Raw genomic sequence first — 72,089 nt, 5'->3', positions numbered from 1 at the left:
CGTCAAAACCCGTGTGACTTGGGTAGCTTAACAATGAAATCAAGGTTGATTTCTTCCCAAATGGCTTGTGGAATCGGTAATGGCTGCAAAAGACCCTGAGGAGAGGCAGCTAGGTATTTGTGCTGTTGATAGATGACGCACCCCGTGACAAAATCAGTCACCGTTCTCTTCATTCCTGGCCAATATAGTGATTGGGCAATTTTCCGATAAGTACGAAACACACCCGAATGACCTCCTGTACTCGTCACATGAAAATCCGCTAGAAGCTTGGGAATCCAACTCGATTTAGCTGATAAAACCAACCTTCCTTTATAATGAAGGCGATCATTCTCCATCGTGTATGTTTCGTGGCTCGTTGGGTCCTCCTTGAGATCATCCATAATCTTTCGCAGCATGTCATCTTCTTCTACTTCTTTTAAAACCTCTTGAAATTCGTGCCAATAAGGCCTGGAAAGTGCCCATAGTTCTCCCTCCTCTGTACCCCCTTCTTCTTTACGAGACAAGGCGTCTGCTACCTTGTTGGAGCTTCCTAACTTATAAACTATCTCGAAATCATACCCCATCAACTTGGCTATCCAATTCTGCTGGCTATGCGTCGTTATTCTTTGCTCCAACAGATATTTGAGGCTGCGCTGATCCGTATAAACCACAAACCTCCTCCCCAATAGATAGGGTCACCAATGTGGATGGCCATAACCAACGCCATTAACTCCTTCTCATAAATTGACTTAGACCGAGACCCCTCAGACAATGCCCTGCTGAAGAAAGCAATGGGCTTCTTATGTTGCATCAATACAGGGCCCACTCCACTCCCAGAAGCATCACACTCCACATGAAATTCCTGTGTAAAGTCGGGCAGTGTTAGCACCGGTGCCGTTGTCATTGCCCTTTTTAGAGATCCCATGGCTGCCCGGGCTTCCTCAGACCACTCAAACCTTCCTTTTTTCAACAACTCCGTGAGAGGTTTAGCTAGCTCCCCATACTTCGGCACAAACCTCCTATAATACCCCGTTAAACCCAAAAAACCTCTCAATGCCTTCAAATTCTGGGGTTCTTCCCACTCCAGCACGGCCTTTACCTTATCCCGATCCATCTCCACTCCTTTCTCCGAAATCTGGTGCCTCAAGTATTGAATCCTCCTTTTCCAAACTCACATTTCTTTTGATTTGCTACCCACTCCTTCTCTTCCAGCAGCTGCAGTACCAATGTTAAGTGGTGGAGATGCTCTTCCCAGGATGGGTTGTACACCAATATGTCATAAAAAAAACCAGTACCCATTTCCTCAAATAAGGTGCCATTAATCTGTTCATGGCACTTTGAAACGTTGTCGGGGCATTCATTAACCCGAAAGGCATCACCATAAATTCGAACAAGTCTTGGTGGGTTCTGAAAGCAGTCTTGTGGATGTCCTCCTCCCTCATTCGTATCTGGTGGTAACCCGCCTTCAAGTCCAGCTTAGAGAAAAATCTAGCACCCTTGAGCTCATCCAATAGTTCTTCAATTACCGGAATAGGGAATTTATCCGGTACAGTGGCCTTGTTCAATGCCCGATAATCCACACAAAATCTCCAGCTTCCATCTTTCTTTTTCACTAAAATTACCGGGCTGGAAAACGGGCTTTGACTCGGTCGAATAATACCAGCTCGAAGCATATCTGCAACCTGTTTCTCGAGCTCCTCTTTCATGAAGAAAGGATACCTATAAGGCCTTACATTTATAGGATCCTTACCCTCCTTAAGCACTATTCGGTGCTGTGAATCGCGTGAAGGAGGTAGTCCCTCTCTCTCCATAAATACCTTGCAGTGGGCCCGCAAAACTTTTATGAGGTCTGTCTTCTGTTGTTCCGTCAAATCATCCTCCACGTCACCCTCTCCCCTAGCCTCCACTATGCACAGTTCCCACACCAAGAACCATGACTCAGCGTCTGTGATTTTTGTGAGTGCACCTGGCTCCACCAGTTGTCTTGCCAAGGCTGGGTCACCGCAGATTTTCTTCTTCTCTCCATCCACCACATACTGCATAGACATCTCTTTCCAGTTAATAACCACCTCACCTAGTTTTGCCAACCATGCAATACTCAATATTAAATCCATTCCACCGAGATCAAACACATGCATGTCCTCCTCTACCTTCACATTACCTAGCTTCAATCCCACCTTTTCACATCGCCCCCTGGTCCACTTCTTACACCCGTCACCCAAACTCACCGCGTGTGTGGCCGTTTCTGTTACCGGAAGCCTCAGTTCCTCCACCACCTTCCGGTTGATGAAATTATGGTTGGCTCCGCTATCGATCAAGACTACCACTCGTTTTTCTCCTATCAGTCCGGTCAGTTTCATGGTTTTGGGAGGCGTTAGACCCTCCGCCGAGCAAGCCGAGAGCTCCATGGGTTTCGCCTCAAGGCCAACGTTTTCCTCCAACTCGCCCTCCTCGTCCTCCGCCAGAAGCAGTACTCTCAAGCCCTTCTCCGCACACCGGTGACCCGGCGCGAACGGCCCTCCGCATCAGAAGCACCTCCCTTCTTCCCTCCTCTTCAGATACTCTGGATAAGGTAAGTTTTTGACCATTCGATTCTTATTTTCTCCTCCGGCCGAGCCATTGCCCCTCGCATTGGTGCTATTAGCCACAGTCGCACCTTCTCTCCTGGCCGTACCCGCCCCTTCTAACCCACCAGTCCTCGTCGCGATGCTGCGATCTCCATCAGCCCTCACTATCGCCGTCGCAGTTCGATTACCCACGTGGGTCATCTTGAGCCAGTTCCAACCTCCTCCGCATGCACGGTTTATGGCGTCCTCCACGTCTCTCACAACCCTGATTGCGACCATCAAATCAGGGGGACTCTAAATTCGAACCTGGCCTTTAATATCGTCACGTAACCCCGCCAGAAAGAAACACAAAACCAGCTCCTCCGATAGGCCCTGGGTCTGACCCAATAGCATCTCAAAACTTCTTACAAACTCTTCCAGCGCTCCTTCTTGCCTCAGGGTGGCCATCTGTTCGTAAACCGTTCCCCGGAACCCACCACCGAATCGATTGATCAACCTATCCTTCAAACCCATCCACGTCCGATTCTTGGTTTTCTCCCGCCAATACTTGAACCAATAACTCGCGCTTCCCTCCATACTAATGTAAGCGAGTTCGACCTTCTCCTCCTCTGCTACCTTTTGAATGTCAAAAAATCTTTCAGCCCAATTAATCCAAATGTATGGGTCTCCGCCTTCGAATGATGGCAATTCCACCTTCTTCCTCCAATTGAACGCGATTCCCCCAGTATCGCCCCTCCCTGGGTTCTCGTTCACCGAACTACTGCTCCCTTCAGAACCACCCGCTTGATGGTTCGGACCTCCCCCCATCATTGTCATCAATTGCTGCATGTCGCGTCTGATTGCCGCGGTCTCATCTTTGATTCCCTCAACCGTGATCTCCAAGTTATCTAACCTTCCCTCCGTCTCGCTCCCCATCGCTGGCTCTTCTCCTTCATGATCCGGCAGGTCGGACCAAATGATGGGTTCTTGCAATCAAGAACCTATGGAAAAGCACTCGAGAACACACAAAGACAAGTTCTCTGAATTATACAGCCTCCTTTTATTCAAAAGAATCAACAAGAATGGTGTTACAACGTAACTCGAGAGCTTAACCTCTCTCCAAAGAACTACAAGAGTTCCCGCAAACAATAATACTCCAAAACTAATCCCAGCCAACCACTAATCCCCCCTTTTATATCACTTACTAACATCCCTAACAGAAAACTATCCCTAACTGCCTTGGCAGTTAGGCTCTGTGACTTTACCCCTCCTCCTATATACAATTAACTCCCTAACAGACATGAACAAAAAATTAGGCAAAGTCCCAATTTAATAGTTTTAACATTACTATAGAAATTCACATATCCAATAAACAAAAACAATTCACCTAAAGAAAGCATATAACAAATAGCATTATAGTCATCTCGATATAACCCTAACATAAAAGATTATGTACAAGAGTCCCTGTAATTAAATAGTTAAACCATCAAAAATATTTACAAAGTATTAAAAATAACTATGATCTCTATATCTTTCTAAACATCGTTTTCCTTTCCCGTCAATTCCTATTCCACTGAAACTTCATTCTCTATTCACATCAATCAAATGATCATTGCTAAAGAGAAACACAAACAAACATACAAACAAAACAAATGAGTAAGCTAACTTTTACAAAGAAACAATCACAATTTAGTTACCATACATAATAATTTCATTATCAAAACTTAAAAAGATTCATAACATTTAAACTTGATCATCCAGATATATGTATTGAAATTAGACTATGGTAAGTTTTGCACTTGTAGTGGTGGAACAATTGTACCCTTCCAAGCTACCACATAAGATTAGTCCGTCTACTACCTATGGTGGTCAAAGAATCAAACCATGGACTAGGATCTCTTGCTACTACTCACCACATAACTCCCTTCTTTACCTGAGATAGAGTGATTATTTGAATGTCAAGATAACTTTTAAGACTGAGTCCCTACCTCAATGCAACACACTACTGAACGTCATCATAGAGTCTCACCACACAAGGTCCATGGAATTACGCCAAACATTGATGAAACTTGTTAAGAAGTGAACTTTAAACCTAACTCAACCCCACAAAATCAGCTTGTAAAGTGAGGTTGTAACCTACTTATGTATTATACACTCACCACACAAAGTCCATGGAATTACACCAAACATTGATATGAATTCATTATCACTCTCATATCATATTTGAAATAACATCATACACACCACCATATTCATTAGTTATCAACATGTACAATATCCATACCCATTTGATTAATTTGTATACAACATTCTAAACAAATCAACTTTTGAAAATACAGAACTCTTAAACAAATTTGTATAAAACATTCTAAACAAAATTTCTAATTATACCTTTAGCTTTTAATATTAAAATATCATAGTCTCATTATTTAAAATGCGTTATCAACTCTTAAGATTCTATTTTCTAAGTTCTTATGAACAAATAATTCCATAATATGATAGCTCAACAATTAGTTCCATATGAAATAGACCAAAATGACCTAATATCTTGGAGTTAATCTAAAGCTTAATTATGCAACTCCATTTATTTTACGAACTTATTCAATGGGCAGAATAAATTCGTATTCACTGTATCTCATGGAGACCGTGCATCTTAATGTTGTGGATAATTTCTCTTCAGAAGGATTTCTTCTCCTTACTCTTTTACAAGGATAAGTTCAAGTGACTCAGACCAAGAGCTCGCAATTTATCAAAACACCACATTACCCATAATCACGCAAGAGTAAACTTTATACCATATTCTGCAAAAAAAAACTTGAAGACATTACATTTATGGGTCAATCCTGGTTTCATTTTATTCAATGTGTGATTTCACTTGTCTTCTAATAGCTGACATCAAATGGGTTGTTTTTGCTTTTGGTGGTAACACATTCAACCATCCCAATCTCAATTACTTATTTTGAATCTTCAAACTAAGCAAGGCTCTTTCCGAATACATATAAGTTCTCTTCATAAAAAAATATTAGGCTTTGTATCCAAACTAAAAAGACTCGTACTAGAGCCAATTTCTGTTCCTAATTTAGGCATATTGAGGAATCTAAATAAAGGGTATCCTCTTCATGTGTAGCAATATAAATCCAAACTTTTGAATGGTACCATCTTGGTTTCAGTTTCATCTCCAAATTCATTAGATATAATCATGTATATTTTATTAAAAGTCTCAATATAAAATGAATTTATAATATATAAATTAGTATAAATTTCGTCTTAAAAATTAGTTTTATAGAATTGAATTAAATTTAAAATTTATTTCTTATAAACATGATATTAAAGTTTATTTAATAAAATTTGATATTTGTTATATTTATTGTTTCATCTAATTGGATTAATTATCAATGTTTAGTCTTATACTCAATATAGATTTTTGGAATATTCTTGATACGTGTGAATATATCTTCTCGTGTAACATTGTCACTGCATGAGATCCTAGTTTTTTTATTAGTTCTATAGTATTTTTTACAGTAATAGTGAGTTGATAATTAATACGTCATTAGATTTTAATACATGATATCTAGCTTTTTTTTTTCTTACATGAAAGGATTCATTATACTTCCATAACTGATTTGGAAGGGATATTGAGTTATTAGGAAGTATTTCAAAGCTAAGACTTCTTAATATGTAAATGTTAATCTTATATAAACATGGTTAATTTATGTAATTCAAGAAACCTCTGCAACGTGACTTGAAACATGCGGCCAAATAACTTGTCAATTTTGAATTATTGTAATTAATTATAAGTTATTGTAAAAAGTATATTGTTAACGTGATATTGTCCTCATCAAATATATATAAATCGAATATATTTAGAGTTAACAGGTCTATATATATTTATCAGGAACAGGTCGGCCAAGAAATCTTGGACATATGTAAGATGTCAATCTTTTGGATTATCTATTTTTACTATTATTTTAAAGAGATTTAAGCTATTATTTTCAAATTTTAACTCAGTTTACTATAAAGAAAAATACTCTTTTAAAAGCATTTAGAAATTATTTTGAGAGTATTAAAGTAGAATATATTATTTTTATTATTTTCTAGAATATTTAGGAATTTTATTTATTTTCTCTTTTTTTATGTTATTAATTTTAGATAATAAAAATTAAGATTTGAGCTCTGATGGAAACGAGAAAAAGAGGAATCGAAAACAACTTACAATACTCTGTTTCTTAATGTAATAGCTGGATGTTGATAAACTGCACATCAGAAGAGCCAAATCTCCGGTAATAATCTCCAGGCACGTTAATCCAGATTCAAATACCAAATAGTTTACATTTGTTTTCAATGTGAATCAAATCCTATTACAAAATATATGATAAATGAAATGTTTAAATGGTGTATAAAATCTTATTACAAGATACATTATAAATAAAATATAAGATAATTTTAAGTAAAAAAATAACACCAAAAATATTACAAATATCTTATATGTAGATATAGATAAATCCTTAAATAAAAAAATCGTATAAAAAATTAATAAAATATAAGAATAGTCATATATTAACTTAAAAAGTAACTTCTTTTTGTATAGAAAAAAAATAAAAAGGTGTATATTAATTTAAGTATTAATTCAATTTGTTTAAGAGATAAAATAAACAAAATCTTTAAACAACAGCTATTTTTTTTATAAAAAAACCGAAAACAAGGAATGGTTCAATTATATACTAATTCAAATAATGTTGATTTTTAGTGATTTTTTAAAAGAAAGAAAATAAATAAAAAATCGATTTTTAGTATGAAGTTGTATGGTCATTTCCTTAAATTAATGCTAATACTCTTTTTTTAAGTATCACATATTAAAATTTGATTCATCTTTTGTGTTGGAATCTTTTTATCTTTTTTCTTTTTTTTTCTTCATCTCTCACCATCTTTCATTATCTTTCTCTATATTTTTTCATCTTCATAGCACGACAAAACAAAGTGACAAATTTTAAAATATCAATGTCTTTTTAACTACATTTAGTGATAATTTAGAATTTCAACTTTGTTTTTCAATTAACTAAAGATAGTAGAAAATATGTGGAATAAGGTGATGGGCCTCGAAGGAGACATGGAGGGTGGAGAGAAGTAAAAACGGATGTTTCTCGCTGCATTTTTTTTTTCTTCACCTCTAAAATTTCAATTTTATTCTTTTCAATAAGAATTAATAGAATTTTAAAAACTAATTAAGAGTTTTATAAATTTTAAATTTTAATTGATTTTTGAAAATTATCGAGATCTTAATCGAATTTTGAAAGTCAATTTTCGAAAATCAATTAAGTAAAATTTTTTTAACTTTCAATTAAAATTGGTTAAGATTTTTTTTCAAAATAAAATAATTTAATTTATTTTCTTTGTTTTTATTTAATAATATTATTATTATTGTACCATACGGCCGATCCAGAAGAGAAAGCAATGCTGAACCAACCTAACCGGACAACGTTGAATCAACCTAACCGGCCGGACAGGACGATCCAGAAGAGAAAGTAATGTTGAACCTACCTAACCGGACAACGCTGAATCAACCTAAGCGACCGGTAGACTCTCTGGGTCATTAAGATCATGATTAAGGTAAACAACGATTAGACCATTGGGCTAAAATTGGACCGTGATTAACTCTTCACTAACCTCAAGCCCATGGCGAAAACTATAAATACAGAGCAAATGTAAGTCGTAGATAGGTTGCATTTCCTGCACATTTATTACTGTTCTATTGAATTGCCGAAGGGTTCGAGATCGGACAGCAATAAGACAAAGTATTGAAAGAGCTTGGTGACTCAGCCCCATAACCGAAATAATTATTAAATAAAAAACAAAAATAAAAATAAATAAAAAGAATAAAACCTTTAATAGGATTTTGAAAATCAAAAAAGTTTTTAACTATTTTTCAAAAATCGTTAAGCTTCCTCTTTTATTTTATTTTTATATTTTAGTTTACTGTTTCTGTTTTTTATTTAATAATAATAATCATAATAATAACAATAAACAAAAAAGTAAAAATTATTATTATTATTAAATGAAAAACAAAAATAAAATAAAGTAAAATAAAGAAAATTAAAAAAGATAAAAAACTTTACCGAATTTTGAAAGTTGGTAAGGAAATTGTTTAACAAGTTTTGAAAAACTAGTTAAAAGATTCTAAAGTCGTTAAGTTTTTATTTTCATTTTTTCATTTTTTTATTTTTGTTTTTTGTTTATTTTTTATTTAATAATAATATTATTAATAATAATTTATTATTATTATTATCTTTTTATTATTATGATTAAATAAAAAATGTAAACTAAAATTAAAAAATATAAGAAAAAATAAGGAATCTTAATCGACCTTTTTATCGTTCTTTAAAAATTGATTAAGATTTTAATGATTTTCAAAGTTTATAAAAATTTTAATCGATTTCCAAAAGCTGATTAATGAACAGAAAGATAAAATTTTGGATGTACAAAAAGAAAATAGAAGAAAATAAAGAAGTACAAGGATAAGCATCCAGTAAAAAAAACTTGTAGGATGTGAAGTTAGAAAAAAAAAGTTAATCAATTTTTTAAGCTTCAATAATGTGAATTTAACATAACTAAATAAATTATATTTCACAAATATTAAAACTCAGTTAAATTAAAATATATATATATATATATATATATATATGTTACTATGGGCTCGCAGGTTACCGTTCGGTCTCTACCGTTCGGTTTCGGCCAGCTTCTCATCCGTTCGGTCTCGACTAGCTTCTCATCCGTTCGGTCTCGACAACTATTAAGCAGATGTAACGTACAATGAATGTTATAACGACTGTCGTTAAACAATTAAGGTTTGCATTAATGACCATTAAGAGAGGTAAATTAATGTGTCAGATTCCTTTAAACTCTATAAATAAGGGTTTAGGTTTGAGGTAAAGACTGATTCAACTCATACTACAATACGCCCTATTTACGTCCTATTAGGACTTCAATATTTAACTATAACAAACAATTCATAAAACCGCTCCTAACTTGAGCGTCGGAGTGACTTTTGCAGGTACCTCCCCTCTTTTACAAGGAGGGTGACCGAGCGGCCAATATTGAAGGTGACCGATCAGTTCAAACTGGAAGCAGACAAGCGGAGCGCACCAGTCGAAGGTTAATGTCTTGGTCTCACAAATTCCCACCGAAACAATATATATATATATATATATATATATATATATATATATATATATATATATATATATATAAAGAAAGTAAATCAACAATTTAAATTACTAATTAAAGATAAAATAAACTAATCCTAAAATTTTTATTCTTGCTAATTAAAAAAAATAAAGTATAAACATATCTAGTTTTATTTAATACCTAGCAAGAATTCGTTACACATACATTAGGACCATCATGTATTTATTTTTTATTTTTTTCATTTTGCATTATTCGTGTGATTAGTAGCGCGCCTCCCACACTTTTGTTTCCCAATTTATTCAAATCTCCTTTGATCTTCTTGTGATGTTGTTCGACATCTACAAAATGGTTTCCGTTATATATTTAATTTTATTCTTCATCAATTTCAGTTTTTTTTTTCAACACCTTATCCATGTACCTCTAACTTATCCCAAATTTTTTTCTTAACGTGACTACAACTCTTGCACCACATGTCACCATGCATCTTTTAAGGAGCTAAATTCAAACAGGATCAAATATGATGTATGATTGATTTTTCATCCTTTCTCTTTAGTAGCTTTCAACACGATGAATTTATTATAACAAGTTTCACGCATCGTCCCCAAAATTAAAATCATAATTTTTTCCTACTCAAGCTTTTTTACAACTTTTAAAACCAATAAGTATTAAAATACGAACACATAACATGCTATTTTCCTTCATATGCAAGTTTATCGGATGAATGTTCCCCACCTATAAACTTTATGTTTACACCATGTACGTATTACCAGACTTCGTGTGAGTACAATAGCAATGATTCATTATGAATCCAGAGTAAGTTTTATTTCATAGCTTTCAATAGTAGAATTCAAATTTTACACTAACGCAACCTAAAAAGATTAATTCATACAACAAGATTATTCTCCACTTTAACTAGTATTAATCAAACAAAGTAATTAAAAAGTCCAAAATTCAATATGCATTAAGGAAAGTTTGCCCTTTACCTACCGTGATGAAGCTCGATGAATATGACGAAAACACGGATGATGGAAAAAAAAAACTCTTTGATCAATTAATAACAGTAGTAATAATATAGCAGCACTAGTTATAATAATAAGTAGTTAACATCTCGTAAACGTCATAAACAATGGCTTATCACGGATGATTATAAAGTAGGGACTAGGCACAGACATGCATGCAAGGGTTGACCCAGATACAGTTATTAAAACAATAAACTAAATTTGTTTCTGGAGTACATAATGGAAATTTAAATAAAGCAATATACTCACTCAACTTTATAATATTCTTTTTTTAGATTATGCTTCTGATTTCTCGTTTGTCTTTTCTCTTCCAAAAAAAAACTTAGATAAAGAAATAGATGATATTGATTTAGCTCAAATAATATAAATCCTCAAGCACTAAGGCTTTGTTCGTTTGGGTGTATTTGGGAGAGATGATTTGAATGGATTTGAGTGGATTTGAGGGTTATTTTTTAGTTGTTTTTATGAGTGGATTTGTGAGTAATTGAGAATGAATTTAGAAGTAAAGTTTGTGAGAATTAGTGTAGGATTTGATTGATGTGATAGATTTTAAAAATTAGTTTAATTGGTAGAAATTAAAGATTACCAAAATGTCCCTAGTTATAAAAGTAATATAAAATGTTATTTATAAATGTTATATTTAATTGTAAAATTGTTTATAAAGAAAAAAAAATTATGAATAATTTATAAAATTAATGTTTAAAAATTATAAAAATTAAATAATCAACTTATTTTTAATAAATTAGAAAATATAATATACCTAATTTTATTAAGATGTAGATCTTTTTAAATTATAATATTAAAATAATTATACAAAAAACTGAAAAATAAAATAAAGAGGTGTTAGTTTGGAAAAGGAAATGACCTCCCTCTAACCGGTTACGCGTTTGCGTAACCGATTACACATGTTGCTTTGGAAATGAATGTATAGCCCTGTAACCGGTTACGCGTTTGCGTAACCGATTACACATGTATACGGTATTATGGAAATGGCTCAGGGCAAATGTGTAAATGTGGTCACAATCTACGCAAATCATCTCAGTAATGCGAAGATGGATCGAACCGTGCTTTCCCGCAAATCCATCGTTTTCCGTCTTCGACAATGGTTGCAAACGAACACCTTCAGCTCCTTTCATCCTCGCTCGCAAATCACTGTAAACAGTGAATTCCCTTCAACCGAACACACCCTAAACGCGGATACACTGAAGTTTGATCATTTTTAAATCGTAAAATACTTGTCGAAAAATTGTTCCTCTCAGACTAAAATACATGTTAACAAAATACAAGAATATAATAAGTTTTGTTTCTACTAAATCTATGGCACGTTCAACAAAATAGCTTCTCTTTTTATTTTTCCTTTTTATTGCTTTTTATTTCATAAGTCTTTGTTTCTTTATGAAAGCATAATGTAAGAGTGGAAAGAAACACTCATGTTTGTATAGTGAACATGTGACTGTGAAATAAGACGAGACCCAAGTGAATTTGAATTGTAGTTTTATATCTTTATTTTATTTTCAGAGTTAAATATGTTTTTTATCTCTTAATTTTTAGTTAAAATTGAAATTAGTCACTACTTTTCAAAACTTTAGTCAAATTTAATCCTCCAACATTAAAAATGTATGAATTTAGTCATTTTAATCAGATTTTGTTAAGTTTATTTGATATTTCAAATGTGTCTCATTATACCATTTAAGTTGTTTACACCATTTGACACAGTTTTGTTTTAATGTTAGTCGAGAAATGACCGTCAAATAAACATAACAAAATTTGGTTAAAAGGATTAAATAAACACATTTCACAAAATGAGAGACTAAATTTGGTCAATGTTTCAAAAAGAGACTGATTCCAATTTTTATTAAAAGTTAAGGGAAAAAAACAAATTTAACCTTATTTTTATATTTATTCTTTAGTATAATACAAATAGGTGAGGATAGATTTGTGAAAAAAAATTCAAAAATCCATATAAAATTAAATGAAAAACAAGACAAAATATATTTGAAAACTTTCTTCACGCTTACATGAAGATTTGGGTAAAATAAATATGCATATATACATATTTTATTATATTTAATTATATATATATAATTATTTTTATATAATTACTTTTTGTTATAATTTTGAATAATGTAATAAAAATAATGAAACATCAATTATTATTAAAATAATAATAGTAATAATAAATAATAATAAATAATAATAGTAATATAAATTATAATAGTAATAATGATAATTATAACTGTCAGACCTCGTAAATACGCACCCAAAACCACTCCTGTCAGGATCATTTAAAACGCACCTTAAATCCTTCTGAACGGACACCAAGTGTCAAGAAACGAGGATCTGAAAATCAGATAGTGGAATGCAGGTGTCAGCAAGAGAGCGGACGTTCGTTTGAAACAAAATTGATTTTTCTGAAATCCGCGTCACGCTCTCTGCATGCACCCTTCTTCCCAAACTCTGATCTTTTCATTTTCTCCTCCTTCTCACTAAAAACCCTATCTTCTCTCTAAGGAAACTCACCCTTTCTCTTCTCCGATCATCATTCAGAGACCGTAGAAGCGTTCCCGGCGTTCCAAGCTTCATCTTGAACCAGCCAAGTTTCAAGTTTGAACGGGTAAGTGTATCTTTCCTTAGTCGTTCGTCTTCTGTTACATGCAAACCAAGTCCTGGTTGCATGCAGGCGTGTAGTCTAAGTTATTTTTGGTTTCATGATTGTTTGGTTTAGTTTGAAGAGTTATTGATCGTTGGGGATAGAAAGATTGTAGTCGGTCGAACCAAAAACCTACCCTTAGGACGTTCAAGCACGTATCCAGGTAAGGGAAGCTTATTAATTTAATTTATATGACTATGTGTTTCATGAACGTTCGTTTACTTGATTTGATATGAAAATGATTATGCTATGTTATGATGTATGAAATGTATGAAAATTCTATGATTTGGTGGCATGAGATATGAAACATTGATTATGGTATGAATGTATAAAGGTGTGAAACTATATGTTAAGAACTGAATTTGAATAATATTGATTCTGGTAAGAATTTCCCTTAAGAAAGTGTATGTACGTTACTGAACGGTTCTTGACGTTCGGTTTTCGAGTGAATTTGGATTTGTAGTGGATTCTTTCATTTGGGAAGAATCTTAGTTGAGGACGAGCGTCTTCACTTCGGAATACTGTGTATGAGCGATCGGCCAAGCACAGTTGAGTATTAACGTGGGGTTATAAATCTAAGTATATATATATATGTAATTGTATATTTTATTGTTCGTAAACACTTCTTCAGTATTATAGTACTATAATTATCAAGGTTTTTTATGTTAACGTATTAGTGCTCGGTCTTACACCAAGCACTCTTACTGAGTAGTGCTCGGTCTTACACCAGACACTCGTTCCATCTCCTTAAGCTAATGTTTAATACGAGCGTTCGTTTAAGCCTTTTAGGGTTCGCTCTCCATAGTGTTCAGTCTTTGACTAACGTTTTGATTCCTTGATACTAAACTCAATTAAACACAAATGTTCGGTTTTCTTCATGTGAATCGCTCTAAGTACCAGTTTTTGAATGCCTATAAATATCCTTATTCATTGGTTTCATATTAGAGTCCACGTTCTTGGTTTAGTTTTCTTTTAATGTTCTGAGTGAGTTCTCAAGAGCCAGTTCATCTAATTGACTCAATGTTGAAATTGACATTCGTCCCATTCGTCCTTGGAATATATTATGATACTCGTTATCCCTCATTTTCATCCCACTTGTTCGATCTTGTTCTCAGTTCGGGTTGAACGTTCGTCAATTTAAAGTTTATTGGAATCCTTGTCCGAGATAGTTCAATGAGCTAATTATTAATGAAAGATGAAGAAAATGTGATATAGAAATGTTGTGGTTTATGGACGAGCGTTCCAGGGAGGAACGACTCATGTATGAATATTGGAATTTGTAAAGTATGACTGTGGGTATGCTAAGCTGGCTGTTCATCCTGATGTTTCGAGGGTACTCGTCTTCATATAGAGGAGAGTAGGTCATGTGTGGGAACGGCAGGAGGTCCTAGTCCTTAGGGGTACTTTGGACAGATAGGGCTAACCTCGGGTGGCAACTGTTGAGTGTATCCCAGTTACTACATCACCCGGGTGCACGAACGCCTGTAACTACACAGATTTCATACAGTCCGGACAGTCAGTCTAGTGATAGGCTTTGTATATTGCGTACGTTGAAATTTTATCTTGGGTGTTAGAGTGGTTGAATTGTATGTGTATGTATGAATTCAATTACATAAGCTTACTCTGTGTTTTCCTTGTGTTGTTTCGTTTTGTGCGTTCGTCTTGTCGTTGCAATGATCATCCATGTGGATGTGAGCAAAAGGAGACGCACTGCTGGAAGAGGCGCTGGGAGAAGAAAACTTGGTCGAAGTGGAAGTAAAGGCCGAATAGTAGGACGTTCGGTTAGTAGATAGTGGTTTAGCATGAGGTGATCGTTCGGTCACTTCCTTTCTTTTCTCGTTATCTGACCGTTCGGTATTTGGCTTTTGTAAACCGTTCGGTCACGTTTTCTCTTATCTTGTGTAGTTTAGTTGGAAATCTTATGTAAAGCCGTTCGGCCGTAAGCGTACGTTGTTTAGTGTAAGACTGAATTGATCTATTATTAAATGTAATTAATTCTATTATATTGTTATTACTGTATTTTTGGGATGTTACAGTAACAATAATATAAATAATAATTATAAATTAAAACATTTTTTATCTATCAAATATATCGTATCAATCTCTAACTTTCATAAATTTTTATCTTAAATCTCTTCGTTTTTTATCATTTTTCTCTTAATCCAAATAATTACAACTTTATATTTTTTTTCTCAAATTTATTTCAAATCCAAACACATAACGGTATTATTTTTATATGATAAATTGAAGTTAGACTTTTTTATTTATTTGATAAATTGAAGTAAGACTTGATTATGATAATGAGAATATCTGGTTATACTTAAGAAAAGACGTAATAAATTTACATAGTCATAATCGATTATGAGCTATTTTTGAAGTAAATTATCGATTATAGTCATGTTAATAATTGATTATGATGTTATTATGTGTAAGAACATAAATATTCTTTTTGTTCATAAAGTGTAGGATGCTAAAAGCACATATGCTTATCCGTTGATACAATGTCAATGCTGTTGTGTGTAATCAATTACCATGATATAATGTGAAGGTTTTTCTTTTGTATGTTATATAAATTAGAGATAAAAAAATTCACGTAATAAGTTTATGTAAAAAATAAAATGTGAAAAGCTAAATAAGAAATTTTGGTAGTTTAATTGGTAGAAAATTGTGGTGATTTCAAGAACATGGGTTCAAACTCTCTTCTACCATTTTTAAAAAAAAATAAAAAAAATTTAAAATATTGATAATAGATAAAACACTCAAATTTTAAGGCATTATTGAGGGATCCAATATGTGGTGATTAAAATATTAAAATAATAAATAATAATAATAAATTGTTGAATAGTAAAATTTTTGGACTATAAATAGCCATGAGGGGGGAGACTCTTCTATACAAAGAGAGGAAGAATCAAGTGAGAAATCTTGAGAAATAGAGAAGAAAGAGTTAGGAAGAAATTTTTAGTTGCAAGAAGAGTAGAAGTTCTGGAGGGTTTTCGGGGAAACAAATTCTGAGCAAGAGATTAAGTCTGGAATAGAGGTAGGGGAGTTAACCTTTCTAAGCTTTTATATTATGATTTAGTATTGTTTTATTACTATTCATGTCTTGAAATTCTGTGTAAATATTGTTAATGAAAAATATAGGTGCTTGTTATATATCTATCTATATTGAATTTTTGTGTTAATATTATATGTTGTTGTTTTGAATCTGTAAATAAGAAATTTGTTAAAACTAGTTGAGGAACACTTTGGCTAAGGAAAGACTTGGTACTTAAGTTGTCCATTGTGACGCACCTCTCTTTCCTGGAAGTCTACTCGACAAGTTTTTAACTTAAATCTTGTTGAGGAGATTATGTACTGTTAAATTATTGTGCAATATATCTTGTTGGAATGAAAATTTCTGATGAATTCATGTTATTGTGGTAGATATGGAATTATGAATTATAATTGTGATGGTAGGATAGAGGAATCTTAAAAACCGGAGTTGGTACATCTGATCATAGAGCAGCCCTGATCAAATCCAGTAAGTTGTGACTAGTCATATGTACTGGCGTTCATGATGAGTTTGATTCGTCAAACATTTGATTCTTCTCTGGTGACCATTTATGGTGATATTTTAGTATTGTTAATTTATTTTGTGATATATTCATTTTGTATGATTTCTGCGATGATTGGATTTTATTGGATTTTATTGAATTTGAATTTATGCATCTAAACATGATATGAGTATTATGGGGAGATTTTTTAAGGGTATAATGTGAGTTAAGGAATATGAGCATGGTATGAGTCTCGTGGAGAGATTCAGTAATGATATGGTATTTGTGTATATATTGATGTTGAGGGTTCTGTAGTTGGAGGTTATCCTGATACTCTAATAATCATCCAGTCTCAAGTAGAGAATGATGAATTATGTGGTGAGAAGGGCAGGAGGTCTTGGTCTATGTGCCGGTTTTGGACATAGTGTTGAGGACTAACCTTGTGGATGGTATGGAGTATTTTGGAAGTGTATTCGTAAGAGGAAGTAGAAGTCATCACAAGTGCATAACCTCCCGTGACCGCTCATCAACATATCATCGGAATGAGTGTCTATTGGGTATTATGGAATGAGTGTCTATTGGGTATTGTGGAATGAGTGTCTATTGAGTATTGCGGAACGAGTGTCTATTAAGTATTGTGGGATGAGTGTCTATTAGTAATTGTGGTATTGTGGGATGAGTATCTATGATGCGATTGTTGTATGATGGTATGAGTATCTATGATGCGATTGTTGTATGATGGTATGAGGGTGTTTGACATAATTATTATATGAGGTTTGTTGAGTGTATCAAAGTAATGGATGAGTATCTATGATGCGATTGTTGTATGATGGTATGAGGGTGTTTGACATAATTATTATATGAGGTTTGTTGAGTGTATCAAAGTAATTATGCATGTTTTATAAATGATTGGTTGCATGTTAGCTCACCCTACTTGTTTGTGTTTGTGTATGTGCGATGATCGTATAATTCGTTATACGGGAGTAGATGGAGAAATGTCGTCTGATTCAATACCAATGAAGAAAGAGATAGAAGAATAAATTAGAAAAATTCGAGTTATATTTATGAGTTTATAATTGAAATCTAAATTTAAAATATATATTGTGAGATTATAAGATGTTACAATTTAAAAGTTCTAATAGTTTAAGTTATTATTCTATATAAGTTGACATGCTATTTCTATTATTTTATTTTTTATTTCAATTATTATAATCTAACTTTTGTTTGTTTGCTATCTTCTTTTAGTTTTGTATGTGTAATTTTAATTATATACTTAACTGTGATACTCACACCAATAAGTCAATTATTTTTAATTTTTAACTAATTTAAATGTTGGGATTAACATTTTAGAATATCTTTCAATTATAATTTTATTTCAATTTGAATTTAATTTATTAAAAGCATATTTTTGTACACATACTGACAAGATCAGATAATTCATAATTATTTCACAAACAAGTATTTCGATTGTATAAAAACTAACCGTTTAATAAATGTAAATATCCGACTCATAATAAGATTAATGATTCAACTAAATTGTTATTAATAGCTATACAAATATTTTCTTAAAATTAAATTCAAACTTATTCTTAAGTTACGAATAATATAATCTTTTTATAAGTACATTTTTTTTCACATCAATCAAATTCCTTTTAAAATTTACACGTTTTTTTACTTTCTATTTTTATTTTCTTAATTCAATTTTTTTTTTCTTTTCCTTTTCTACTCCCAAACAAATTCCACTTTAAAAAAACCAAGGTAAGAGATATTTTTGTAACTATATTTTTAAATAAAATAATTCAAATGACTGACACAAATTATTTTAAAAAATATTAGAGAGGAAAGATGTTTTAATAATAATAATTATTATTATTATTATTATTATTGTTATTATTATTATTATTACTGAATTGTGAAGAATTACACTGATTGGTCACAATTCATTACTTGAATGTGTTCACTATCTAAAAGCTCATTACATCTTATATCATTTACTTTTAGGAATGTTGAGTATATTTTTTTCTAATTAACCACATCGGTCAAAGATTCTTTTTTTTATTTTTCTCTCTTTTAAACTTAAGGGGCTGAAGGAATAGATTCTTTCGAAGTCCAATACTAAATTGAATTTAAAACTTAAAAGCAACACCTTTGATAAAGCCAAACCACGCACACAAAAATGGGTTCCCTTCATACTCATTTAATTTAATTTTTCAAAGTATTAATTTACCAGAAAGAATAAAAATTCCAAAAGTGATCCATGAAGCCAATTATATCAAATAATACATTACAGTGTGAGAAATTTTGTCCACATCGAAAAATTCACCCAACATGATTCATATTTGTCAAACTTTTTCAAATTATAAGGGTTTACTGAAATAAAAAAACATTACTGTTTTTTGGTTAGATATCAAAGAATTAATCATTTTCATAATTTTTATTTTATATTTTTTGTGACTTTATAATCTTTTTATCTGAGTTTATTATATAACATTAAAATGATAATTAGTTTTTAAAAAATATGGTGGTTGAAAGCAAGCTATGTGGGTACGTATAGAATAATTATTCCAGTATGATAAAATTAGAATATGCAAGTTGAAGATATAATTTATAAATTAAAATATTTATCATATGAATTTTCATTATATTTAAGCATATTTTTATGTTGTGAAAAGATATTCCAAAATTAAAAAACTGGTGTATGATTCCATTTGAGATTTAGAAAATAAAAGGCAAAGAAGGATTGGGGTTTTGGTGTGGACTTTGTGGTTTGCTCAGTTGGACAGATAACAACTTTCACAAGCCAGCTGATTATTTGACTTTTAGCCATTACTCAGTGTGTGGGTCCCACATTTCCAATATAGAGAAAGTCACACCATAAAAAACCTTATTTCTTAAATAAATAACAAAATTGAATATTATTTTAATATTGATAACAAATTTGGTGTTTGCAATAGTCAACGTCCTTCTCCTAGAAACTGGTAATAGATGTAGTTTCATTTAGAAAGAGTTAGGGTAGTTTATATTAAAATATTTGGTGCTTGTCATTGAAATTGTTAATGAAATAGATAGCAGTCATAAAATTGTGTCTCACATAATAAAGTATTTGTTTATTTTACGATAGAAAAAAACTTAAAAACGAAGAAGTCTTATGCGATGCAACTTACATTTAAAAATGTATTTATTATACATCATGCATATAAATTAGGATTAATAGAATCTTCAACTAAAGAATTTAGCTAGTTTTTTATGTTTTATTTTCAAGGTGTAACAAAAAATAGGTTGGAATCAGTAAAAAGAAATGAAATTATTTATATTTAACTCATTATCATGAGAGTAATTTTATCAATGTAACTGTATAAATTACTTTAATATAATAATTTAATGTTATTGTTATAATCTTATTTATTATCAGTTAGCTCATATATATTGAAGTTCAAAATGAAATATTTATATTAATTTTCAATTATTATTAGTTTAATTTTTGTTATGTAATTTAGTTGAAATGTTGTATTACAATTTTTATTAGTGTATAACAAAATATTTCAATATAATTTAAAGAATGAAAGTAAAAAGACTTTTAAAATATTTTTAAAATTAAAATATTTTTTTTCTAGTTATAACTTATAAAAATATTTGTTTTCTTTTTATAACTTTTAAAAATATTTTTAAATTTTATACAATTTTTTTCATCAAATTTAATAAATATTTTTATTTTTATGAAATTTTATTTAATACACTAATTTGAAATATATAATTATATTATTTTTTCAAATAATTGATAATAGATAATATTTATTTAGATGTTGAATATTTGATAATATTATTTTTTATTTGTAGTAATTTTTATGATTTTATAAAAGTTAATTAATTGATATTCAAATAATAAGATATGTGTACGAATATAAGTATATAAGGTATATGAAGATAAAAATGAGATAAAAATTTAATGTCAGATTATATTTGGAAATGAGAATGGAAATAATTTTTTTTTAAAAAATAAAATATGTGATAAAAAAACTCGTAATACTTCTTATGGTTTCTATTTTTTTTTAGGTGTGTTTGATTTGGTCTCGATTTCTTTATGTGTTCAATGTTGTTTTAAAGAATGTAAGTTTTGTTCAATTTAGTCCTTTTTGCAAACGGCGTTTAAATCGTTAACGGTAGACACTCCAGGTGTGCACAAGACTAATGAGATGACATTTAACTACTACTACGTCAAAAGTAGAGTCTTCCTGCAGTCCCTTTACCACCCCAAAATTAGGGTTCTGCATTTGGGGAAAACCTTCCTGCACCTGGGCGCGAGAAGAAGGAAACTCTGCTCGCGGTTTTGCTTCAATGGAGGATGATTTCGCGAATTGTGCGGCTCATGGTAGCATGAAGGAGACGAACCTAGTTGTGTAAGAAAGCACTCATGATGGTCGTGGAGGCAAGCAGCGACGTGATTCTAGGTTTCTTTGATTTGGAATTTTTCTGAATTTCATTGTGGTTCTCTGCAGGTTGGAGAAGATGATGGCCCTAGAGCTCTGCGCGACGACGACAAGGATTGTCGCGCTGACGATGAAGCTCTTGATTTGGATGATTTATGGCTGATGCACGAGAATGAAGATTCGAATGGAGTTCGAGATTAAGGTGGCTTGCGACATTATTGACGGTGAAGACTTAGTGGTTTGGGTGGTGCGATTCAGCTTTCTCTATTTCTGGGTACTTGTGTTTGATTTGCAGGTACGAGATGCTGGCAGTGGCGGCTTGAGAAAATCCTATGATGGCGGAGGCCATGGAGGTCATGGAGGTTGCGTGTGATGGCTGCCATGGTTCTTTGCAGGCGCGGCTTCACGGCGGCATGATGACTTTGGACGAGCTCTGTGGCGGTGGTTGTGTCAGGGTTCGGTGGCGGCGCTAGGGTTAGGTGACTAGAGAGAAAATATGGTTTCGGTATCTGTTTGGGCTGAAGGATTGAAGGATGAAGAAGATGGTGACGTGACAGTAGTTAAATGCCATCTCATTAGTCTTGTGCACACCTGGACTGTCTGTAGTTAACGATTTAAATGTTGTTTGCAAAAAGGACTAAATTAAACAAAAATTATATTTTTTAGGATAACATTGAACAGAAACAAAAGTTGGGACCAAATCAGACACACCTAACAAAAATAGGGACTATCAAAAGTATTAAGCCTATCTTTAAATATCAATGAGCTTATGAATGTAATATAATATTTATATCGAACAACACTAAAATATAAATATAAACCTATCTTTAAATATCAAGTATGATGAGCTTATGAATGTAATATTATATTTATATGGAACAACACTAAAATATAAATATAAGCCTATCTTTAAATATCAAGTATGATGAGCTTATGAATGTAATATTATATTTATATCGAACAACACTAAAATATAAATATAATTGATAGTTTTTAAAATATTAATAAAAAAATTATAAAAGTATAATTAGTTAATCTCACATTCATAACGAAAAATATTACTTAATAATTTTTTGTTTAATTAAAATTAAATAAAATTTAAAATATTTTAGTGTAGCCTACTATCATAGCTAAACACATTACTTAATAATTTATTGTTAATCAAAATTAAATAAATTTTCAAAATATTTTAGTTTAGGGTACGATCATACTGAAAATATCATTTATTGATAAAATTGGATTAATTTTTTTAATATTATTATATTTTTAAATTATCTGTAAAAGTTTATTGGTATAAAAAGTTTAAAATATTTATTTATAGTTATGAAATAATCCTGCTTTTTTTTCACACTCCCATCAGCATATCAACAACTACTGTTGGAAAATGATAATAATTTAACACCTCACAAATAAAAGGGAAGAATTTGAGCTGAGAATAGAGATACCAATGACGACAAATGTAATAAATGCTCACTTTTGTTTTTGCCCAAAGGCACATGATAAAATAAAAGATAAACGAACAACGAACCTATCTGGAATAACATTTAAAACAAAACAAAAAATGAATGAATACAACAAATAGAATAACATGAAGAATGCAATTACTCAACTATTATGCCAGAAAGAATAGATATCGTTGAGGAATATATCATCTTACTACTGATTTATCGTCTTTATATGTTTCGTTTTTGTCATTTCTTTTGTTCTATATTGCTATTTATTCACTCTTTAATCTCTACATTTTCATTGTTTTTTTTAGCACATTTTCATCTTCCTAATGTTTTTTTTTTAATTCACGTCTTATCTTTTATGTTCAATATGTTCTTGCGACATTATATTAAATATTCAAGTTTTTATTTCAAAGTCATATATTATGTTAAGAAATACAAAACTTTTTACGTAGTCACATTTTGTTATTCTTACATTTATTATCTAACCTTTTAGTTAGTTATTTCCTATTTGATATATAGAGGATGAGCTAAGAACTAATAATTAGTTTATAAGTTAGAAACTAGTTTATCAACTATATAAGTAATTTATAAGTTTTATTAGATTCCATGTACGAATAATTTATCTCTCTATCTCTATCTCTATCTATCTATACATATATATATATATATATATATATATATATATATATATATATATATATATATATATATATTTTAGGTGTCTTATTATATATTATGAAATTAGTTAACTTCAAAATTATAATATATTTAATGTGATGATTTTTCATGTTATTTTTTAAGTTATAAAATTTGTGTATCTTTTTCATCATAAAAGGAGAGAAGGAGACGAGAGACAAATCACTCTTATCCCATTCAATCGGGTGATTGTTTTAATATATAACAAAAGATTCATATTATAAATAATTTAAAAATCAAGGCTAACAGTTCAAACATTTTTTTCTCTCTAAACTAACATATTTTTTCTCTTGACGTGTCAAAACATTTTAACAAAACATATTACTATTATAAATGTGTAAATGGATTACGTGATGAAAAAATCTAAAGTGATAGATTCGTTATCAATTAGGATAAGTTGAGGGTGTTGCTCCCTCCACCACCCCAAGTGCTTCTGCACCTCCCTACTATTTTTTTTTATTCCAAAAATACTCTACATCTTTCCACTATTTTTTTTATTCCAAAAATACCCTACACCTCCCATTATCCTCAACAATCTTTCTCTTTCTCTCTCTGCATTAATGGAGCATTCATATAGCTTAGATTTAAACTTGTGATATATTGCAAAATATAAAATTCAGAGGAAATTTCAATATTAGTGCTTCTACCACTTCCATTTTATAAACTTAAAAGTTAGATGCAAATACAAAATAATAAACATAATAGTATTAATAGTAAATAATATATTATTATTATTATTATATACTAACTTTATAATGACAAAAGAACTAAATAAATTCTAAATCTTTAACAAATAACTTTTTTTTTATATTTTAAGTATTTAATAATATTTATCTAATAAATTAAATACTTTATTCAAGTTATTTGAGTCAAACATGTAGGTAAGTTAAAACATAATATAATGTTAAAAATTATAGATATTAAATGTAAAAAAAACAAACATATATAAACATTTTTCTAAAAATTTAGAACAAAACTTTACCATTTATTAAGTAATTTGAAGAAAAAAAAATATATTGAATAGTGAAAATAAGATTGAATCAAACTTATTTAAGGGAAAGTGTAAATAAAATTTTGCAATATATCACAAGTTTAAATATGAGCCATGTGAATGCTCCATTAATGCGGAGAGAGAAAGAGAAAGATGGTTGAATATAGTGGGGAGGTGTAGGGTATTTTTGGAATAAAAGAAAACAGTGGAGAGGTGTAGAGTATTTTTGGAATAAAATAAAATAGTGGGGAGGTGCAGGAGCACTTGGGGTGGTGGAGGGAGGAACACCCATAAGTTGATCATACATTTTTTTTAGCCTTAAAGAATTAAAGGCTAAGAGTGTGTGATGATAGATCCAATACGAAGGTTTCTTCCTACACCACCACAAACTTCTTCGCACACCTCCCCAATTTGTGTTTTTTCCAAAAATACCTAAGTTAAAATTTTGTTATTTTTACGTTTACTTTTATGTAAAACCCTAATTTCTTACCCTTTTACTCAACTGCGCAGCACACCTCTCCCCACCCCCACAATCTCATTTCATTTCTCTTTCTCAGTCTCTCTCTTCCCATTCCTCTTCTTTCATTTAATCTCTTTCCATTCCATTTTCGTTTCTCCTATTGCTTCCATTTCCTTGCTTGCTTGGTTCCAAGCTTCCATTTCATTATTTCCATTGCGTTAGGTGTTTGGCTTGTGCTGTCGAGGAGTGTGCTTGGCAGTTTGTTGTGGAAGCTCACTTTTTCCACACTTTGGAAGCTTGTTTAGTGTGGGGGAAAATCAACTTAGCAATGAAGATTGAGATGAAGAAAGCGTTGCCAAGAAGGGTGGTGATTATGTCTCTGATGTTGCTGCCGATGATTCTGATGATAATTTGTAGAGTTTATTGATCTCACGACAAGCAACAAGTGTGGATAGGGACATGGCTACTCCTACCCAGTGTAGCATGAGGCAAGGTAGTCTTGTGCAAGGAGAAGCTGCTGGAAACACACATATTAGTGGTGGATGACAGCTAGCATGGAAATGACACTAGTACACAAATCACGTACAACGTTGATTTTTTGGGCTTTTGGCGGCAAATTCGCAAACGATGTCATATTAGGAGACGTTAAATTTACGTCGAATTTAAAAAATTCGACATTAAACTTAACGTCGAATTTTGTCAATATTCGACGTTAATCAATTTTTTTTGTTTTTTTTTAATTAATTGTGATCATTTTTACAACTCTACGAGACTTGAAAAGCAAAAAAAATAACAAATTTCAGTTTTGGATATTTTATAAAGCATGAACTATGAACGTGTAGTGTAGTATCAACAACAAACAATAATAACCAACAACAAACAAGTTCAATCAAATAACAACAACAAACAAGTTCAACAAAAAAACAACAACAAACAAGTTCAACAAATAAGTTTTCAAAACAAAAACGAAAACGAAAACGAAAACTAACCTTCAAAAGGTGGGTTCGTCAGAATAAAGTTTCGTCACAGTGAGAGAGAAAGCAGAATGCGCCTGTGAAGGACAAGAGCACGAAAATAATTGGTTAAAACAAACAAATATCATACATAAAGTAATTAATTAATATGTATTTGTATCAAATGAAAAAAAGATTACATGTGATGCTCGTTAAACTTCGTTCGAGAAAAGTTTGAGAAGAGAAGAGGGTATCGCGCCCTAAGATAAAGTGAATGAATTTTCAATCTCCTACTCAAATTTTTCTTGTATTCACTAACCTTTTGATGTCGAATTTAAAGGTCGTTCGACGTTTTATATCCTTTTACGTCGAATTGCAATTCTAAATGACGTTTAATAATTGCATTTATTTACAAAAATGTCACCGCTCATTTTTAACGTTGGTTATTCAATGGTTGGATGTTGAACGCGTGACATTATACGCTGTTTTTGTACTAGTGTGGTATGAAAAAGATGGTGTTGAAATCCGTTTATATTGAACTCCGTTAAAGATGGTGTTGAAATTTGTTTCCTTCAATGGATATTGAACTCCGTCAACGAATTTTGTTGAAGGGTTAACGGATATGAAAAGATATAGTGTCTTCCACTACAAACCTCTTCAACCAACCTCTTCACCAGCATAGAAGCACACCACCACCATACACCAAGAACACACACCAGAGAAGAGAAAGAATTGAGAAACAAAAATCAGAGAATTAAGAATGAGAAGAGCATTTCTCTGTGGGGTTGTGGGGGTATATAGTGGAGATCATATTTATTGTAGTTAAAAATTTAAAAATTAGGTGAAGTAATTTTTTTTAACCACAATACTTTAATTTTTACTAAGGGGAAATTGTGGAATGTGGTGGTGGAGGAAGAAGCTTGTGGTGGTGTAGGGAGAAACCCTCATCCAATATCGATTAGGTTATTCATGAAGAGAAGGTTTAAGTTTTACCTATCAATGCTCTAATGGTTACTCAAGGAGTTAAAAGGTTAGACAAGACATTAAAGACTAGAAATAAGAGTAAAGAGCGCGTTAAAGGAGGGGGGAAACTCAAGAAACCAGAAAAAATGAAGATAAATGGAACTTTGTGTTGGGATGCCCACACAACAACCAAATATACCAGCAAGTATATTGGGTAGTTTGTAGTATAACAAGTGTCTTATCCACAGGAATTTGGCAGAAAACGCAATGTTCTAACTAGTTTGGTTGTGAATAAATCACAGTAAATGGATGGCATAAAGTGTAAAACAGAGTTTATCTATGAAAACAAAGCAAAATGTGTTGTAAAAGAGTTTATATTTGAAAATGATTGACTTCTAGATTTGAAAATGTATATATAAATATCTACATCAAAGCTTTTTCAAAACAAAAGGTTAAAGTCAAAGGAAGGAAAGAAACAAAAGTAATACAAAAAGTTCTACGTCAATTGGAGTCTACCTAACTTTATTCCTAAGCACCTTTAACACTAGTTTTCTCACCTACCGTATTTATGCTCTTGTGTATCCACACATGATTATAGCGAAAGAAAAACATACAAATACATGAGAGGATAAGCTAATGTATTTAAAAGAAAGAAGTATAGTGAAATCTTAAAAAATGATGGTACAAACAAATCTTATTTAAACCATTCATTCAAAAGACATGTCATGAAAACAAATATAATAACTACCTTAGGAGGACTTTTGTATATAAAGTCAAACTCAGAGATATTTCCCTATCATCATAATACTAATAACATTTTTGCTAAAAATCCATGATTATATTTACCTTCTTAACGATAGGATTATTTTGTCTATGTCAGTCAAAAAGGGGTCATTTCCTATCTTTTCCTAACATAGGAAATCTCCATCGACTCTCACTACTAAATATCCTACTCTATATGAGTTGAGATACTTAACAGGGTTTGGATAATCTCCTTCATAGTCCCTACTCATATATACCTAACACATTAGTAGAATACTTCTAACTTTCAACTTATTCCAATTGCATTCAACAAACATCTCAAATAGTCACAGTCCCTTTCACACACATCTAATTCAAAAATAACCATTACCAAGATAGTAGTCACAGTCACAAGAAACTAACAAAAAAGTAACATATCACATATAACTTATTTACCAAATTCTCATATAGTCTTAAATCATCACACTATATCATATAAAATCACAAGAAAATAACTAAAGTGCAACATATCACACATAACTTATTTACCAAATTTTCATATAGTCTTAAATCACTCACATATTGTTTATTTCAAATTACATGTTAATAATTCATCCTTCATTCTCTATTACATTAGCGTAACATTTAAATACCATATTTTCCTTAAATACATAAAAATTGTGAGATGCATTACTCTACCTATAAATCTCAAATAAAAAATCCAATGGTCAAAGTGAAAAATCACATGTCTAGGACCAATTGTCGAAATTTCAATTCAATCAAATGGTTAACAAGGTAAGAATGCTAATTTTTTCGAGGTGACTAGCGCCCAATACTACAAACTCTTGAGACTCACTAATTTGAGAGCTGCCGATAGTCTAGAAGTGGCACCCAACACCCTCAAGACAGTAGCCACTATCCAAGTGGTGTCTAACGACACTACAACGACGCCCAACGATATACTAGAAGCAAAAAATTCCTCTGAGTTTTAATTGAGCAATTTGACTCTTCTTGAGTTATTCTCCACTAAATAAACTTCACAATGCTTTAATATATCAATGTCTTAGTTCAAGAAGTGTCAAATCAAATCAAATCAATCAAAGATATTCTAAAGAAGTTCCTATTAACAACCAAACCTCAGTTATACTAGAACAAACATATACTCTAATACCAATTGAAACAAAGTTATTAATCTTTGAAACCAAACCACTATAACAATAAGATTTCACCCATGAAAGTTATAACATAGTTCAAGTGAATGACAATTCTACTCCTTTAAATTTCAAATGGTGTTTTCCCTTTTCTTTTCATCAAGTTCTAGCAAAAAAACCAATTTGTCAAATATACCACTTAAAATCAAAGAAGTTAAATTTTTCAATCTTTGAGACCAAAATGTTAACAATTCATGTTTTTACATATTCATTTCAGATAACGCAAAATACTCATCACAACTTAATATCCAACCATTAAAATTAGTCAATTCAAATCAGACTTCAGTTTCATTGCATTACATCATAATTTCATACAAAGACAAACAAAATTTAAATAAGTAATTTCCCTTACATGTTAAAGAGCGCTACAAAGGTCTTTCGACATTAAGCACCCATAATAATTGAGATATACATAATTTGCATAAAGAATACGTGTATCAATCATCCAATCATACCCAAGAATCCTAATTGAAGAGAGATTTATCAATGACTCTCAGACCAGACATGCAACCTAAACCCCTTTACATGCAAACCAAAATTCAATTAACTTTAAAAGGTGTAAAAGGAAACTTACTATGTTCAATAAAATAATTAAATAAAACATAGGTCTTACCGTTAGGAGTTATACTATGTTCTTAAAAAAAAATAATGAAACCAAATATATAAAGAAGGAAAAAAATAAGAATTTTTTTCTTTGTAGAAAATAACGACTTTTATAATAATAAATTATAGTTAATTATTCTCAATTAATCTAAAACTTTTTAATAATAAAATAATTAAGTATATCTTATTAAAGTTATATTTCAATTAAAAAATTTATAGAATCTCTGCGAGTATATAATGTTAAAATACAAATAATACTCAAATAAAAAATAAAATGATATCATTATTTCTAATCAACTTGATTTTATAAAAAAATTATAATTTTTTTATTTTAACATTTTTTATTCATAAATTATTTTTTACCATAAACTTTTTTTATTTTTTATTAGAGTAAATTATTAAAATAATCTTAAAAAAACAGTTACAAGGATGTGTGAATTTTATTTAGGAGGCATACCTCGAAATTAAAAAAAAAAATAGTAACAAGTTGTGTTTTATAGTTTATACATTCAGGACTTATAAGTTTTTTATTTCTCTTAAAAGAAATCCGTCTATATTTGTTGTTTACACTTTTTTTTTTAGTTTTTTAATTAAACAATTATCTAATGAGCAAAAGACACTTAAAAAATAGCATCTCTAAAATTCCACCAATTGGCAAATTCTGATAATTTGACCTATAGTGGATGCTAAGCTAGGGTTGTTTTCCAAGAGTTGAAAGAGGTGTTTGGGTCAGAGAGAGAAAGAGGACAACGGGGTTACGCTGAATTGAAATTTCCCTTCTTTTTCTTTTCTTTACCTTTTCTTTTTCATTTCTTTTTGGTTTTCAATTTAAGAAGAAAATCGTTCATGACAGATATCTAACCAAACTGGTTTGTTTTGGTTATCCTTCTCTCTTAGTAAAAAGAGAATTCGCTGTGGCGCTGTGCTTTAATTATTATGCCAAGAATTGAATAGAGAGAGGAGGAGGATCTTTCTTCACCTTTGAAGGCTACTCAGGTGTTTTGTAAAGTGTGTCTCACTACTGATTGAGCTTCACGGATTCTATCATTTGTCGTTTGATTCTTCTTGAAACCTATTACTCCAAAATTCTGTTTTGAATTTTCTTGTTGCTGCGAGTTGCCTTGCAAATTTTGGGATCTGGGTTCTAGGGTTTGAGCTTTGACTTTCTCTCTCTTTCGGTTTCTTTTCGTTCGTTACCCTTCTCTCTCCTCTGAGAAACTGGGTGTTGAATTCTATTCTGGGTTGTGGACAAAATATAAATTTTCTTTTTCTTTGTTGATTTTCTAGTGAAATGTTGAGCTGAGTTGTTTGTTTATCTTTCAAAAAAAAAATGTCATGTCTCGCAGCTTAGATTGTTGGGGAGGTGTGGTCTTTAAAGATTCCAGATTCCTTATCTTTTGTTGGGGAAGCTGTTGAAGCAGAATTTGTTGTAGATTGATGTGATGGGCTAAAGTAAACCCGGTTGTTCTGTGTTGTTTGAAGTGTGGGAAAGAATCTGAGATTGGTTTGTGTGAGAAGAGGAGAAAGGAGCATGCATCTGTCACTATGGAAGCCCATTTCTCACTGTGCTGCACTGATCATGGACAAGAAGAGCAGGAGGAAAGATGAATCCAATGTTGACATAAAGAGAAATCCATCAATGCTTCGGAAGCTGCAAGAAAACAAGCTCAGGGAGGCCCTTGAGGAAGCTTCTGAAGATGGCTCACTCTCCAAATCTCAAGACATAGACCAACCGGACTCTGCTGCCAACCAAGATGATGGCCTTGGGAGATCCCGATCGCTTGCCAGGCTGCACGCCCAGCGCGAGTTCCTTAGAGCCACCGCCCTTGCGGCGGAGCGCATCTTCGAGTCTGAGGAGGAAATTCCCAGCCTACAGGAAGCATTTTCCAAGTTCCTTACCATGTACCCCAAGTACCACTCCTCTGAGAAGGTTGATCAGTTGAGGTCTGATGAGTACTCACATTTGTCTCCCAAGGTATGCCTTGATTACTGTGGTTTTGGACTCTTCTCTTTTGTTCAGACAATTCATTACTGGGAGTCTTCTACGTTTAGCTTGTCTGAGATTACTGCAAATTTAAGTAACCATGCACTTTATGGTGGTGCCGAGAGAGGAACTGTGGAGCATGATATAAAGACTAGGATCATGGACTATTTGAATATACCTGAGAATGAGTATGGCCTTGTTTTTACTGTGAGCAGAGGATCAGCTTTTAAACTGCTTGCTGAATCATACCCTTTTCATACAAACAAAAAGTTGTTGACCATGTTCGACCATGAGAGCCAGTCCGTTGCTTGGATGGCTCAGAGTGCTAGGGAGAAAGGTGCTAAATTGTACAGTGCTTGGTTTAAATGGCCAACCCTCAAACTCTGTTCCACTGATTTGAGAAAACAGATTTCCAACAAGAAGAAGAGGAAGAAGGATTCGGCTACCGGTCTTTTTGTGTTCCCAGTCCAGTCTAGAGTGACTGGGGCTAAGTATTCGTACCAGTGGATGGCCTTGGCCCAGCAGAACAACTGGCATGTCTTACTGGATGCCGGTTCATTGGGCCCCAAGGACATGGATTCGCTTGGCTTGTCCCTCTTTCGGCCAGATTTCATAATCACTTCATTTTACAGGGTTTTTGGATATGATCCCACAGGTTTTGGCTGTCTTCTGATCAAGAAATCGGTGATGCAAAACCTTCAAAATCAGTCTGGTTGTACTGGGTCTGGAATGGTGAAGATTACTCCGGAGTTTCCAATGTATTTGAGTGATTCTGTAGATGGCTTGGATAAATTAGTTGGAATTGAAGACGATGAAATCAGTGGGTTGGGGGACAAGACTACTGAAACTCGTCAGGGAACACAGCTGCCTGCCTTTTCTGGTGCATTCACATCTGCTCAGGTCAGAGATGTGTTCGAGACTGAAATGGATCAAGACAGCTCTGAAAGAGATGGAACCAGCACCATATTTGAGGAGACGGAGAGCATATCTGTTGGAGACGTGATAAAGAGTCCTGTGTTCAGTGAGGACGAGTCATCGGACAATTCATTTTGGATTGATTTGGGTCAGAGTCCATTGGGGTCTGATGGTGCAGGTCAATCGAATAAACACAAGATAGCTTCCCCACTACCACCTTTCTGGTTCAATGGGAGGAGGAACCAGAAGCAGCCTTCACCAAAAACAACATCCAAGATGTATGGCAGCCCGATGTACGATGACAGAGAAGTAAACCTAGGTGCTCATGAGGACCGCCGTGTGCTGTCATTTGATGCGGCTGTCCTGATGTCACAGGAACTTGACCGAGTCAAAGAGGTGCCTGAAGAAGAGCAGGTGGAGGAAGTTGATCATTATTCAAGAAATGGTAATGGGTCTGATCATCTGCATGTGGATGAGATCCTGGAAGAACCTGGAACCAGTGGAGCGGTCAATAATGGATCTTGGCTGAATAATTCAACTTCTCTTGCTCGGAATCAGAGCTTGGAGAATGGGTCTACTTCGGAAATGTGTGCTGATGTCAAAGAGAGTGCCATAAGAAGGGAAACAGAAGGTGAATTCAGGCTGTTGGGTAGGAGAGAAGGGAATCGTTATGGCGGGGGTAGGTTTTTTGGTTTGGAAGAGAATGAAGCGACCAGCAGGGGAAGAAGAGTGTCATTTAGCATGGAAGATAATCGTAGAGAGTACCTTAGCCAGACCTTAGAACCGGGAGACGTATCTGCAACTAGCTTTGATGATGAAGAGGCGACCAGTGATGGAGAATATGGTGATGGACAGGACTGGGGCAGGAGGGAACCAGAGATAACGTGTCGTCATATTGACCATGTCAACATGCTTGGTCTCAATAAAACTACACTTAGACTTCGGTTTTTGATAAATTGGCTTGTTACCTCGTTACTGCAACTGAAGTTGCCTGCTTCTGATGGCGGTGAAAAAGCAAGTCTTGTCCACATATATGGTCCGAAAATAAAATATGAAAGAGGTGCAGCTGTGGCTTTCAATGTGAGGGACAGAAGTAGGGGGCTAATTAATCCAGAGATTGTTCAAAAGCTTGCTGAAAAAGAAGGAATTTCTCTTGGTCTTGGTTTTCTGAGTCATATACAGATTCTTGATAGCTCAAGACAGCATCGTGGAGCTCCTAATCTAGAAGACACAACTCTTTGTAGACCAATGGAGAATGGTCGGCGTGATGGAAAAGGTAGCTTTGTTAGGCTTGAAGTTGTGACGGCTTCACTGGGCTTTCTGACGAATTTTGAGGATGTATATAAATTGTGGGCTTTTGTGGCTAAGTTTCTCAACCCAACATTTATCAGAGAAGGCGGTCTTCCTACTGTTGAAGAAGGTTCTGAGACATGAGATGGCAAAGTTGGTCGCAACTTTAATCAATTTTGGAGACTGAACATGAAAGATTATTTGTGAGATCCTACAATGACGCAAACTTATTTTCTACATCAAAGCAAGATAGGGCAAGCGGGGTGGATTTGTTAATTCATGTTTCTTGTTGCTTACATTTTTAATTTTCCTATTTTGTTTGTCGAGCTGCTTGTAGAGTTGGCTTTAGAGATTTGTTCCATATGGGAAAGCCATGGTGTACTTTGAAGCAAGATTGTATGGGTAGAACTTCTACTGATATATACTTAGCTTCAGTTGCATACGAAAGGATTTCCAACTTCTGTAAAAATGTAGTGTTCATGTTCATGTTCATGCTATACTTTACCGTACCATCCAATTGGTGTTTTCTTTGTCGACTTCAATTTCCAAAATGTTGGTTAAACTTGGAGTATTTGACTTGAGGTGAGAACGGAATCGAAATGTGCTTTTCTGTGGCTATTTTTTCCCCTCTTTTTATTATTACCTCAGGATTTTTACAGACACCTCAATCCTAAACATTGGACTTCTCGATATTTTTTTTTGCATATAATTGACAGTCTGGTGATGAAGTCTGTCGATAACGATTGGACCTGGTTTTAAGGAAAAAAGGTTGAACAAGAAACGACAAAGTGAACAATATGTTCTGCCTTTTCCAAAATGGTTTTTGATCTTTATATAGACCGGGTCCTGTTAACCATTGCCTAGGACATGGTTAAAAAACATTAAATGCATGTTGAAACAAATAAAAAATGTAAATTAAATCTAGTATTAAATGCATAGTATCAATAAAAATGTTATTATATCGAAACAACGTTACCCATCACATCACATTATTTGTTATTTATTTATCTATTTATTAATTTTTTTTTTCTTTTAATAATGTGGTTACCCACCAAATTTATGTACACCACTTTCATTCAAATAAAATTTTCTTTGGGTTTATATGTTATTATGCAATAGAATTAGGGGAATATAATGTTATAAAACTTAACTACAAATGTCAATAAACATTTGAAAGGAAGAATTATTGTAATAAATGGAACAAATTATGGTGTAAGTTACTATAATTCATTTTAGTAAATACACTTAGTTTTGTTTGGTTTTGGTTCTTCTTGTTCAACGGTTGGAGTTGTGCTAAGAGCATATTAGGTGGTCTCTATTGCTTTTTCCTATTTCTTGTCCTTTGTTCTGGTTTTTTCTTGTGCTTTTTGCACATTCTTGCTTCATTTTTGTTTCAGTGGTGTGAGCATATTGTTCTTGGGGTTTTCTTATCCGCGCTCAGGTTTGTTTTGCTTGCTTGCGAAGTGTTTGTTCTTTTTTGTTTCTTAGTGAAGTTTTGGTGTTCCTTGGTTTTGGCAGTGGGGCCTTTTCTTACAGGTTTGCAATTCCTTGGAGTCGTTTTGATAGAAATGTTTCTTGAGCTGTTAAGCCTTTGATAGTAGGTAGTTCTTTTGTGGGTAGGAGTTTTGACACCCCTAGTTTCATGTGTAATCTTTGTAATGAGCATAATTTATTCTGAGTGTTCTTACTTCTAGGTTTTGGTCTTAGATGTATTAAATTTTTTCCTAGTTTTGTTTCGATTTCTCCTGATAATATCCTTAACTTTATTTCCCTGGAAGCCCTACTCTTGGTGAGATTAAGTTCACGATTATTACTTACTATATACGGATCATATGTAAATTCATAAATCAGGAGAGATTCAAACATCTGCTTCCATTTCTACTCCACTGAACACTTGATCAAATGACATATTCAATAAATATTGTAGTGTACTCGGTAGTCACTGAAAGAAACTTGATCTGACGAAGAGTTGGACCGATCGATTAAGGCAGAGAAGTCAGGGAGGCAATTGTTTGATAAGCATTAAAGGTCAATTAATGTTATAAAGAACGGAACATATGGCTTTAATGACCAAATAACAAGCAATAGGAAACAAAATATACGGCATTGATATGGTATTGATTAGTAGTTAATGGTTATTATTAAGAATTAGGTCTATAAATATGAGTTTAAGTCCAGGTAAAGACATCTTTTTTTGAATTATTATCACCTTGATCTCCGTAAAACTAATCTGACTTGAGTGTCGGAGTGTTTCTTGCATGTGACAACCGATCGGTATTGTGGAGAGGAACTTTACATTGTTGGAAATCACATCGGCAGAGTAAGGAAGGGGGGAACAACAGTCTCAAACCCAGATACCAAAATAAATATGTAATTCTTTTGATAAGAATATGGATAGTGTAAGTAGAGGTAACCTAGGGCATGCTACTTGTGCTGGTATCTCTATAAGGGTGGTGACGTGATTTTATTGAGAGCTTTTCAACTTATTTAAGAATTTGCAATGCCTTTATATGATATCATTACTGCACTAGAGATTTCAAGTGAAAATAATTCTTAAAAGTGTGGTTGGAGTGTGATTTTTCTTGATTTGTCAGGCGTTTAATAATTCTTCTATTAAAAAAATACACCTATTTTCTCCCATAATGCTATGACAAAAATTGGGACAAAACCTGCATATAAAACAACATATGAAATTATATACTTTGCTATACAGAAAAGAGTGTAAATAAGGGAAAAAGTTTGAGAGGAGGAAATAGAATTACTTTGTATGTTTTCACTATCACCCTCACATGCAATTCCTTCCTTTTGAGCATCCCAGAGTAATACATATAGATTTGGCGCTTCTGATGGACTATTCATTATTGTGGGACTGATTAAGACCTTTTTTCTTGCCTTCTTCCAGCAAAATGTCGCAGTGAACACTCTAGCGCATGTCCTATACCTACCGTCATCCAACATGATTGGGTATACTTATTTTTCCAATATATATGTGACTTTTGAAATGACATAAACATATTTTTGGAAGATAAAAAGTTGGATCATACTGGAAGATTGAGTAAAGATAGATTAGTCTTCAAAATATTTTGGCATTTAAAATACTTGTTTCGAAATAAAATAATTGGAACCTGCGCAAATTTACTTTCCTTAAACAGCATCAGGGCTCCCATTAGCATCCACCAATAGCTACAAATTGCAAATTAGAGGAGAATGTAAAATTCTTGTGTATTGTGATCATGCAATAAACTCAATTGTTATAATATAAGGTTCTGTGTATCTACTTATATCTACTTATATGTTGTAAATCAATTTTATCTGTAATTGAGGTGTAGTTCAATCCTGTCACTTATACTTTAGTTTAGTAATATTACTTTTTGTGGTTCAATTTCTTTTATTTGAAATTGTATGTTTTTCATACGGGTAACAATCATTGTTGGGCCTCACCCACTAAGTTTTGCTTCACCAAAAGGAAGTATCATAGAAGATTTTATGATGCTGCTTTTCCATCTGGTAGTTGACAAATTGGAAAGAAACAAGTTGTTGGATTCGGCTTTTGAAGAGGCATTCATCGAATGGGTTTATGAAGTTGATGAGATGTGATCCTTGGAATAGATCCATACACTAGTTCATGCAAGGTTCTGGTAACTCTTTCTTACTGTAGTGTAGTATTAATTGGAGTAAAAGTAGTAATTGGATGTTTGGGACTTAAAAGGCTTCACGCGGAGCCCGTGGTGAGTAACCGATCGATTTAAGCCATTATGCTCTTGCGTCGCTATCTTTCCTTCTCCTCTGGCCATGGTCCCTCCCAGCTTCTGCTATCCCTGTCCATTGCAACCACAAGCCAAAAACTCCGATACTAATTGCACTCTGCAAAAGGACGCCATCTCCGACCCCACCTGCACAAAAAACTAAAAACTAAATTTAAAAACCAAACTAAAGATTCCACTCACACCTCTTTTTCGTTTTTTCCTTTACACCCTTCACAGCTGCAAACTGCTTCCGATTGATACTTTTAAATTTGAACATATCACACCAATCCCACGTAAAATCAGAATCCACACTTTTAGTTGCTGCATTCTCGGAAAAACATATCACCCTCTCTTGCTTTTCTTTTCTTGTTCCCACTTAAAATTAGGTTTCCTTTTCCTTCCTTCACTGTTTCTATTCGTCTCTTACGTTTTAAAGTCTTAACTGTCTTTATTCTTTCCAAGTACAAGTAAAATAACATTCATTTCCTGCCTTTATTTTGAAACTTCAATTTCTGTTCTTTTGGTGCCAACTTCATTCAACTCATACTTTCATACTTTCATACTTTCATACTTTCATTCACCTTTTCTTAGTTTCATTCGTCAATGTTGCCTCCTCCTTCTCCAAATTAGGGCAACCATGTCGCCGGTCAGGACAATGACGGTGATCGCCGATGTCCTCTCCGATGAGGAAGAGGAGTACTCCTTCGCCGTTGCGTACAGCGGACCAGACCCGGCGTACGATCTTCCCCGGGCAGTGCCGATCACCGTTGACAAGATTCCGGTGGCGACGGCAGTCGCGGTATCGCAGGTTTCTTTCTCTGACGAGCTTTCGTTGCCGGTGGTGCAACCGCTCTCGGCGCCGGAGCTTCAATTCTCGAAGGAGCTGAAAACATTGAACTCTGAGCCCACTGTGTCTCCCACGTCGGTGATCGCCTTCGACCGGAGCAACGGTGGAGGCTCTGGCAGAACCACTGTGTCTCCGACTTCCGTGATCGCTTTCGGAGACGCGGCCGCGGAAGCCAATGACGCGTGCGAGTTGAGTAGCGAAAACTCGTTTTCGGACAATTTAGGAACAGTAAGAGACTCGAGCGCGTTGTTGTTGAGGCATTCGAATTGCGAGAAGGAGAGCTTGGATTTCAACGATTCGAGCCAGCAAGATTACGCTTCCACGTTGAGTTCCGATTATCCATCGTCTCACATCTCTCCTTCGAAAACTAACGACCCCGAACCTGATAGTGACGGTAAACGAGGACCTGTGGTTAGTATCGAGGAGGATGAATACGAAGCGAGAGAGAGGGTTAAGAGAGAGAGTGCGAGGAAGGGGAGGAAAGGTTCGTGCTATCGTTGCTTGAAAGGGAATAGGTTAACGGAGAAAGAAGTGTGTCTCGTTTGTGATGCTAAGTATTGTGGGAATTGTGTGTTGAGAGCGATGGGTTCTATGCCGGAAGGTCGCAAATGTGTTGGTTGCATTGGGTTTCCTATTGATGAATCTAAGAGGGGTAGTTTGGGGAAGTGCTCGCGGATTTTGAAGAGATTACTTAATCATTTGGAGATTAGACAAATTATGAAGGCGGAGAGGTTTTGTGAAGTGAACCAGCTTCCACCTGAGTATATTTGTGTGAATGGGAACGCTCTTTCTTTTGAGGAACTTGTCACGTTGCAGAGTTGTGCTGACCCTCCGAAGAATTTGAAGCCCGGGAACTATTGGTATGATAAGGTGTCCGGTTTTTGGGGGAAGGTACGTGTGTGTCTTTCGGGGGTATTAGTTGTGTTGAATTCTTTGGTTTTACTGTTCTGATTGGTTGTTTGTTTGTCTGTTTGTGTGTGAATTTTTCAGGAAGGACAAAAGCCTTGTAGAATTATTAGTCCGCATCTGAATGTTGGGGGTCCCATCAAACCGGATGCTAGCAATGGAAACACGCAGGTTTTCATTAATGGAAGGGAAATAACAAAAGTTGAGCTTCGAATGTTGCAGGTTTGAATTTCAATATATTTAAAAATAATAGAAAATTTTGAATGGCTCTATGATTTATATTGATTTTAATTATTTTTTGTTTTTTTAATTAATTGTATCGTGTTTTGTTAAAAAATAAAAGTTATTGAGAGGATTTTGTTTTGGTTGAGCAGTTGGCAGGAGTTCAGTGTGCTGGTAACCCACATTTTTGGGTCAACGAGGATGGTTCATACCTAGAAGAAGGACAGAAAAATACAAAAGGGTGCATTTGGGGAAAGGTAACGTTTTATTTTTTGCTTATTTAAGCCAATGTTCAATTTACTTCATTAAACTCTTTTATTTCACTTTTTAGGCTGGAACGAAGCTTGTATGTGCTCTGCTGTCGCTACCTGTTCCTTCTAATTCTAAATGTTCAAATTCATGTGGGTTTCTATCCTCCAATCTGGTTACCAGACCAGTTCCTGATCACTTTGACCATGGAATAGTTCATAAGCTCCTCTTACTTGGTTACACCGGGTCGGGAACAAGCACTATTTTCAAGCAGGTAATTTTTTATTTTATGATTGCGTGCGGCATATTTTCATCAAAATCTTCATCTCTGAATTCAATTTGAAATAAAACTAACTTGGAGAAAGTTTGTGTGAGCGGTGGTTGATGCTATGTGCTTATGCACAGGCACTTGAAGCATTATTATTTCAAACTGTTCAGGTGTTTCTAACTTCTATTTAATCGTTATCAATGTGCTGCTACGTAAACAAATTCGATGATATTACTTTCAATAGTTACCTGCATTTTTTGTCTTCCTTTTTGTCTACATGGATGCATGCTTATTGTTGCTGAAAGCCAAGAAATCAATGTATTTATAGAATTCTAAATGTGTCAGGCCAAGATTCTTTACAAAAACACTCCCTTCTCAGAAGATGAACGTGAAAGTATAAAGTTGACCATTCAGACCAATGTCTACGCCTATCTTGGCATACTCCTTGAGGGTCGTGAGCGTTTTGAAGAAGAAAGCCTGGCGAATTTAAAGAAAAATCAATCTTTTGCGCTTGACACTACAGGTATCAGTTCTAATTTCTTCCTTCTTTGTAGGGGAATCTATAGAATTTTTCTTCAGTAAGCTTTCTTCCCTACCACAATCTGATGCATAAAGTCATCCACAGTCCCAGTGTTATTCATTAAGCGTATATGTTTTTATGGTACCCTTACGTTTCACACTTAATATTTTTTAGCCCCTTCACGTAACTCACTTAATTGCTTTGAATATGAAATAATTGTATAGGAGACATTAAATATATTGCTACGTTTCCAACCAAGAGAAAAAAAAGAATGTTGATGTCCAACTGGTAGTGACAGAAATAATAATGCTTGCTGATTCCTGGACAAGAGACAATTAAATTTCACATTAGGTTGTCCATTTGTACTAAAGATTGGTTGATATCATTACGGTTCAGGAACCGGTCCAAAACTTGGCGAGAAGACAATGTATTCCATTGGCACAAGATTGAAAGCATTTTCTGATTGGCTTCTGAAAACTATGGTTGCGGGCAAGCTTGATGCTATCTTTCCAGCCGCTACTCGTGAGTATGCTCCACTGATTGAGGAGTTATGGAATGATGCAGCCATTAAGGCCACCTATGAAAGAAGAAATGAAATAGAATTGCTACCCAGTGTTGCCAGTTATTTCTTAGAGAGGGTATGGATCCTTCTGTTGTTTTGTGTTTATTTTCATCGAAAGTTTAATTAATGCATGTACTCTTGTTCACTTAAGTGCAATTGAATTGAATGACCATGGACACGTATTTGCTTTCCACTTTTGCTTATAACAAAAAATGTTAAGAGCACTCTGTATAAAGGAATATGTGGTAAATTTTTTGTGGTTATAAAAAATAATGGGACCCTCAATTAGGCTGGAATAAATCTTGATTAAATTTATAATGTATGAATGTGAATGATGACTTCAATGTATTTGATACAAATGAGGTTAGCATATAGTTTTTGGTTTCCTGGCTTGTTTGTTTGGCTAGAGTTAAGTTCAATTTTTAGGCTTCTGGTTAATGTGAGCTAATTTATCTGCTAACTAATCAAACTCAACCTGCTTTATATCCATCCATTAACACTAGAGTGCTTCAGTAATAGTTATACAAAATTTGCGCCCTTATTTTCTTTATGTTTCCTCGATACTTTTTCTTTTACTCTTGAAAAACGTTTTAGTGCCAGTGGCTTGGAGGAACTAATATTTAAATTCTTTGTTTAGGCTATTGAGGTATTGAGGACTGATTATGAACCCTCGGATTTAGATATTCTCTATGCTGAAGGAGTTACTTCATCCAATGGGATGGCTTCTGTAGAGTTTTCATTTCCTCAATTAGCTGCTGAGGATATTGTCGACACTGCTGATCTACATGATTCTTTAGTTAGGTGGGTGAAAACGTTTGCACCAATGATTACTGTGGGAATTTTTTTTGGGTAGCCCTGTTTGATTCAATTGCTAAAGCAGCTATAAAATGTTGCTGATCTGTACCATTCTTTGCTCTCCTTCATTACAGGTATCAACTAATAACAATACATGCAAGAGGGCTAGCAGAAAATTGCAAGTGGCTAGAAATGTTTGAGGACGTTGGATTGGTGGTTTTCTGTGTTTCCCTGAGTGACTACGATCAATTTTCTGTTGATGGAAATGGTTGTTGCACAAACAAGATGATATTGAGCAGGAAGCTTTTCGAAGCCATAGTTACTCATCCTACTTTCGAACAAATGGACTTCCTGTTGATACTAAACAAATTGGATGAGTTTGAGGAGAAAATTGAACGAATCCCACTTAGCAAGTGTGAGTGGTTATCTGATTTTCGTCCAGTAATTAGTCGACATCGCTCTGGCATCAACAGCAGCAGTATTAACAATAGCCCCTCCCTTTCTCTGCTTGCTTCCTATTACATAGCGGTTAAGTTTAAGAGGCTCTATTCATCTCTTACGGGTCGAAACATGTATGTCTCCTTGGTGAAAGGGCTGGAACCTGATAGTGTTGATGCAGCACTTAAATATGCAAAGGAGATTTTGAAGTGGAACGAAGAGAGACCAAACTTTAGCTTAAGTGATAACTCAATGTACAGCATTGAGGCGAGTTCATTCTCTCAGTAACTGCTAGTTCAGACAACAGTGTTGGTTAAGTCATATCATCTATGACTTTGATCCTGTTCCATGTACATATATTGCTAACTAGGAGCTGTAAACACATTCCTTCCACTATGCACTTCTGTCGTATGCTTCACGCTGTTTGGGTATGTTGTATCTTAGCACGTGCTACACGGACGAATGTGTAATGTTCAAATTCATTTTTTTAATATGGCAAAGCAAGTATTGATGCTCCTATTTACGGTTCGATACTGATTTTTATTCACATCTTTTATACACATTTTTTAATCACATTATTTACCAAATTCTTTTTTTCTCATTTCTCCTAAAAGTGCGTATTTAATTGATACCTTCCTCCGATAATATATAATATAAAAATAATACTACTATCATCAATTATGTACTATCTAACCCTGTGTCAAATATAAAAAGAAAATTATGTGTATTTTTTGGCTAACTATTTAAAAGAAATTTAATTATTTATATTTATAGCCCTTTTTTAACTATCAAAAAATTATTTTGAAAGGAAAAACATGATAGATCTATAGAACCGAGAGAAAATTATGAACCTCGAGTCATTTTATTCATGGATATATGTACGCTAGTAAGATTTTTTTTAGAGCACTAGAAACATCTTAAAATTGGCCAGTTCACAAAAGACAACCAAAAGAAACCGAACACTGTGAATGAATATCCTAAAACTGGTTGTCAGGTGATATGAAGATTTAACATGAATATTTGTTGCTTCCTCTGCCGACATTTGGTCAGGATCTTGGACTCCAATCATTCGACATATTTTGCCTTCAGTGCGTCCCTTTCCATCACCAGAACTTTTCCTCCACCATCAAGACATGGATGGATTTTCCTTTTCTACTACTGCCAATACATCGTCAAATTTTTTTCTTCTGTAGTTTCAAGGAGATTCTCGCGGAACATGTTTTGAATCAACTTGGTTTTTATTCCCCCTAGAGAGAACCCTCACAAGGGTGTTGTCCAATTCAACATTGACCACATTGATAGATTCCCAAATTCTGAGTCATTATTATTTTCATGTTGTTTTCAGCTTCCTGCAAATGTAGGTGCACAGACGCAAAATGGTATGTAAATGTACTTAAAACAGATATTAACAACTTTTTAATAATAACTATAATAGATTAATTGTCATATTTTATTTGTTTGTATATTTAAAACGATTAATTGTAAAAAAGTTGTAAAAAAAATTATTAAAAAACATTTTTCATATACTTATCAGTTTGAAAAGAAAAACAATGTTGTACCTACACCTATGATAAAGATAATATAATTTGTGTAAACAAGTTTGGGGAGAAATTTACATTTTTTAAAAATGAAGGAAAAAAATTGTTTATAGGTGCTTTTCGATAATTTTAATTCAATGCAATTCAAAGTATTGATAAATAAACCAAATCATTAGTATGTGAATTCTTGTACAATGGACTAGAAAGCTATCGTTTTTTAATCTTAGACTGTTTTAGTATTAATGAATTCACTATACGAATTTGATAAAGAATGTACTTATGTTATGAATTAATGTGACAAATATATTCAAATCATTAAATTCTTTCTTAATATATATTTCAATAAAAAATAATGTATTTCTTTCTAACAATTATATTTTTTATATTATTTGTGTTTATAGATGGAACGGTGGACCAAAGTTAAAAAGAATAAATTTGGAGTAAATGAAAAAGAGGATGGAGATAAAGGTTTTGCATGAATAGCAATAAATTATTAAGAGTAAAATAAGAGAAACCAATGAAGTGGCGATGATTCAAATTGTTACAATCACCAAATTTGTTATTTCTTCTGGATCATAATTTTCTTATAATATTTAAAATTGTATTCATAATTTGTCATCACCATTTTACATTTGAATTTATCTTTTTATTATTTCTCTCTTCTTTTTTTTGCCATACAAATAAAATAGAAGAAAGGTTACAAAAATGAAACAATTTGTACCTCTAATTTTTCTATATTCTCCTTCTGATTGTTTGCATGCCTATTCAGAAATTTGAAAAAACAAAAGAATGGACTATTGACATTTTTTTTCAAAAATTAAAAGCAAACCCTACACTCTCCAAAAACCACACTCCTGGTGTCTCCCTCAAAATAAAAAAGAGCTCTCTTTTAGTCGTACTTCGAAGTCGAACGTCAATGACTCCTTAACCGCAGTTTGAATGCTGATTAAGGGTGTTCTACTATTCTAACCTCAAACGCGCTTAAACGTTGTTTCGATGAAGAACCGAGATTCGACCACCAGAGACATCCAAAATAAGACCACACCGAAATCACTAACACGAGGGACTACAACTTTCCAAACAACAAACCAACATGTGAAGCAAAGAAGAAAAAGTAGAATGAATGAGCAAGGGGGTGGTGGGGTGCAACATGTGCATACAATTTTTTGAGTTTCATTTAATGCACATGGTATTATGGGAAACTTGGAGGTGCAACCAGAACTCGTGGAGGTGCACGGAGAATTATTCTTAATTAATTATGAATTTTTTTTTATCTCGATCTAACTTCAACTTTGACTTGATTGCACTTTTCTTGATGGTTTTTTTTTTTTTTTTTTCAATCATGCATTTTTTGATGATTTAGTAGTATCTTCTTTCGATTCCTCTTTTTCATCTTACTTATCTTAATCTATGTGTCTTCTTCTATATTACTTTACCATTGCACTCCATCCAACCTCCTTACGTTGACCTATTTTTATTCATTTGATTCAATCATTTATCCACGTCCTCATCAAAAAGGTAAAAAAAAACATGGATACGACCTTAAAGAGTTTTAAAATATTGGTTTTTATTTTGTCTTTGGTTACTACAAACCTCAATAATATATTTATAGAGATCTTTTGCATGATTTTAAAGTAATTTTTCAGGCTGAGATCATGAACAAAGGTTTAGTTCCAGAAGTTTTGATTATTGGTGTGATGGAGTGAATTATAAAAAATTGAGGAGTATAAGATGCTTTTTACTTTAAGTTTACTTTGTTAAATTTGGTTTTATTTATTTTTTAATAAGGTCTCAATTTTCTTTAATTTAATCGTTTTGTTAACGACACTTAAATCATTAATGAAATGTAAACAATTTGCGTCATTTGTTAGTTCGTAGTTTTTTTAATTTTTTTTAAATGTTTTTTAATTTAAAAAAAGTTGTCCATTTGTCAAGTTAGCATTATGTTACGTGACAATGTTAATGTTATATATCAAGTCAGCATCACTAGCGATGTTAGTATTAGGTGTCATTTTTTTATATTCAATTTAATCATAATTTTTGTTAATTTTTTAATTTAATTTTAATTTTCGTTAATTTTATTTAATTTTGTTTTAATTTTATTCTTTTTCAAATTAAAATCAAATTTAATTTTTATATAAATATTATATTGAAAAAGAATATAAATAAATAAGGAAGATCAAGAAGAAAGAATCACACATGAACCATATTATCTTAAAAAAAGACAAATCAAAATGATTAGAAGAGATTGATTTAGGAATTTTACACTAAAGAATTTTTATGCGTAATTGGCATTGCAAAATTCAGGAGTAATTAAATTATATCTGTTTAATCTAAATTTTATATTATTGTTTGGGATAAAGGGAAAGGGAAAAATGGTACCGCTTAGAAAAACAAAGCAGGGGTTTATGTTATGTGGTGCGGTAAATCCTAATCCCAAGTCCACCTATGCGCCCTCTGCTCCGTTTGGCATACGTGGCTCGGCGCCACTACAAAGCGGCGCCGCCACCGAGTCCACCCAAGGCCCCAAAGAAGCCGCAGAAGTTCAGTTTCAATGGCATAACGTGGGAAGACCCTTACAGCTGGATGTCTAAGGTGAGCGACAAAGTGGCGATGCGTCACATGGACGTGTACATGGAGCAAGAGGAGAAGTACAGTGAGGCCGTCATGTCTGACTCAGAGAAACTCCTCAACAAGCTCCACTTTGAAATGGCCTCTCGCATGCCCTTTGACCTCTCCACCCCTCCCCTTCGCTGGGGCCCCTGGCTCTACTACCGCCGCGTCGAAGAGGCCAAACCCTATCCCATCCTCTGCCGAAGATTGGCTAGCTTGAACGATGATTTCATTTCGCATAAGTATCCTCCCGCAGGGTTCGATTTCACTACGGGTAAAGCCATTGAGCAGAAGCTCGTTGATTATAATCTGGAAGCCGAGAGGTTTGGAGGTAAATTATGCAGTCACTGTTCCAGAACTTAAGTTGATTGAACCAGTCATATCGCTAAAATGGTGTACAAGGGTGAACAATTCTCACCTTTTTTAAGTTAAAACCCACATTTTACGATGGTGTCAGAATGTATCTCTATATCCTAACAATTGTTGTTACACTAGCCCTTCAATTAGTGAGGTGTCATAGCTGGGATTGGAAATCTCAAATTGATCCATGAAATTGAAATTCTCTTTATTTCAATAACTGAAATGTATATCTTCTTTTAATTGTAGTCCCCGAATTTTATAACTTACTATCTTTTATGTCACAATGATAGGACTAATGTCATTAAAAAAATTCAATTTTTAGGATTTATTTACATTTTTCTAATTGTAGTGACTATCGTGATAGTGTATCACAAGTTTAAGGATTACAATAGTGTTTACTCATTGTTGTTGGTTGTATCGAACACGAGAACATTATGTAACTACCCAGATGTGTTTACTCATTATGGAACACGAGAACAATTAGTGTTTACTTTGGAATGTCAAATGAATCACATCTTACCTTTGATATTAGTTTTTAGTGTTATGGAGTGCTGACATTTTGTTTGACCTGACTTTTGTAGGTTATGCTTATGAGGAACTCTCTGAAGTTTCACCTAATCATCAGTTTCTTGCATACACTATGTATGATAAAGAAAACGACTACTTCAAATTATCCGTGAGAAATTTGAATTCAGGTTCATTGTGCAGTAAGCCTCAGGCAGAAAGAGTTTCGAACTTGGCGTGGGCTAAAGACGGACATGCATTGCTTTATGTTGTGACAGATCAGAAAATGAGGCCTTACTGGTGGGTGAATTGTTATCAATCATTTGATGGCTTGGCAGAGTTAAAAGAAGGATAAAATTTATATCACAATTGAAGTTTTATCTCAGTAACCTGTGTTAATCTTTAATGTGTAAACATTTATTAGCAATTGCTTCTAAGTTGCGTCTTTAAAAGAATCCCTTACTTTACCTTATCATTGCAAACGTTGAAATTTTTGTGATCTTCCTTCATTTCATCTCTCGGCTTGTTGTTGCAGTATCTACTACAGTCTGATTGGATCCACTGATGAAGATGTTTTGCTTTTGGAAGAGTCAGATGAAAGTGTTCATATTAATATTAGGCACACAAAAGACTTCCAATACGTGACTGTGAATACATTCTCTCCCACATCATCAAAGGTAAAAGATCTTTGCTAGGAACTCTGAAAACTTAAAATCCTTTTGTATTGGATAATAATTCTAACCATTTCCTAGGTCTTTCTAATAAATGCAGCTGACCCGTTGTCTGGCCTGAAACTAGTTTGGGAATGTGATGCTATAGCACATTGCACAATTGAACATCACCAAGGTTACCTTTATTTATTTACAGATGCTCCCAAAGGGGGGCAATCAGTTGATTATCATTATCTTCTTCGTAGTTTGGTGGATGATTCTTCAAGTACAAGAAAATGGGAGGTAGTTTGGAGCATCACATTTTCTTTTTCTCTGTAGTTAGCTTGTTTCGATTTTGTTCCTCTTTTATATCATAAGGAAAACAGGTTTGTTTTTGATACAGTGAGATATTTTATTAATATCGCTCGTTTTCATGTTTTCTTAGTTAACTTGCATGTGACAATCTGCTTTGCCTTACATGTTATGTTCGGGGTCTCATGAACTGCAGGAGGTATTAGTGGATGACCCAGATTTGATTATTGAGGATGTTGATTTTAGTGATAAGTACTTAGCACTCATTGTAAGGGAAGGTAAAAAAGTTCAACTTTGTTCAGTTGGACTACCATTGCCCTTTGGGAAGGTAATGGAAGAGAATTTACTATATCTAGTACAGATAAACTCTTGATGTAATTTTGGTTTATATTCGCATTCAATTACGTAAACCATCTTATTTTTGTGATAGGGGTCACTTAAACTGAGGAAGCTGGACCTACAGTACTTGTCACTTCCAAAACATGTTTGCCAAATTTCGCCTGGACCAAACTATGACTTTTTCTCTTCTGTCACACGCTTCATAATATCATCACCTGTGGTATGTGAATGATTTTTTTTTTAATGTTAATTTCTGAAGATGGTTTCTCTTCACAATTCTGTTAACATATGTCTACCTTCGTATCATATCCATTTTGAATGACCATTCACTGGCCCTGTTAAATATGAATCCAAGGAAATTTTGAGAAGTTTTAAAAGTTTGAGCTTCCAAAAAAAACTTCATGATGTATATTTACAAGTAAGTCTGGTAAATTGATTTTTGTCGTTTCAAGGTTTTTCTTCCTCTTACCTCCTTGTTAGGTCTTTCTGGCTTATATACCAATTTGTAATATACTCAGTACTGCTTTTTACATATCTGTATCTTTCTTTATCTATGTATGTGGTCTTAGGAGGTCACTTGTTCAATCTTAAAGGATAACATCCCTGTGTATATATTACTACTAGGCTAAGAGTTCAACACATATTACAATTTACAAAGTACATTTGTATTTCAACCTAGAAGAAAAACCTGATCATCAAATCCCAATATGTTCATTGCAAGTTTCTCGCAGATGCCAGATGCTGTGGTTGATTATGACCTGGCTACGGGTCGGTGGAACATCATTCAACAACAAAACATGCTACATGACCGGACAAGAATACTGTATGGTAAAAATTCTGCAAGTATTAGTATGGAGTCCTCAAATTCCAAACACTCCAATCCTGTGAATGCTAGCTTTGAAGATGACCACTTGTGGAATGACCTTTCTGAGTTTTATGCCTGTGAACAATATGAGGTCCCTTCATTTGATGGACTTTTTATTCCTTTGACTATTGTTTTTTCGCGTAACAATAAGACACAAGCTAAAAAACCAGGGATATTACATGGGCATGGAGCTTATGGTGAATTACTCGATAAACGGTGGCGCAGTGAAGTAAAAAGCCTCCTAGATCGAGGTTGGGTTGTTGCATATGCTGATGTTAGGTAGGATTCACATTATTTAGGGACCATGTACTCAATTCATATTCATAGGGATATTCTTTATCGGAAATTGTATTTTCTCCAATGTCTTGTCCTTTATATGATAGCTTTGTTGCCATGTTTCAGAGGTGGAGGTGGTTATGGTAAGAAATGGCATAATGATGGGAGACGCACAAAGAAACATAACTCAATCAATGATTACATCTCTTGTGCCAAATTTCTCATCGAAAATGATATTGTCCATGAAAACAAATTGGCTGGTTGGGGATATAGTGCTGGAGGACTTTTGGTTGCTTCTGCCATTAATCGTTCTCCTGATTTATTTCGTGCTGCAGTCTTGAAGGTGTTTAACAATGTTTGCCTGCTTTCAGGTTTTGGCTTACTTAGGCTCCACCTTAATACTAAATTACCTTTTTGTATGGTTTCTTCTGTAGGTTCCCTTTTTAGATGCTACCAACACTCTTCTGTATCCCACCTTGCCTCTTACAGCTGTTGATTATGAAGAGTTTGGCTACCCTGGGGATCACGATGATTTTCTTGCAATTCGAGAATATTCTCCATATGATAATATTCGAAAGGATGTACTTTATCCAGCTATATTAGTAACGCCATCTTTTAATACAAGGTACGTTGTTTATATCTTTACATAACTTCCTAACATCGGATCCAAGTTTTCTATGGTGTTGATTGAGTAGTATTTTTGTAAAGAATGAAGGTGCTTATGTTTAAAGTGAACCAAAATATATACAGTTCAAAGTAGCTGCTGAAATGGTGTTGGATGTGTATCCATGTTAGAAACTTTGTTAGGATTTACATTTATATTCTTATAAACTGTTTTTATGTTATTTATAGTAAGTTGTATACTAAATTATAACTACATCGTATGATATAATACTTGAGTATTTGCTCTATGCTAATATCCAAACCTCATCTTATTTTCCCTTCTGCCTTGAATAAAAGCTACATTAGTTTATACTTTAGAGATTGATATTCATTTTGTATGTGTGAGCTTCCTTTCTTTTTCAGAATACCGGATTTATTGGCAATGGCCTAGTGAATTTGCAGTGGACAACATTGTGTTTTCTGATTGCTAGTATGTAGACTTGTTTTCTGTAAGCTTGGTTTTTCTCTATGGCGTCATACAAAATGAGAATGTCTAGCATAATGTTTGCGTAAGTTGTCTATGAATTGCTTTCACCCCCAAAATATGTAGAGAAGCTTTTTTCTTTCTGCATTTCTAGTGAAAAAATATCTTAATCATTGAATTTGGGTCTGATCTGATTAGTAAGATAGACATAGGATTAAGTACATGGGGAATAAGTGAAAATCACAATTTATTCACCCGTGTTATCTGCCATCTAAATGTACTCTAAGCTGTTTATTACTTTGCAGGGACTGTCACGGTTAAGAATTTGGGCAAGTATACAAAGTCTACAAATAGTAAAATGAACTTTTAAATCCAAGTACAGAATCCCAAGGGATTAGTGTGGTGTTATAGATATTTGTTTATGAATATAAGGGTGCAAATGTACTTCTATTTTACTTCAAAAATAAAAGATAGTAACCAAAAAATTAAACTCTAAATTGAAGTGGTTTTTGAACCACCGAAAAGATGTAACAAATATGATATAGAGATGTTAGTGTTGGATTTCATAAACTCAACCCTTATGTAAAAAGTCTCGCTTAAGTTAATGTAATTTTTTACATTTTCTTATCGGATTCAGTTCGTTTAAGCGAGAAAATCCACACTATAGGTCTTTTATGCGAATATTCTTTGATGCTGCTTATGAACCTATATTCAGACAGGTTATGCCGTGCTAATGAACCTTGGCTTTTATTTCATGACTCAGGTTTGGGGTATGGGAAGCAGCAAAATGGGTTGCACGAGTTCGTGACCTTTCAATATACGACCCAAAGCGGCCAATATTGTTGAATTTGACCACAGATTTAGTAGAAGAAAACCGTTATTTGCAGTCCAAGGAATCGGCATTGGAGGGTACATTTCTCATCAAGATGATGGAATCTTAGATATCCAGCTATCATTTGCCCAATCTCTGAAATACACTCCCCATTTGCAACCTTATATGGAATTGAAATTACACTTTGAACCAAGATCTAGTCAGGAGTTCTGCTTGGAAATACTTGCCATCCAATATTCTGGCTTATAGCCTTCAATCCTACTTCGGATCTGCTCCAAATGTACTGAACAAATTGACACTGGAACATTACTGGTTTATCATGTAATTTGAAGTGCATTACATGTAAATGTTACTTTGCGTCATCGGTTAACAAAGAGCATAGTGCAATTTTGGTGTTCATGGTGGTATACACGCGTGCACGCATGTCTTAAGCTCACGGAATTTTTCATATAAAAGATTGTGTAATCGTATTGCACATTGATCTTTTCCCACGTTCGACAATAGTAAGATCGCATCAATGAACATCAAATTAATCAATTATGTTTTGTCAGATCTAATAAAATATTACAGCCCAACTTGAATTTGCGTAGTCAAAATATCCCATAAATTATCCCGAGGCTATCCCAAATGTGGCAGATCAATTTATTTTGACGTCAGAACTCGTCATTTCGATAACTCACATTGGCAAGTGGCACACTCCTGACTCCAATGCAGAGCTTGAAAAACAATGGAATAAATTACTCATTAAAAATACCCTTACACCTTTCGAAGTTGCGATTTAATATTTAAAAAAAAATCATTTGTGCGAGGTCTTTTCTCTTTTCTTATTCATTTAGAAAACTATTTTTCCTTCATCAACTTTTAACACGCATCATATGATTTTTCTTCACATCAACACATCACAGGTTGGCATTCAGTACATCAATGATTGATAAAGAAAAGAAAAGAACTAATTGAGGGCTCACTGATTTGTCGACCGCTGGATGGAAAATCATCATAAAACCTCTATTCTTCTGAAACAAAACTTAGTGGGTGAGGCTCAGCTATGATTCACACCCCAATAAAAAGATATGTAGAAAAAAGCCAACCCAAAGATATATATATATATATATATATATATATATATATATATATATATATATATATATATATATATATATATATATATATATATATATATATATATATATATATATATATATATATATTGTATCAGGGAGAGCCGGGCGCCGTACAAAGGACGCCCGTGAGGTGACGGACGCCGCCCAAAGGACGCCCATGTCACACCCGGAAGACAATGCTCGACCGCCCAAGGAGGGCCGGGCGCCGAACAAAGGACGCCCGTGAGATGACGAGCGCCGCCCAAAGGACGCCCATGTCACACCCGGAAGACAAATGCTCGACCGCCCAAGTCTTGGCCGCCCAAGTAGGTACGGATTGAACCTAGACTCCGTATAAACTCTCCTACACCCGCAAGTGTCGGGCGTCGTACGTAAGGACGCCCACGAATGAGGTCGTCCGACCGTCTCGGTGCCTACGTCGACCACATGGGTAGAACCTCTGTTTGTAAGAGAAACTTTGAAGAACTCACATGGAATTCCATCACCACGGGACAGCCCCGCACTCTCTACACTCACAAAAGTGTTCTACAGGATGATGCTGAGAGACGAACGTCTGGTATCATGAAGTGCCGGGCGACCGCATAAAGGATCGTCCGTCCAACGAAGTGCCGGGCGACCGCGTAGAGGATCGTCCGCCCAATTTAATGCCCGAGTCGTCCATAGGAAAGACGAACGCCCGTATCACTTGGGCAGACGCCCATATCACACTGACCGGCCAAATCACTAATCATTGTGGCTCAAGTAAATTGACCTGGTTTAGAGGTAAGTAGAAATTAGAAGCTATTGGGCTGATTGGGCCGTGATTAACTTTTCACTAATCCCAAGCCCATAGCGAAAACTATAAATACAGGTTCACGGTGAGTGGTAGAGAGGTTACATTGAATGCACATTTATTGCCACTCCCTGAGAAAAGCCATTTGCTCTGAAACTGACTTTGGCATCGGAGAATCTTTTGCAGGTCTCCACCCCTCCGGATCAAGAGGAAAGTCAAAGCTTGAGAGGAAGATCCGCCGTCGAGACAAGATCGCAGGACAAATTGAAGGTTTGGAACGGCACAGCCCTACACATCCGAAACATTTGGCGCCCACCGTGGGGCCGTGTGATTTGAAAAACCCAATGGTGACCACGAGAAACATGAGCATGGACGACCCCGTGGAGATGATGCGTGTATTGCAGCAGAAAATGGACGAGATGCAGCAGCGCCACGAAGAAGAGATGGCGGCCGTAAAGGCCGACTGCGAAGCCCGGATAGCCCGGGAGGTTGGACGGATAGACGGGGGAGAGCGAGTAAAGGATAAAGGAAAGGGGGTGCAAGGAGATCGCCCGCCCCCAGATACCGAGTGCGATAAGACTTGGAGGCCCTCCGGGTCGGAGGCAGAAGGAAGCAAGGTTAAATCGGTGCATGCGGAGAGCGCTGCCGAGGACGGGCGGATGGTAGTCAAGTCGGAGCCTTCATCCGCCTTATTGCTTCCATTCACCCAGAACATCATGAATGTCCAAATCTCGGAGCAATTCATGGCTCCGCAGTTCAAAATGTATAACGGGACGACGGATCCTGCATCCCATATCCAGACGTTCTCGAACGCAATGGCGTTCCGAACGGGCAATGATGCCATTTGGTGCCGAGCATTCTCGCTCTCATTGGAGGACGAAGCATTGGAATGGTTTAACACCCTCCCCCCCAATTCAATAGAAAACTTTACCGGTTTAAAGCAGCTATTCATTAAACAATTCGCGGCCAGTAGTACCCAAGACCTGACCGTGTTCGAATTAATGACCCTCAAGCAGGGGAAGGATGAAGCACTGCGAACGTTTATGGACAGGTATCAGAAGACCGTCCGACGAGTGAAAAGCCTGACGCCAGAGCTCGTCCAAAGATGCGTTCGCTGCCAAGAGCATTCCAACAACTCCCACCTACCGTCGCACGCCCTCCAGTCAATGCTATCCCCGTGGTCGTTCGCCCAATGGGGAATGGACATCGTAGGACCATTCCCGGTAGGACAGGCACAGAAGAAATTCCTCTTGGTAGCGGTGGATTACTTTACCAAATGGGTAGAAGCCGAACCACTGGCAACCATCACGGCCGCCCAAGTCCAGAAGTTCTGCTGGAAATTGATATGTCGCTTCAGCCTCCCTCGGTCGATCGTCACAGATAACGGCCGACAATTTATCGACAAGAAGCTGGCCGAATTCTTCAAAGGGTTGGGGATTAAGCACGTCACCAGCTCGGTAGAACACCCCCAGACGAACGGGCAAGCGGAAGCAATGAATAAGACCATAGTCTCGGAGCTTAAGCGGCGCCTGGGAGAGAAGAAGGGAGCGTAGGTGGACGAGTTGCCCGAGGTCCTATGGGCGTACAGATGCACGCCTCATGGAACCACAGGAGAAACCCCTTTCAACCTAACTTATGGTACTGATGCCATGTTGCCGGTAGAACTGGGAGAACCGTCCCTAAGGCGGCAAGTCGAAGACCTAAACCTCAACGACCAAGAGCTGAGAATCGAGTTGGACTCCCTGGATGAACGACGAGACCGGGCGGCATTGAGGGCCGAAGCATGCAAGCGCATGGTTGAAAGAAAATACAACTCCAAAGTCCGGCCAAGAAGCTTCCAGGAGGGGGATCTAGTTTGGAGAAAAGCAGGTGACGCCCGCCGAAACCCAGCACATGGGAAGTTTGCGGCCAAGTGGGAAGGGCCGTTCCGTATAGTGGAGACCCTAGGAAACAGGGCTTACAGGCTGGAACGCATGGACGGACGTCCCATCCCTAACACTTGGAACGCCACGCATTTAAAGTTTTATTTCAGTTAATGTCCGTGACTTGATGTAATATACCCCCATGATTAATGAATCAAGATATCCATTTTCTCCTATGAGCTTAACTTCATTTTGTAGACTTCTAAGCGCAAAAGAGTGTTCCAACGAGAACAACTCTCAGCTTGGCCGGGCAAGAAAGCGAAGGACCGTCCATCCCAGTAAGACCAAGCTGGTGAAAAAGAGTGTTCCAATGAGAACAACTCTCAACTTGGCCGGGCAAGAAAGCGAAGGACCGTCCGTCCCAGTAAGACCAAGCTGGTGAAAAAGAGTGTTCCAACGAGAACAACTCTCAGCTTGGCCGGGCAAGAAAGCGAAGGACCGTCCGTCCCAGTAAGACCAAGCTGGTGAAAAAGAGTGTTCCAACGAGAACAACTCTCAGCTTGGCCGGGCAAGAAAGCGAAGGACCGTCCGTCCCAGTAAGACCAAGCTGGTGAAAAAGAGTGTTCCAACGAGAACAACTCTTAGCTTGGCCGGGCAAGAAAGCGAAGGACCGTCCATCCCAGTAAGACCAAGCTGGTGAAAAAGAGTGTTCCAACGAGAACAACTCTCAGCTTGGCCGGGCAAGAAAGCGAAGGACCGTCCATCCCAGTAAGACCAAGCTGGTGAAAAAGAGTGTTCCAACGAGAACAACTCTCAGCTTGGCCGGGCAAGAAAGCGAAGGACCGTCCGTCCCAGTAAGACCAAGCTGGTGAAAAAGAGTGTTCCAACGAGAACAACTCTCAGCTTGGCCGGGCAAGAAAGCGAAGGACCGTCCGTCCCAGTAAGTCCAAGCTGGTGAAAAAGAGTGTTCCAACGAGAACAACTCTCAACTTGGCCGGGCAAGAAAGCGAAGGACCATCCGTCCCAGTAAGACCAAGCTGGTGAAAAAGAGTGTTCCAACGAGAACAGCTCTCAGCTTGGCCGGGCAAGAAAGCGAAGGACCGTCCGTCCCAGTAAGACCAAGCTGGTGAAAGAGTGTTCCAACGAGAACAGCTCTTAGCTTGGCCGGGTAAGAAAGCGAAGGATCGTCCGTCCCAGTAAGACCAAGCTGGTGAAAGAGTGTTCCAACGAGAACAACTCTCAACTTGGCTAGGCGAGGAAATTAGGGACCGACTATCCCGTTAACGTCCGCCCGGGAAAAACAAGGGCAATCCCCCCCCGGCCGGCCCATTATTAAAACTTGACAAGAGTAAAGGCGCATAAAAAGAGACATGCAAAATTAGAAAAAGATAACTGTGTATTAATCACTTGCACTAAAAGGCGCCAAGATTTACAAAAAGACCGCCCGGCCAACATCTGGACAATTCGAGACGCTGGACGGACGACCGAAAGTAAAGGAAGAGTTGACAATTTCCATCAATTTGATGTTGGATAATGAAGTAAAATTGGTCATTATCAACTCCCCCAAACTTAGAACCTTGCTTGTCCTCAAGAAAAAGGTAAACAAACCTAAAAAACAATCATTCAAGTGCATTGGTTTCAAATTTGAGATATCCTTTAAGCTCATGAAGTAAAAATCATGTGTTTGCATCTAATGGAAAGAACAAAATGGATATATACAGCTTTCATCAATCAAGCACAACAGTGTTGTTCACCTATCAACAATTATGATCACAATGCAAAGGGTGTAAAAGAAATCAACAAACATGACAGAGTGTTTCACAAGATGTATGGAATCAATCCTCACCTGGAAAGTGTTTCGCTCTAAAGCAATGGTGTATAGGGGTGTATAAAGCTCACTCTGCAGTCATAATATCACACAATTTAACTTTGCCTTTCGTTTCAATCAAATCAAACACATCACAAGCAAGTTGATAACACAAGGACTTTGTTTGGCTTGAATTGTGATTGGGCTAAGAAAGAATCATGGTTTTTCTGGAATTCAAAGGATCTTGAGCTGAGAGATTAAGTAATTCACTTCATGCATATAAACTTCTCCTTTTTCTCCTCATGTACTATTACCAATTTCAAACTTATACCCAACTGTTTTTTCATTAAGCTCTTTTCTTATTCTCTTTTTCTTACTTTTCCATCTTTGTCTTTTTCTCAATACACCATATTTTCCCCCCAAACTTGGACTATTCTCCTGTAATGCAGATGCATGTTCTATTCAGCTCAAGGTAGAAAAGTTCAGGGAATTTTCAATAAGCTTAAGGTACAAAGAAGAAAGATCTTTTTACATTTGTGGTTGAATGGCTAATGTGTATGTAAGGTGAGAAAAGAATGCCTTGATCAAATTCAACAAGCAAGTAGATAGTTCAACTTATAGAAACTCAGGCAAAGTCAATTGTGATCTAGCATGATAGCAATCACACAGCAAAAGAATATGAGGCACTAAATCTCACCCTGTTAATTAAGATTCCATACTCTGCTAAACACAATGTCATGAATTTTGACTGCAATCGACTCCCCAAGCATTAGCATAACTCAGTGAACACATCAACAATCAATGCTCAATCAAATAAGCTATTTCCACACGTTCAATCACACACAGAAAGCATAACAACCAGATTTTCACACATCAACTCATACTGTCAAACCAAATGCATAAAAGATGTTTATGTTCAAAAATTTAAAGTACCTAAAAGTAAAATAACGACTGAAAAACAGAAGAAAAAAATAAAGAAAAAAAAAAAAAAAAAAAAAAAAAAAACGACTCCTGCTGTGATGGCCATCAGTCAGTCTGAGTCCTCGTCCTCGTCTACCTCGTCATCGTCATCATCCTCATCCATAGCAGCAGTGCCAGCCATCAGTCAGTCTGAGTCCTCGTCCTCGTCTACCTCGTCATCGTCATCATCCTCATCCATAGCAGTAGTGCCAGCCTGAGGTCTACCCCCCCAGCAGGAAAGGACTGGTCCCCAGGCCAAGCAACAAAGGCGCTGTATTGATCCGAAGTCATGAAACCTGGATGGGATGCTGCATAAACATGTCTCATCATCTCTGCATGGGCCTGGCCAATCCGGTTCACCGCCTCCAACTTGGATTCAATCAGTGCAAGTCTCATGTCCATCATCTGGTAGGGATCGGACTGAGGTGCTGGTGGTGGTGTCTGAGGACGTCTGGGGATAGGGCGCTGTCTAGCATGTATCCTCGGCGATTTGGGTGGTGGACTGGCAGTTCCATCATCTGCATCCAGACAAAATTGGGTATAATACCCCATATCAATAGGTCTCCTAGGATGCTCGAATGGTGGAATAGTGATGTCCACTCCTTCTTGTTTGCAGAGATGGGTGATAAGAGAGGGATGTCCAAGGGGAGCTTTTGTGGAATTTGCACAGTTGTGTATCTCATTAGCTATTAGTTTCCCCAGGTTTACAGAGCGTCCAGTGAGAATGGCATATAAGATGACAGCTCTGTTAACCGTGACATCAGAGACATGTGTGCACGGGGAAATGTTGGAATGCACAAGAGGCATCCATAGACGGCTGAGAGAACTGAGGTGTACCCTCTTGATATGAAGAGGTTGTTGCTGCCTATTTCTTTGAAATGCGCCTCCTGTAATACATAAGGCTTGCTCAATCTCCTCATGGTCGAGCTCAGTCGCCATCAACTCGGCGTAGCCACATATCTCATCATCATCTTCCCACTCCGTGTTGAGGAACTCATTTATAGTGTCAGCATCGAATGAAATCCGCTGACCACGCACATAGCTCCAGAAGGGTTCTGTGTCCGGAGAGAAGGATTTGGCGTTGGCATAGAATTCCTGGACAATGGCTATATTGGCAGGTTCTGGGTATGTGGTTAAATGGCTCCATTGCCTCTCCATAATCTCATTGGAGAAGTCTGGCACATCTTGAGGTAGAAGGGTGACTTTCCTCTCCATCAAAAGTTTTCTGTTCTGGACATTGGAGAAGTGCTTCTTATGGTCCTTGGTTAAGAAGATATCAGAGTATATCTTCTCTTTCCTTTTGCTTTCCCTTAGACCAGCAGTGGTCTTAATCCTCTTGGACCCAGATGAAGAAGCCATATCTGCAAAATAAGGTAGGATCAAAGAAGATAAATGTGTTTAGATTCATGAGTAAATTCATCATTAGCTTACATCATGATGTACCAAATGCTTTCAATGGTATGCACACAAACCACACAGTCAAAACATATCAAAGAAAAGCCCTGATCAACGAAGAAATGAAGCCAAAGCAGTAAAACAAAAAATTTCTGGTTGCTGTCAGGGGTGGTCACGCCGGGCGCCTCACAAGTCAGTAGGCGCCGGGCGTGACAGCATTTTATGCAGATTCAAGCTTTTTGGCTTCTCAGCTACTGGCTCAGTTTGAGTGAATGAGATTAAGCTTAGATGATGTAATGATGCATAACTCAGTGAAAACAAATCATCAATAGCCAAGGCACAAGCAAAACTCCATGAATCAACACACTTTTGCTACTTTAATATAGGTCAAACTCAGATATCATCACAGCTCAGTCAAAATTTCATCAAAAACAACATTTAAACAACAAACAAAAGCTGCAGAACACACCACAACAAAGTTCCAAACATGGGCAGAGGAAGTCGCGCCCGGCGCCGCATCAGCCAACAGGCGCCTGGCGCGACATGCAGAATTGGGGCAAACCCAGATTCTGCATTCCAACCACTGTGATTGTGTGTGTGTGTTCGAATCTGTCTATGAAAGCAAGAATTTGAGTCCTAACCAGCAGCTATCACATACAACACTCTAATTGAACCGAAATTAAATTACCCTAGGTCAAAATCAAAGCTTCTAAATGCTAAACAACCAAGATCAGGCATTGTGAAAATTATGGCCATAGTAAAGAGTGAACAACCTACTTGATATGCAGAGAAGATGATTAGCTAGATTTTGAGACTTTTGAATTTGGAGAGTGCTTGGATTGAGATGGCCCGAGAGTGGTTAGGAATGATGAGCAATGGAGGCAGTAACAATTAGGTGTGGAGGTTGAAAATTTATGATAATGGAGTGAGTGTGGTGGTGGAGAGTGAAGAAATAGATGAGGCCGTGAAGTGGAGAAGAATTAGAAGGAGTGATAGTGTGTGAGGAGTTTCTGAACTGAGAGGAGTGTTAGGGTGAGTGTGGGGTGAAAAGAATTTGATGGGCCAAGCCCACTGTGCACTCAGACTTAACTGAAAAAATCTGCTGCAGAAGTCGCGCCGGGCGCCTGTTAGGTCATGCGGCGCCGGGCGTGAGATCGTGACCCAGCCAGATGCTGAATCTGAGAGGTGATGGTCAGAGTGTGCAATCTGGAGCCAGGCGCCGACCAGCAGGAGGCGCCGGGCGTGAGTTTCTGCAGAATTATGCAGAAACTGGTTTTTAAGCTACCTAACTCGGGTTTTTGAGAATTTGAACTTCAAATCACTTGAGATGCTCCAGAATCTCATATTATCATTAAACAAACTTGTTCAAAACCTAAGGAATTGAATTTGAGCATTCAAGTTGCAAATTGAAGTCATTCTTTCAAAACTTTAAAATTCCACAAGTTAGGCAACATTTTTGGCTTTTGGCTTGAGTAAGGTAATTTGAAATCATGCCAAAACAACCCAGAAAATAGCCAAAACAGTTTCACATCTCCTATTCACATCAATTCACTATAGCCTTCACATATTTAATAATCAACTCTACAAATCACCTTGGTTGTTCCTCACACAAACATGCTTCAAAAACAATTAAATCACACCACACATTACAACATACAATCACACAATCAATCACACTTAAAATTTGAAAAACACACAAAAGAGAAGGTTAGAAAGCTGGTTGCCTCCCAGTAAGCGCTTGTTTAACGTCATTAGCTTGACACCATTTAGCTCAAGGGTCAGAGAGGTGGATGATTGAGGTGAGACGTTGGATCTCACCACCCAGGTAATGTTTCAATCTCTGCCCATTAACCACCCAACTTCTTGCTGGATCATCTGAAGTAGGGTCAACCAATTCGATTGCTCCATGAGGTTTTACCTCCTTGATGGTGAAGGGTCCAGACCACTTTGACTTCAACTTTCCTTGAAAGATCTTGAATCTAGAATTGAAAAGGAGAACTTGTTGGCCAGGTTGAAATTCTCTCTTTAAGAGCTTTTTGTCATGATACAACTTGACCTTCTCTTTGTAATTCTTGGAGTTATCATAAGCTGTCAATCTCATTTCTTCCAACTCTTGTAATTGCAGCTTCCTCTTTTCTGCCGACAAGGTAGAATCAAAGTTCAAGAACTTCAGGGCCCAATAAGCTTTATGTTCCATCTCCACCGGTAAATGACAAGATTTGCCATAGACTAGTTGAAAGGGAGTCATCCCAACAGGTGTTTTCATTGCAGTCCTGTAAGCCCACAGAGCATCATCCAGCTTTAATGACCAATCCTTCCTTGAAGAAGAAACAGTTTTCTCAAGAATCCTCTTGATTTCTCTATTTGATACTTCCGCTTGCCCATTGGTTTGAGGATGATATGGGGAAGCAACTTTATGTTTCACCTCATAGTGTTTTAGTATCTTTTCAAGCTGATAGTTGCAGAAATGTGATCCTCCATCGCTGATAAGAATTCTTGGCACCCCAAATCTTGAGAATATATTTTTCCTCAAGAATTTAATCACAGTGGTTGCATCATTCTTCTGACATGCTACTGCTTCCACCCATTTGCTGACATAGTCTACTGCAACCAGAATATACTCATTAGTATAGGATGAAGGTAGGGGACCGACAAAATCAATACCCCAGCAATCAAAAACCTCAACTTCCAGGATGCTTTGTAGTGGCATTTCATGCCTTCTTGAGATAGTGCCCACTCTTTGACATTTATCACAACGCTTGGCATGGGCATAAGCATCTTTGAATATAGTAGGCCAGTAAAATCCAGATTGGAGGATTTTGGCAGCTGTTCTTTCACCATTGAAGTGTCCTCCATAAGGTGAGTTATGGCAATGCCACAAGATTCCTGCTGATTCTTCTTCAGTAACACACCGCCTCAAGAGATTGTCAGCTCCTAGTTTGAATAAATAGGGGTCATCCCAAACAAACTGCTTAGCATCATTTAAGAATTTCTTCTTTTGTTGCCATGAAAGATCATCTGGAAGGATTCCCGCAGCTTTGAAATTAGCTATGTCAGCAAACCAGGGCCTTTGTTGGACCATCATCAGGTTCTCATCGTAAAACTCTTCACGGATTTCTCTTTCTTTAGTTGTAACTTCATCATTGACAAGTCTTGAGAGATGATCAGCAATGACATTTTCACTTCCTTTCTTATCCCTGATCTCCAAATCAAATTCTTGCAACATAAGAACCCATCTTATCAATCTTGGTTTGGAATCAGGCTTGGTAAGCAAATACTTGATAGCAGCATGATCAGTGTAAATAATCACCTTTGATCCGATGAGATAAGGTCTGAACTTCTCTAAAGCATACATTATTGCCAAGAATTCTTTCTCAGTTGTGGCATAGTTCAATTGAGCTCCATTCAATACCTTGCTGGCATAGTAAATGCTGTGAAACACCTTTCCTCTTCTTTGGCCTAGGACAGCACCTATGGCATAATCACTGGCGTCACACATCAACTCAAATTCTTGTTCCCAATTTGGACCAATTATCACCGGTGCAGAAATTAACTTGTCCTTGAGAACCTTAAATGCCGTTAGACACTCTTTATCCAACACAAAAGGAGTGTCTTTTACTAAGAGGCTGCAGAGTGGCTTGGCAATCTTGGAGAAATCTTTGATGAATCTTCTATAGAAACCGGCATGACCAAGAAAGCTTCTGATTCCTTTCACATTTGTTGGTGGTGGCAGTTTTTCAATAACTTCCACTTTAGCTTTGTCAACTTCAATTCCTCTAGAAGAAATCTTATGACCTAGAACAATACCTTCAGTAACCATGAAATGGCATTTTTCCCAATTAAGAATAAGGTTTGTTTGAATGCATCTTTTAAGCACAATATCCAGGTTTGATAAGCACAAGTCAAATGAGCTACCAAACACTGAAAAGTCATCCATAAATACTTCAATGCATTTTTCCACTAGGTCAGCAAAAATGGCTTGCATACATCTCTGAAACGTTGCCGGTGCATTGCATAATCCAAAAGGCATCTTCCTATAAGCGAAAACACCAAAAGGACAAGTAAAAGCAGTCTTTTCTTGGTCTTTAGGATCTACCACAATTTGGTTATAACCAGAATAACCATCCAAGAAACAGTAGAAAGCTTGACCAGCTAACCTTTCTAACATCTGATCCATGAAAGGAAGGGGAAAATGATCCTTCCTTGTAGCCTTGTTCAGCTTTCTATAGTCAATGCACATCCTCCACCCAGTTACTGTTCTCGTGGGTATGAGCTCATTTTTATCATTACACACTACGGTCATACCACCTTTCTTTGGCACTACCTGTACTGGACTCACCCATGTGCTATCAGAAATAGGATATATGATTCCAGCTTCTAGTAATTTCAGAACCTCTTTTCTTACTTCTTCTTTCATTACAGGGTTCAATCTCCTCTGCGGTTGAGCTACTGGTTTGAAATCATCCTCCATGAATATCCTGTGCATGCAGTAAGAAGGACTTATTCCTTTTAGATCAGATATTGCCCACCCGATGGCTCCCTTATTGGCTTTGAGAACTTCAATTAATTTCTCCTCTTCTGCAGGAGATAGAGAATTGCTGATGATGACCGGTTTGCTACCCACTTCTTCTAGAAACACATACTTCAAATGAGGGGGTAACATTTTCAACTCAAGTTTGCCATCTTTGACTTTTTCCTTGAAATTTATATCTTCAATCATTGCTTCATGAGGGGGAACTTCCTTCAGAGCATCCAAGTTAGTCAGGCATTCATCAATCAATTTTTCTTCTTCTTCATTAAGAACTTCACAAGCATCAATAAGTGTCTTCTCCAGAGGGGATGAAACATACACTATTTTCTCATTATTTGAACATACCTCATCCAGAACATCAACTTGAAAGCATGCTTCATCGTCATTGGGGTGAGACATAGCTTCAAAAACGTTGAAATTCACTTCTTCATCTTGTACTCTCACCTTGAGTTTGCCATTGTCTACATCAATTAGAACTCTTGCAGTCTTCATGAATGGTCTACCCAGAATGAGAGGAACCTCAGTATCCTCCTCCATCTCCATTATAACAAAGTCCACTGGAAAGACAAATTTGTCAACTTTAACAAGCACATCTTCCACCACCCCATGAGGGTATTTAATAGATCTGTCAGCTAATTGTAAAGTCATCCTTGTAGGTTTCAGATCTAACTCTCCAATCTTCCTGAACATAGAGAGGGGCATTAGATTGATGCTTGCTCCCAAATCAATCAGAGCTTTCCCAATAGCTAGATTCCCTATAGTACAAGGGATAGTAAAACTGCCCGAATCTTTGAATTTTGGTGGGAGAAGCTTTTGGATGATAGCACTACAGTTGCCTTGTACTTCAATGGTCTCTGCTTCAATATACTTTTTCTTCTTCGTGAGTAAATCCTTCATGAAGCGAGAATATGCTGGAATCTGTTGAAGAGCTTCAGAGAAGGGAATTTTTATTTCCAGCTTCTTGAATATATCTAAGAATCGCTCAAATTGCTTCTCCTTCTCCTTCCTTGTATACACCTTTGGATATGGAAGGTGTTTCACTATTTCTTTTTCTTTTTGAGGTATTTCTTTTTCTTGACTTTTATTAGTCTCTTCTTCTTTTCTAACATCCTCTTCTTCACTTTCTCTTTCTTTTTGATTTTCTTCTTCTATCTGGTTCTTCTCTTCTCTTCTTGTACTTTCTTTCTCAGTTATTCTTATTTCCTTCCCGCTTCTGGTGGTTATAGCTTTGCATTCTTCCTTTGGATTTGTTTGAGTATTAGCAGAGAATTGACCACCCTGTTGATTTGCCAATTGCTTGGCCAACTGACCTACTTGCACTTCTAAATTTTTGATTGAAGCATCAGTGTTTTTCTGATTTTGGATGGATTGCTGTATAAACATCTGCAAAGCATCTTCTAATTTTGCTGTTCGGTCATTTTGAGATGCATACTGTTGCCCAGGTTGATAAGGATTTCTACTACCTGAAGCTCCCTGTGCTTGTCTCCATCCTTGATTTGCAGGATTAGGAAAAGAATTGTTGAAGAAATTTTGACGTCCTTGGTTCCCCATATAGTTGACTTCTTCAGATTGGGAACTACCGGGAACTTGACAATGACCATTAGGATGATCATCTCCACAGAAATCACATCTCATGACTTGATGATGTGGTTGTGAATTAGCTTGCAGTGCTTGTAACTGCTGAGGTAACTTAGCCATGCTTTGAGTTAACAGCTCCATTTGTTGAGAAAGAAGCTTGTTTTGAGCAAGTAATGCATCTTGAGCACTAAGTTCATATACCCCTCTCCTCTGTGCTGGAATCCTCCCATGTTGACTTCTCATGTCAGTAGAAGCCATATTTTCTATTACAGCAATGGCTTCCTCAGCAGTCTTAAAAAGTACTGAACCACCAAAGGATGCGTCTAATATCATCTTTGTATGAGGTTGCAAACCATTACAGAAAGTTTGCACTTGCATTTCTAGACTGAATCCATGGCTGGGACACTTTCTCAATAAAGATTTAAATCTTTCCCATGCTTCACAAAGTGGTTCATCCACTCCTTGGACGAAAGTAGCAATGGCAGCCTTCACCTCTGTGCTCTTTGATGGTGGAAAGAAGCGTGCTAGAAATTTATATTCCACATCCTCCCAGCTCGTAAGACTTTGATTAGGTTGTGACTGGAGCCACGCCTTTGCTTTGCCATTAAGAGAGAATGGGAAGAGTCTCATGTATAATGCTTCTTCGTCCTCCCCTTGTACACCCATAGTACCACATAACTCATAGAAGGTGACCAAGTGCGCATGAGGGTCTTCATTGTCCAGGCCAGAAAATTGGTTTGAACTGATGAGCTGGAGTAGAGCAGGCTTCATTTCTGCCAGCTTGTCACTCATAGTGGGCCTCACAATGCTTGAGAAATTTCTCGGGCTTGTGTAAGTGATTGAGTCCCCTATGGTTCTCCTTGGAGGTGGTCCTGCGCCAGCCATCCCGTTCACAGAAGAAGAATCAAAAGACTCTATGTCTTGATTGTTGAAAGAAGATGAAGATTCAAAAGCAGCTTGTGCTACTAGAGCTTTTCGTTTCCTAGTGTCACTATTGTTCCTTCTAGCTGCTTTCTCAATCTCAGGATCTACAAGGAGTGGTTCAGATGACACAGTCCTCCTTGTACGGATGTTTCCCTGCATACACTAGAAAACAACCAAACTCCTGCGCCACAAGTTAGCCCAAAAATAAAGATAATAATTACAACAAAATAGAAAATTATACACAAAAAGATAAAGTCTAAAACGGTTAAAAATCACACAAAAGTCTAGTTTAACACGGGTCCCCGGCAACGGCGCCAAAAACTTGTTGTGACTTTGGCAAGTGTACCAAATCGTTCAAGTAATAAAACCGGTAAGACCGGATATCGTTTCCCAAGAGACTCGTGTCCTAGACAATCGTATAATATCTAACTAATTTAGACTAAAGAATGATTCCATGTTTTTGTGGTTTTAGTGCAATTAAATTAAAAATAAAACATGAAGTGTAAAAATGATCTTTGATAATGCAAACACTTAGGAAATGCAAGATTAGAAATGATATGGAATGGTATTGTTGGGGATATGATTTCACCTACTTCACTCTTATGTATAGAAAATCACTTCCTCTTCATTAATTAGCCAATGTCAATCTTCTAATTTACTCAAACCCAATCCCTTGGTAAAGAGAGCCTAGACTTACTTCTTAAACTCCAATCCCTTGGAAAACCTAACAAGTTCATCTGCTTTAAGAATTGAGATTCAAGACAACCAAAGGTCCTAGTTCTATCCCTAGATACAATTTCCTTTAGGTGTTTAATCCAGTTCTAGATTCACCCAATATTTCCCAATATCAAGCAAACCCTAAAATCATTAAATGGTTGAATCAATCATACAAGCTTTAAGCAAAGGAATTAAACACTAACAATTAATCAAAGAGGCATATAATCATTCAAAACAACTGTAATTTACATAAGAGATCCGTGGTTACATCAATCCCCAACAATAATGAAACTAGCTCTCCATGAATGGAGAGCTTGATCTTACAACAAAGGTGGAAATGGAAGAAGGAGGAGGACCCAAGGATGAAGAAGGGCTGTTCCCACAGCTCCTAGCTCGCCTCTGGACGCTCCAATTGAGAGAATTTGTGTCTGGGATGCCAAAGATGCAAACCCCTTCGCGTTCCAGAACTAAATAAGCTGTTTCTGCCAGATCAGCAAAAGTGGCGCCCGGCGGCCCGACAGACAGGCGCCAGGCGCGTCCTCGGTCAGCATTGTCACGCCCGGCGCCGCATAGGTCAGTAGGCGCCCGGCGTGACTCTCTCCAGCAGCCTGGGTTCTTCATCTTTTCAGCTACTCTTCTCTCTTTTCTTGGGTTTTGGCAATGTTCTTTGGTGGGTAGCTTCTCCCAGCTTCTTTGAATGGGGATTAGCCATCAAAAGGGCTAATTACAACTTATGATGTAATCACTTACAAATAACAAGAAATTGAGTTAAACAAGACTAGAAGTAAAGGAAGAGTTGACAATTTCCATCAATTTGATGTTGGATAATGAAGTAAAATTGGTCATTATCAATCGTCCGTCCCAGTAAGACCAAGCTGGTGAAAGAGTGTTCCAACGAGAACAACTCTCAACTTGGCTAGGCGAGGAAATTAGGGACCGACTATCCCGTTAACGTCCGCCCGGGAAAAACAAGGGCAATCCCCCCCCGGCCGGCCCATTATTAAAACTTGACAAGAGTAAAGGCGCATAAAAAGAGACATGCAAAATTAGAAAAAGATAACTGTGTAGTAATCACTTGCACTAAAAGGCGCCAAGATTTACAAAAAGACCGCCCGGCCAACATCTGGACAATTCGAGACGCTGGACGGACGACCGAAAGATACACGTCCAAAAAATTCAAAAAAGAAATCCTAATTCTTCCCCCCGCCGGCGGCCTCCGCAGTCGGCTCGTTTTCCTCGGCGGCATTCAAATCCACGAGGACGCCGTCGAAAACGTCCTTCTCTATATCCACGCCTAGAGCAAACGGATCCTGGACGCCCGCTAGGAGAGTCACTTGACGAAGGGCTTTGTTGAAGCCTTCCTCATGTTCAAACAAGATGGTCGACTCCAACTCAACAATTTGCTCCTTGGCCTTAGCCACTTCAAGAGTGAGCTCCTCATTAGCCTTGGCACGGCCCGATTCGGCCTCCTTTATGCGGGTTACCTCCGCCTCCAGCAGCTCGATTTTCTGGCGACTTTCCTCCGCCAAGCGCTCCTGTTCGATCCGGGCGGCTGCCAATCCTTCGGCAGACTCCCTCCTGGCCTTCTCGAGGTCGGCCTCCAGCTGCTCGATCCTCTTATCATATTCATCTTGGTTGAGGACCATCTCTTCCAAAGTCTGCTGAAGGGAGGCCGAGTTTTTCTTCTCTATATCGAGCTCGGCACGGACCTCCGCCACTCCGGGGCGGTCGGCGAACTCCCTAAGATACCAAGCCAAGGCGGATGTCCGGGTAGACATCTCCAGCATGGCATTAGTCAGCTCCAACTCAGAAAGAGGCTCGATGAGCGCCCGTTGGGAGGAGCTCATGTGAAATTTAGCCCGGTCGCTCATGCTGAAGGCGGGGCTAAAAATGCCGCCCGGTAGAGGGATGGCCGGGGCTTTCCCCCGATCTTTCTCCTTGTCTTTGCCCTTTCGGGCCTTCTTCGAAGCTGAGCGAGACGACGAGCCTCCGCAGCGGGATCTTTCCTCTTGCGCTTCAAGGGATCAGCAGAAACGGTGGCCGCCTCAGACAAGGGGTCCACTTGGGCGGCCGCCAATTCTGGTTGAGGATTGGGAGGCGGCACCTCGATGTTGGAACCCCCAGTTTTGTCAGTAGGGGGGACTCCTACCTTAGGATTAGCACGAGCAGCCGTTTGGCGGCCACCTGAAGGAGGAGGACGGGGCGCATTCGGAACACTAGTCGGCCGGGCGGTCGACGAGCTAGCCCCGGACTTCTTCCTGAGGGCGAAGAAGTTGGATTTGCGGGGGCCCGGGTTCGTCATTTGTTCTGCAAAAAACAAGAAAATTCAGAAAATTTAACGTCAGTATGCGAAAAACAAACACACCCAATGTGACAAGACCATACCGAACGCCTTTGGTCCACAATCCTCGAGACTAAAGCATTCGACCAAGTGACGGGCGGAGATCCGGCGGGGGAGGGTGTTAATGGTGCTCACAGCCTCTAGGTCGGGTGCTGTCAAGGCCCCTATAGAAGTCGCCCTTATGTGTCGAGGATCTCTTGTCCAATAGAATGGAAACAGCGGCCTCCCTTCACCATCAGAAAATTCGTGGAGGCCGGCTTTGTCAACGATTATTTTAAAGTAATGTTGTTTAAAATTTTTGAAGGAGTCAGAGAAGGGGCGGAAAAGGGTCCTGCCCCGCACCGACGTAAAAGATACCCAACCGCCAGAACGAGAAGGGCGGACTTCGAAGTAATAAAAGAAGACCGGGATGGTGGGAGTGACACCTACTGCTAAACACATCGCCAGAAACGCCTGCACGACCGCCCATGAATTGGGGTGCAGCTGCGTGGGAGCCACATTAACTTCCCGAAGAACGGCCGTTTGAAACTTAGTAAAAGGTACCCGGATAAAAAGATGGGTGAAGAAGGTCACATACATGAAGAAGAAATCATACTGACTAGACCGCCCATCGTGAAAGACCCTTTCATTTAACAAAGTCACCCCGGCACGAATTAACTTCGAGTCTTCCACATCCCGGACAATATGGGTATGGCGGACCCGCCATTCTAACTCCTTGCGGAAAGCATAGCAGGAAGCATACCGGCTAGGAACAGGGGGAGCCAATTCAGACACCACCACCCCTTGCCCTTCCGGCTCGAAGGGGGACCCGACTACACGAACACCGCCTTTGAGCAGGAATAGCGGCACGCCGTGGAAAATCCGGTCATCCGTCGAGACCGGTGATTCAGGGTCCGCCCCGGAAGACCCAATCGCCTCCTCCAAAAAGTGAGAAGAAACTGAGCTAAGAGAATCGCTGCTGTCGCCCCGCGCCGACCCCTCCCGGACTCCGCCCGACGACCCAGAACCTGACTCGATGGATACAGATGCCATTTATTACCTGAGGGAAAAAGAATCTTGAACTCTTGAGTAATGAAGATAAGTGAAAATGACCTCGTCTAATCCGCTATTTATAGGAAAAAGTTAATAACCGCTGGGTGTATCCTGGCCGTCTAGATTTAGCACGACCAACGCTCCGGATTTGGCGACGCTTCACCTTTCGTCAATGGGAACGCGCCACATGTTTTCCCGCCTAAAATCCAAATTCAAAAAGCCCACTGGATAAAGCCCAATTGCGGGTTCCTGACCCAACGCGCGCCGTATCCAAAATCCTACGTTCACTACGTGCACTAGGACTTGAGGGGCTTGTGTACCAGGGAGAGTCGGGCGCCGTACAAAGGACGCCCGTGAGGTGACGGACGCCGCCCAAAGAACGCCCATGTCACACCCGGAAGACAATGCTCGACCGCCCAAGGAGGGCCGGGCGCCGAACAAAGGACGCCCGTGAGATGACGAGCGCCGCCCAAAGGACGCCCATGTCACACCCGGAAGACAAATGCTCGACCGCTCAAGTCTTGGCCGCCCAAGTAGGTACGGATTGAACCTAGACTCCGTATAAACTCTCCTACACCCGCAAGTGCCGGGCGTCGTACGTAAGGACGCCCACGAATGAGGTCGTCCGACCGTCTCGGTGCCTACGTCGACCACATGGGTAGAACCTCTGTTTGTAAGAGAAACTTTGAAGAACTCACATGGAATTCCATCACCACGGGACAGCCCCACACTCTCTACACTCACAAAAGTGTTCTACAGGATGATGCTGAGAGACGAACGTCTGGTATCATGAAGTGCCGGGCGACCGCATAAAGGATCGTCCGTCCAACAAAGTGCCAGGCGACCGCGTAGAGGATCGTCCGCCCAATTTAATGCCCGAGTCGTCCATAGGAAAGACGAACGCCCGTATCACTTGGGCAGACGCCCATATCACACTGACCGGCCAAATCACTAATCATTGTGGCTCAAGTAAATTGACCTGGTTTAGAGGTAAGTAGAAATTAGAAGCTATTGGGCTGATTGGGCCGTGATTAACTTTTCACTAATCCCAAGCCCATAGCGAAAACTATAAATACAGGTTCACGGTGAGTGGTAGAGAGGTTACATTGAATGCACATTTATTGCCACTCCCTGAGAAAAGCCATTTGCTCTGAAACTGACTTTGGCATCGGAGAATCTTTTGCAGGTCTCCACCCCTCCGGATCAAGAGGAAAGTCAAAGCTTGAGAGGAAGATCCGCCGTCGAGACAAGATCGCAGGACAAATTGAAGGTTTGGAACGGCACAGCCCTACACATCCGAAACATATATATATATATATATATATATATATATATATATATATATATATATATATATATATATATATATATATATAACTTAATGAGGGTTCAAACAGAGGATCGCATCAATAGAATAAAAAGGTGCAGAGTCAATTAATCATTTATTAATTTATTGTTAATAATTATATACTTAAAAATAATGTAATCATCTACTTATCTTATTAAACCACATCAGTAAAGAAGTA

At 36.6% G+C, this 72,089-nt stretch overlaps 3 protein-coding genes across 5 annotated transcripts; all 3 read left to right on the top strand.

Annotated features, from left to right (window-relative positions):
- The first annotated feature begins 30,060 nt into the window (after positions 1–30,060).
- Positions 30,061–34,063, top strand: LOC128196178 (uncharacterized). The gene has a single exon (XM_052876355.1). The coding sequence runs from the start codon at positions 30,937–30,939 to the stop codon at positions 33,736–33,738; it is 2,802 nt and encodes a 933-aa protein (XP_052732315.1). The 5' UTR covers positions 30,061–30,936; the 3' UTR covers positions 33,739–34,063.
- Positions 34,064–37,092: 3,029 nt separating this feature from the next.
- LOC108319175 (extra-large guanine nucleotide-binding protein 1) lies at positions 37,093–42,664 on the top strand. Of its 2 annotated transcripts, none has more exons than XM_017550219.2 (9): positions 37,093–37,726; positions 37,971–39,078; positions 39,178–39,315; positions 39,468–39,572; positions 39,647–39,838; positions 40,178–40,355; positions 40,749–40,990; positions 41,552–41,715; positions 41,844–42,664. In XM_017550219.2, exons 2-9 carry the CDS (start codon positions 37,978–37,980, stop codon positions 42,433–42,435), a joined length of 2,712 nt encoding a protein of 903 aa, XP_017405708.1. In that variant the 5' UTR covers positions 37,093–37,726; positions 37,971–37,977; the 3' UTR covers positions 42,436–42,664. The 2 variants fall into 2 exon arrangements, with proteins under 2 accessions (XP_017405708.1, XP_017405707.1); XM_017550218.2 differs by having other exon boundaries at positions 37,932–39,078.
- A 3,389-nt stretch (positions 42,665–46,053) lies between these two features.
- Positions 46,054–51,910, top strand: LOC108319173 (uncharacterized). 2 transcript variants are annotated; one of them, XR_008250105.1, is made up of 11 exons: positions 46,054–46,629; positions 47,240–47,462; positions 47,698–47,839; positions 47,915–48,115; positions 48,321–48,452; positions 48,555–48,683; positions 49,195–49,607; positions 49,731–49,947; positions 50,039–50,229; positions 50,631–50,776; positions 51,455–51,593. XR_008250105.1 is itself a non-coding variant. In XM_017550214.2 (10 exons), exons 1-10 carry the CDS (start codon positions 46,134–46,136, stop codon positions 51,630–51,632), a joined length of 2,322 nt encoding a protein of 773 aa, XP_017405703.1. In that variant the 5' UTR covers positions 46,054–46,133; the 3' UTR covers positions 51,633–51,910. The 2 variants fall into 2 exon arrangements, 1 of the variants encoding a protein (XP_017405703.1); XM_017550214.2 differs by lacking the exon at positions 50,631–50,776 and having other exon boundaries at positions 51,455–51,910.
- Positions 51,911–72,089: the final 20,179 nt, after the last annotated feature.

Source organism: Vigna angularis, chromosome 1 (assembly GCF_016808095.1).
Source record: "Vigna angularis cultivar LongXiaoDou No.4 chromosome 1, ASM1680809v1, whole genome shotgun sequence".
Lineage (NCBI taxonomy): Eukaryota > Viridiplantae > Streptophyta > Magnoliopsida > Fabales > Fabaceae > Vigna > Vigna angularis.
This window is presented reverse-complemented; position numbering and strand designations above follow the sequence as displayed.

What these genes read in the sequence shown, in the direction of transcription:
- LOC128196178 (XM_052876355.1), top strand. Translation starts at nt 30,937, where the DNA reads ATGCATCTGTCACTATGGAAGCCCATTTCTCACTGTGCTGCACTGATC.
- LOC108319175 (XM_017550219.2), top strand. Translation starts at nt 37,978, where the DNA reads ATGTCGCCGGTCAGGACAATGACGGTGATCGCCGATGTCCTCTCCGAT. An exon ending in TTGAGCTTCGAATGTTGCAG is followed by an intron (nt 39,316 to 39,467) that starts GTTTGAATTTCA and finishes TTGGTTGAGCAG; the next exon opens with TTGGCAGGAGTTCAGTGTGC. An exon ending in AAGGGTGCATTTGGGGAAAG is followed by an intron (nt 39,573 to 39,646) that starts GTAACGTTTTAT and finishes TTCACTTTTTAG; the next exon opens with GCTGGAACGAAGCTTGTATG.
- LOC108319173 (XM_017550214.2), top strand. Translation starts at nt 46,134, where the DNA reads ATGCGCCCTCTGCTCCGTTTGGCATACGTGGCTCGGCGCCACTACAAA. An exon ending in GGAAGCCGAGAGGTTTGGAG is followed by an intron (nt 46,630 to 47,239) that starts GTAAATTATGCA and finishes TGACTTTTGTAG; the next exon opens with GTTATGCTTATGAGGAACTC. An exon ending in CAAGTACAAGAAAATGGGAG is followed by an intron (nt 48,116 to 48,320) that starts GTAGTTTGGAGC and finishes CATGAACTGCAG; the next exon opens with GAGGTATTAGTGGATGACCC.